General features: G+C 33.9%; 3 protein-coding genes across 4 annotated transcripts; all 3 read left to right on the top strand.

Moving 5' to 3' along the window:
* The first annotated feature begins 14,330 nt into the window (after window positions 1-14,330).
* Window positions 14,331-17,264, top strand: LOC132063244 (protein MAIN-LIKE 1-like). The gene is made up of 2 exons (XM_059455708.1): window positions 14,331-14,555; window positions 15,264-17,264. The coding sequence occupies exon 2, from the start codon at window positions 15,275-15,277 to the stop codon at window positions 15,980-15,982; it is 708 nt and encodes a 235-aa protein (XP_059311691.1). The 5' UTR covers window positions 14,331-14,555; window positions 15,264-15,274; the 3' UTR covers window positions 15,983-17,264.
* Window positions 17,265-22,150: 4,886 nt separating this feature from the next.
* Window positions 22,151-35,036, top strand: LOC132063242 (uncharacterized). Of its 2 annotated transcripts, none has more exons than XM_059455706.1 (17): window positions 22,151-22,547; window positions 22,661-22,703; window positions 23,945-24,066; window positions 24,642-24,749; window positions 24,948-25,092; window positions 25,172-25,264; window positions 25,924-26,016; window positions 26,131-26,668; window positions 28,652-28,794; window positions 29,022-29,356; window positions 30,182-30,349; window positions 32,210-32,500; window positions 32,600-33,016; window positions 33,114-33,158; window positions 33,247-33,332; window positions 34,163-34,253; window positions 34,457-35,036. In XM_059455706.1, exons 1-17 carry the CDS (start codon window positions 22,368-22,370, stop codon window positions 34,535-34,537), a joined length of 2,979 nt encoding a protein of 992 aa, XP_059311689.1. In that variant the 5' UTR covers window positions 22,151-22,367; the 3' UTR covers window positions 34,538-35,036. The 2 variants fall into 2 exon arrangements, with proteins under 2 accessions (XP_059311689.1, XP_059311690.1); XM_059455707.1 differs by having other exon boundaries at window positions 22,465-22,563.
* A 12,496-nt stretch (window positions 35,037-47,532) lies between these two features.
* On the top strand, window positions 47,533-48,940 carry LOC132061894 (protein JINGUBANG). The gene has a single exon (XM_059454574.1). The coding sequence runs from the start codon at window positions 47,720-47,722 to the stop codon at window positions 48,938-48,940; it is 1,221 nt and encodes a 406-aa protein (XP_059310557.1). The 5' UTR covers window positions 47,533-47,719.
* The last annotated feature ends 4,016 nt before the right edge of the window (window positions 48,941-52,956 follow it).

Raw genomic sequence — 52,956 nt, 5'->3', positions numbered from 1 at the left:
TTTTTTTTTTAAAAACCCTCTTTAATTAACCTAAGTTTGGGGATTAATCGTTTTTAACGAATCTTAAAGGATGTCTAACCCACTTCCACTTTAGGATAATTAGAACCCTTACCTAGAATTCGTTAGGTTCGTAAGACCTTAAAAATGGAGCTTAGTTTAGGAATATTTAGTTAATAATTAGGTGTCCTAATTCACCCTTAAAATAAATTAGGTGGCGACTCCTTAAATTTAATAATTAGGAATCACCAATATGTTATACTCCGCTTTGACCCGATCTAAATGGGGTATAACATTTACCATTGAAGGGCAAAGGCACCCAAATTAAGGTCTTAAAGGTTGACACAAAGGACAACGCGACGGATATGTTGACCGAGGTGGTTCCTCTTGTCAAGTTCAGTCATTGTATGAAGTTGGCAGGAGTTCACATCAATTGATGCATCGGGATGGAGAACGGCAGGGCAAGGTAGAGCTACTAATATGTACAAGGTTTCGGTTAGTCTCTCTTGTTTCCTACACGGAGTAAGCTCATGGAGGCTTAGAGACGTTGGGCCGAGATGACGTTCATATGGAAGCTGAAATTCATCTCAATTGGAGATTGTGAAGTTGAGAAGATATTCAAACCGATTAACTTACTCAAAAGCGGAAAGAAATAAAAACTTTTTTTCTTTGTTGGTTTTTCGAGTGTTATTGGCATTTAGATCCTTTCTAGGAAAGGATTAGACCTAGTAGTATAAATACATACTAGCTAGGATTTATTAAGTAGGACAGAACATATAACCTAAAAGTGTTCAATCTTGTAACTTACTTTCTCCCTCTTATTAATAAAAGTGTCGGCCGTTCTCTGTGGACTAGGAATTAGGATCACATCGATCCGAACCACGTTAATTACTGTGTTTTTATTGTTTCCACGCTAACAATAATATTGGATTAATTACTTAAATCATTATTTTGGGCACTAGAGTTGAAATAACTAGTTTGGGTAGTGAAATAGGTATCACCGTTGAAATAAGTTTTGGATACCACTTTTCAGAACAAGTGTCTATTTCAACTGTTTACGTTCTCTATAAATAGAGACATCAATTACTCCCACATGCTCCAGTCACTTTTCAATTATTTGATAATGAGGCTTTTTTATCAGAGAAAGGAGCGTTGTTTGCTAACTCCATAGACAGACAATCACTCTTTTGATATAGCGATAATATCACGCCTCAAGTCTTTCCTTCCTATTCTCTTCATCTAATTTCTAACAGATGCTATAGGGGGCGGTTTTGAAATTTTGAACCCGTTTTCTAGTTTGAACACCTGCGGCTTCATTTTTTGTATGGGGAAAGACGTTTTTGCCCTTGCTATACCTGATGCATCTTTAGGGGTAAGAACCGCGTATTAGGCTACAATTTAATAGTAAATTGTCAAGATCGATGGACTCAATATTACCAAAAGTTTTGTCGTTAAATCGTGAGTTTCCTCAACGTTTAATAACAATTACCATGTGCATTTTTTTGTTTGTTAATATAACATATGTTGATGATCTAAAAATATTTATGACGATTAAGGTCTGAGAATTTACCTAAATAGTTGATTACAAGATGGTGCATCTTAATTTCCGTCCTTTTGATTTAACTGTTATTTGTGTTTTGCCTATGGTAATTAAGATATGAGAGATTACCTAAGAATTTAGGGTCTAGGATTTATGGTTTAATGTTTAGTGTTTGTGGTATAATTATTTATGGTTTGGTGTTTATGATGGGAATAAGTTGTGGCCCCATAGTCCCTAAGCTATATTTCCCCTGCGAGGTAGAAGTTTAGATATCTCATTAGTTGGACATTATTAGGTAATATAAAGTATTTCCCCGGGCAATAAGTTGTGGTTTCAAAAATTGTCAACTGAAAATTAAAATGACTGAATTATCCTGAAGTTGGAGGAATCGGAGAAGAAGAGAAGAAACGACATTTGCCCGACTTTTTAATTGTGGCAGAATATTAAATTAGTTTATGTTGGCTAAGACTTAAACAATAGTTCTAAATGTGGCTACCTGGTACCATTCAGGTAAATGGGCTGATTGGACTGACAATGGGCGAGTTAAATAGATTAAGTTAACGGGTCAATGACTCGCCTAAAGTTTACCTGAACTAAGATGAATTGTGTGTCAGGATAATAATGGTCAGCGTCCAACCTCCCCAATTTGATCAAACTTTTGTTATTTCTTTTTGAGACATAGATAGACATTAATTAGAATGGACTTTTGGCATTTTATTAGCATAAGATTTTGCGCGACCTCATGAGTAAAGTTTAGGCATCCATACTGGTTGAATTAAGTAAGGCATCTTCACGGGTCAGTTTGGGCTACTGTTTTCTAATGGCTTACTTTGTGCATAGCCTAAATTAGCCAACCAACAAAATATATGTTATCCAACCACTAGAATTTTGGATAGATTATACATTCTTAGGATTAGTTTTGCCGTCCCTAATAAAAACAAATTGCCTTCGTGTTTTCCTTTTAAGTCTTGTAAAAATAAAATCACAAAACTGAGCAATATTTTGGTGTGTCATCAGGAAGTTGTGGCATATCCGGTTATAGGACTCTTGTTTCACAAATTTTATATTTGTAAACTGTGTGTTATGGGAGGAGGATTGAAGTCAGGAGACATTTTTCCATATATAAGGAAATGCTTCAATATAATAATTTATAATTTGAATAAAAAAATGATTCTAAATTTCTATTTTTTTAAAAAAAAAAAATTTACGTGTAAAATAAAGATTCCTTGAAAGATTTGACGTAAAACGAAAAAGAAAAAAATTATAATGGAATATAATATCAATTGATGTCTGATCAGGATCTAGTTGCACTAGTTTGTCATTTAGGCTCAACAGACTATAGACAAAAATGTCGAGAAAATCATTTTTTTTTTTCAGGTATTTTAAATATCAGCTCAACACTACTATAGACAAAAAGGAATTCGAGAGGAAATATTTTTTTTCATTTTTTTTTTAATAATAAGATAAAGATAAATGAACATGAAATTAAATAGCAGGTCTATAATAGCAATTTTTTTTATAAGTTATTAGCTCATGGCATAGTGTGGCTTTGATGATTGTATGTATCAAAATGAAAAAAAAGTTATTAGCTCGCATGATTAGTGCAACCTCTAGCCAAGAGATATGAATCCCTTTGCTCTATTTTTGCTCCTTCCTTTTTCTTTTGACGAAGGGATAGAAAGCACCAAAGATGAAAATAGGGATAAATAAAAAATTTCTCCTGAGGAACTAAAGGTTGATATAAAATTCCCATCAATTGCTTGTCATTTTTGTTTATGGAGGGCTTGTTCTTACTAATTTTCCTTTAGATAAGCTATGTATTATTAAATATAAGGAATTGTGCGTTTAAAAATCATTCAATAACTATAAATAAATAGCAAATTTCATGTCTAAAAGATAAAATAATTTTTAAAAAATAAAAGATGATTTGACTTTTAAAAAAGTGGACAAGAGGGGATGACTCAGTAGTAAACAATTCAACCTCCAACCCTAAGGTCGTACATTTGAGTCACCAAGGAAGCAAAAAGGTAGGAGCTCCCAGGGAGGGGTATAAAAAATAACTTTTAAAAAGTGAAACTGAGAGTAGAGAAGCAGTAATTTGGATACAAAAATAAAGTCGAAAATTACATTGTATGTCTACTAGGAGAAATATTTACGTCACGTAGCCGATATTTTGAGTTTGTTACCCGATTAGTCCATTTTGTGTATAAATACCTTTTATACACTATTATATACTTTTAGTTCAACAATACTATCTATCGACAAAAAGGAATTCGAGAGGTTATATTTTTCTTTTTCTTTTTATTTTTAATAATAAGATAAAGATAAATGAACATGAAATTAAATGGCAGGTCTATAATAGCAATTTTTTTTATATAAGTTATTAGCTCGTGTCATAGTGTGGCTTTGATGATTGTATTTATCAAAATGAAAGAAAGTTCGCATGATTAGTGCAACATCTAGCCAACAGATATGAATCTCTTTGCTCTATTTTTTTTTTCTCCTTACTTTTTCTTTTGACCAAGGAATAGGACACAACAGAGATAAAAATAGGGATAAACAAAAAAAATCTCCTTAGGAACTGAAGGTTGCTATTAAATTTCCATCAATTTCTTGTCATTTTTGTTTAGGAGGGTTTAATTTCACTTTAGATAAGTTATTTATTACTAAATATAAGGAATTGTGCATTTAAAAATCATTCAAAAAATACAAAAAAAATAGCAAAATTTCATGTGTAAAAGATAAAATATTTTTTTAAAAAAAATAAAAGATGATTTGATTTTTAAAAAGTGGACAAGAGGGATTGCTCTACGGAGGGGTATAAATAAGAAAATAAATAATAAAAAACTTAAAGAAGTGAGATTGAGAATAGAGAAGCAGCACAAAAAAGTAAAAAGAAGAAAAAAGGAAAAAATTCCCTCGCTCTCAAATTTGAAATTGGTGTCTCTCCACCTCGCCCGAAACTCAACTCTAACTCTAACTCGAAATTGGATGATACTCCATGGTTGAAGAGACAAGGCTTCAGCTGCGTATGCAAAGGGAGCTTAAGCTCCATCTCATAACTTACCCGTTTCAGACTCTGATGCACGCATTGATTCAGCGTCCAATTTATTTTTAACTTCATAAATTGGTGATACTTGTGATGCATGGACAAGTAAGTCATCTAATCCATGTGGGACTTCCAAGAAGCTGCCACTACAAGCTGTAGAGCACTTTGGAGAGGGTAAGGACAATAGCTTTCAGTTGACCTCTCATTCCGCAACTCAAGTGGACTTATGTGATCATAAGCAGCCAAACCAAGACGAGGATGAAAACTATAACAAGAACATGAAGCAACAGGAAAAAGAATCACCAAATGTCAAACCGTGATTGTATTGGACAGTGAGGATAGTGAAGATGAAAAGAGTCTTCCTAAAAGGTCCAGGTTGTCGCTAGCACTAAGACATGGTCAGGTAAGCGAAAGGCTTAACTGTGAATTTAAATTTTCCTTTTGGAAGTAATATGTTGTGGACATAGTCAAATTGTATATATATACCATTACATGCCCTGTTGGGCCTTCGGTTCCTCCGCTGTCAAACGTATTAGAAATGCCAAACAGGGTGTGTATTACTGACGTTTTATCCTGGCCCACACATTAGTGACTTATGTAAATATCAGGAGATTAAACCTACTCTCCAGAAAGAAAAAAAAATCCTATTCCTCCTTTTTTCTTAGTGAAACATTTGTAATTTTTTAGGTCCTCAATGATGGCAAGACGTATAAAAATTAAAAGATTTCACTGTAAGTAAAAACTATATATATAAAATTATAAGATTTCACTGTAACTAAAATATTCTCTTCCCAATACAAAGTAGGATGCGTCTCAGATGAATCAGTACACTAAGCTTTATTTGTCATATTCTAAAGCAGAATGCCTTGTGAACTGGAAACCAATGAGCAAGCATATTACAAATAGTTGTTAACAAACTACCAAAGGTGACTGGCACGGTTTCGTGCTTTACATTTGTGATGTTATGTCATTCTGTCATTATTTGGGAATTTCTTAGTTGTTAAAATTTTCAAGTACCAAAATCAGTAAGTGCGTTGGAGTTTTTAGTATATTCTTACTTTTGGCTCTATTGCTTCAATCTGAATTGCCTCTTTCAGATGATGCGGTTGAAATTGTTGTAAATAAGTTTATGGTGTATGGGTTGATGTAAAAAGCAATTGTAAAATGGATAACAAATTCTTAGGCAATTCTAGCTTGGCTAATTGGCTTGGAATGTTTGTAATGTTAGTGTTGTCGGCTCTGCAGTTATCAATAAATGTCCTTTTTCACATTTGTAAATCATAAGTTCATTTCGACGTGGTCACAATAAACACAGTTGCTTGAAGTAATATAAGTTGAATCTAGGGATTTTAGTTTCAAATTTATATGTTAAGAAGCAATATAAACTTTCAATTTTTTGCTCAAAATAATGGTAATTTTCATGATTTTGACATATAATAGGCTTACTGGACTGTCAGTGAGATTCACTCCTAGGGATACCCAGAACTATTTATATTTTGTTTAGATGTCAAGTTTTAGTCATGCATACCTGCACAAGAAAGATTTAAATTTCTCATTCTCTGTTGTAAACTTTTGGTATTTGGTACTAGGTGATGGTAAGACCTAATTTGCATGCACTATTCTGTGGACATCTTCCTTATGACAGATTTTATGTATCCTTAAGGTGTTTATGGAAGTTGGCAATGCAGCGTGGAGGTAAGAGATTGAGACTCTTAAAAGAACTATTGAACCATAGCAACAGACTACTGCAAGGGGATTGACTATCTAGCGTGATTGGAATAATCCGAATCTGCATATGATTGAACACATGTATAACGCACATCTTTGTTTGTCTTAATAATCGAAAAATGAGTTTCAGTATGTACATGTGTATTTTACTGCTATATCTTCACCTTATCCTGCTACATGGAAAATGGAAAATTGAACGTACGACTTGATATTTTCATTGGAGTTGATGTTGTGAAGTTTGTTGATATCGTATTTGTAATATCCCGTAAATCCGGATTAGGTGTGAATATGAAATAATTGGGGTTTAGATGTCATCTTTGCTATATGGATTCCTTCAAGATGGGTACAGGTGTTAAATGATCTTTTCGGGATCAAACGAGATAAGGAAGTTCGTTAGAAATCCTGAAATTCGTCTAAGTCTGACACAGTTTTCAGTTATGTCCAGTTTTTGGGTATTTGCGTTGGGAATTTGGGAAAACTTAAACATAAAAGTTGTAGATCTCTGAAATACCGTTCCAACCATATAAAGTAGGGCTCAAACCGAGCTACATACAGGGAGTTATGATCGTTTTACTGAGAAAATATCGATTATTGGGAATGTGTGTTAAGCGAGCGTTGCGGGCCCATCGCGCAGAATCCAGCTGCAGACAAAAATATTTTCAGGCGTTGGAGCCGTGTTGCGTGGCCAACGCGGATCCCATGATCAGGCGTTGCACCCGCGACGCGGGCTCAACGCGGATCAGGCTAATTTCTGGTTTCGAATTTTCTATAAGTCCTACCTCGTTGTGTTACTTTTCACCTTATTCCAAATCAATATTTCCGAGGAAAAGAACCCTAGAAAAGTCTCTCTAACCCTAAGGTGAGTTCCCACTGAAAACCCTAAGTTCTTGAAATCTCAAGAATTATAAGATATGGGCGTGTGGATTTCGTCTGAGAGGTAAAGTTTCTGAATTTTCCTAGTACTAATAAAGTTTGGGTTAGAGTAGAAAGTTCTACAAGGTTGGAATCCGTTAATGATTCATGAAAGGGTTCAAGAACCTGTTTATAGGCTTAGAAAAGCCCTAGTTTTCGAATACGGGTAGAAATCCCTAGAATTCGTTAAAGTTCTAAACTTTTTCATTTAAAAACCATTGTAGTGTGGTTGTTGAACTTGGAAGAATCCTGTTGCTAGCTTATAACGAGATTTGAGGTATGTCTCTTTTGAACATATTCTTTTGAACAATTTTATGAACTCTTTGGTTGTGGTTTGTGTGCGTGAGGGACAAACCCACATTAAACCTTGTTTGTATTATATTATATATACGTATTCATGATTGTTCTCTTCTCTAAAGGATGATTGAAAGTTGAGATATAAAGCTGTGGTATTTGAACTTGAATAACCCTTTAAGGGATGTTTAAACTTGATAATTGAAAAGCTTGACTATCTCATGTGAATGCTCCATAATGGATTGTGTTGAACGTGAAACTTATTTAAAGAAGTGAACCTGGTTTTCTAAAACTGAAATGATTTGATGTACCCCTATAATGGGATGATGAACATAATCCTTAATGAATAATATGACTGTCATAATATGACTTGTGATTCGGCTTTCATGCCATGATTTGAGTGATTCGAATTCTATGCTAGGATTGTGATTCAGCTTTTTTGCCATGGTTTTATATTGGTTATGTTTGGCCTATCTACTCGGGAGGAAGGGTAGTTACTATGGATCCTAGTGGGGTTAGCCTTGCCATTCCGGAGAAAGAGTGGTCATTAAGGGTTACACACCACGATGTGGTATTTGCCTAACTATTCAGGAGGAAGGATAGTCATCGTGGTTCAAATTGCCCCGTTGTGGTGCTTCTATGCTGTTTAAGAAACCTTATATGGTCATCCTTTCATTTTATTGACTTGGGCTTATATTGGCATGTGTTATACCTTGGTTGCCTGTGAGTGGCTTGTTTTGTATCTTTGTTGCCTGTGAGTGGCTTGTTGATGATATTGAACTCCAAATGGAAAGACTCAAATTGTAATTTATGGCATAATGGATTGGGAAAGATATATATATCTATCTTAATGGTTCCTTTGATGGTTATAAAGTTGATGGTTTATCTTGTCTCTGGATTTCAAACTGTTTTTATTGAAATTGTTTCACTGATCTTTATTACATTATTTTTCTATGAACTATTGTCCCGGAGACACTTACTGAGTAACCAGTACTCAGGCATATTGTTATTATTTTTTATGGTATGTTAGGTAACATCGAAGAGTAGGTTCGTGATGCGCCGACGACTTAGGGGAACTTGCTACTTCTCGAGATCTTTCGGTGAGCCCACATGTTTGTTCGTGGGTCACCTCTCAACATTATATTTCATTTACTTAGATTGTTGGGTTGCGTCTCGAGACTTTAGACACTCTTTATTTCATAGAAGCTCCTTAGATGGTTGTCGAACTATGGGTAGTGTTATGGATGTTTTTCCATGATTATTGGGGCATGTTGCCACGTATTATTTAAGTATGGATTTAGACTTCCGTTGTTTTGTTTTAATGAGCATGACTTTATCTTGGATATTTGCTAAGGCTGTGTCTCTTAGTTATTAGAAAATGGCTGATTTGAAAGTATCAAACGTTTTCCATATATTATAAGGTTCTTCCGATGTTGTTCATGACTTCGGATGCCGGTCATGTCTAGGGTGGATTTTGCGGCATGAAAAGCTTGGTATTAGAGCCTAGGTTTAGATGTGTCCTAGGATTGGTCTGTGTCTGTGGAGCTGTGTCAAGTGGAGTCTTCCTTGTACAGCCTGATCATCTGCATGATCGAAAGACTACCAGGGCATTTATAAGTGTTTCTCATTCTTTTTTATTCTAGATTGTGCTATAGAGCTTGAACTCCCTTAGGATCATCCTGACGTGTTCGTTAATTCGTGCTTCGCGAAAATGACTTTAACTCGCGCGGGAGTTGCTAACCAAGAGAGTAATGGTGCTTTTAATTCATCGTCTTGAGAATGAGCCGGTATGATCACTAACCGTACCACTGTTGAGACTACTGCTGGGGTTGAGAATGGTAATGGAGACCAAGCATCACCTACTACCAAGCACCACCTACTCCAGCTGCCCCTGCTGCGAGCTTAGCTGATGTAGGATCGATGGAGAATACGATTCAGATGCTTACTACTATTATTGCAGCCCAACAACAACGTGGGAGTGCGGATCCGACACTTAGTGGAGGGGAAGGCTTAAGCACTTTTTGGGGCTGAATCCACCCAAGTTCTTTGGTTCATGAGAAGAAGATGATCCCCAGTACTTCATGGATGAGACATTCAAAACTCTAGGGGCCATGGGTGCTTATAGTTATGAACCTGTGGACTTTGCATCATATCAATTGAAAGATGTTGCTCATGCTTGGTTCGATTTGTGGGAGACTGAGCGAGGTAATAATGCTCCAGCTCCTACTTGGGCCGAATTTGAGAGGGCATTCATGGAGAGATTTCTGTCTGATGAGGAACAATTTGCTGTGGCTGCTAAGTTTGAGAAGATTGAGCAGGGCACTATGTCCATTTGTGAGTATAGTTTGAAGTTTACTCGTCTGGCAAGGTATGCAACGTATATGATTCTGACTTAAAATTACAAGTTGAGCCGATTTGTGCGTAGGTTAGTCCTACATATCAAATCTGCATGTACTGCTGCTGCTATGTCTCCTACTTGTACATTTTCATCCTTGGTTGGGTTTGCTGAGCAACAAGGGAACTGGAAGGGTGAAGAAAGGCTAGAAAGGGAACAAAGTAAGAAGGCCCGATTTGCGGGTGAGTTCAGTGGTTCAGAAAATGGGGGGCAAAAGAAAGGGTATTTTGCACCTACTCAGACCGACGCTCATTCTAATGCTAGTTCTCCGTCCGGTCGACAAGGTCAGAGGAACAACAATCATAACATGTATTTGAAAGGTGGTAACAACCACTCATCTGGATGGGAGGATCGTATTTGTGTGGTATAAGGGGTCACATCAAGAGGGAGTGTAGGAAGTGGTTACGTGAAATGGCTATATCTTCAGGCTAGAGAAACAATTCGTCTGCACTTGTTGCCGCTAGGAATCCACCTGCTGGTAATACTAATAACGCTCCTGATACTTATGGTAACGGAACAGGTAAAGCGGTTGCTAACACCGCTAATGGGGGTTAAGCACGACTTTATAGTTTGACTCGTAGGGAGGCAATTGTGTTAGTGCTATGATTTTAATGATGACAATTTATTTCTGTGTATGTACACTACTCAAGGAACCCAAAGATGCAGCAAGCCCATTGGATAAGTGAAGCTCAGTCGGCTACAAAGGGAAACAAAGGAATCCAAAGATGCAACAAGCCCATTGGACATACAAAGCCCAATTGACAAGTGAAGCTCAGTCGGCTACAAAGGGAAACAACCACGAAGTGCAAAGAAAATAAGCCCATGCTTATTTTTGGAACAAAGTACCTGATCAAGCCAAGATTTCGATTGAGTAAGATTACAGAATCTTATGCTATGTCAAAGGAAAGGAAATCAGTCAAGAGATCAATCAGTGCCAATCATGAAGATTTCAAGCTTAATCAGATCGGGATCTACAAGGAAACAAGTACCAAAGTTGAACCATTCAAACAAGGCAAATATTGTACAAGAAAAGAAGTCGTACAACATTAATGCAAGGCGGATACTGTACAAGGAAAGAAGTTGTATAGCATTAATAGCTCTTGCTTTATTCTTGGAAATTAGGATCCTCAATACTCCTAATTTACAAGTATCAATTCTCTTGGGTTAACATCTCTGCAAAAAGAGTCTAACGGTTACCCAACTGAGGAATATAAATACAAGGCTCTAGAGATGAAGAAAATTATACCTTTGTCTCATTCTGTCAAGTTCTCTGCTTTACTTTTCATAAACATTATATTTCTGAGTGATGTAGTGTGAACAAAAAAGAAAGGAGAGATATAGTATAGTTTGTGAGGCATTATATCAAAAGATTACGAGTGTTTTAAGTGTAGACGTAGGAGCTCCATTCAAATAACTATTGTACCAAACTATTTACAAAAGAGCTGCAGAGAACACACTTACAACCCTAGGGGACTGGATTAGGATTCACATTGAATCTGAACCAAAGATAAAATATCTGGTGTCATTTAATTTCTGCAAGTTTATTTCTGCATTATTTTATAGTCGACTATTTTGTTCAGGCAGTCGACTTCCTAAGCGAAAAATTTATAATTCACCCTCCCCCCTCCCCCCCGCCTTTGCACTTTCAATTGGTATCAGAGCAAGGTCGCACATTTAGTTGCTTAATCGCATGTGAGAAAAGATCAAATGGCTGGATATCAAATTCCTGGAGCAATCTTGCAAGATGGGCACTCTACAACAAGACCACCATACTTCAATGGTGAACACTACTGTCACTGGAAGGAAAGGTTTAAGATCTTTGTGCAGTCAACAGACCATCAAGCGTGGATTGTGATCAAGAAAGGACCTAAGCCTATTCCAAATGTGGATACGAGTAATAAGAAGGATGCAAATGCGACAAAGATTGATTTGGAATCACATGATGTTACTAAACAACAACAGAAAACACTGCAAACAAATGCTAGAGCAATAGCCACCTTTACTGTGCAGTTAGTGGAGAAGAGTATGCATATCCAACTGTGAAACTGCCAAAGAAATGTAGGATAAGCTTGAGGCCACCTATGAAGGAAAGTCAAAAGTAAGGGAAACCAAAATTGATGCTCTAAGGCATGATTATGAAGATTTTATAATGAAGGATGATGAGAACATTGAATCAATATTCACCAGATTTAGCAAAATCATTGGAGAACTCAAATCTCTTGGAGTAACTTATACCAACTCTCGACAGCTAAGAAAACTTATTAGAAGTTTACCAAAGACTTGGGAAACCAAGGCAATTGTCTTGGAAGCTGGAAATCTTGACAACTTTACTTATGATGAACTGAGAGGAAATCTTATGGCCTTTGATAAAAATCATATTCAAAGATATCAGAAGGATGAAAAGAAAAAGGTGGTTGCTTTCAAATCTCAAGTTGAAGAATCTGATGATGATTTTAAAGTGGAAGAAGTAGACATGATTTCTGGACATGTGATTAAAGCCATGAGAAGATGAAGAAACAGTAGAAAAGGGAGTTTAAATTTCAGGAAAGGTAAGACTTCCACTGTTCAACAAAGGAATAACAGAAAATGCTATGAATGTGGAAAATATGGCCATATCGCATCTGATGTTCTGAGCCAAAAGGAAAACCATCCAAAAACTATCAAAAGTAAAGAGCCTTCAGCAGTTGGAGTGAAGATGAGGCTTCTGAAGATGATGATGAAGGAATGGAGAACATTTGTTTCATGGCCATTGGTGACACAAGCGAGGTAAGACCTTATCACTGTTCTACCTATAGTGAAACTCAATAATTGCTTGATCAAACTCTAAAAGATTTAAATAAAGTTTTTGATGAGCATAGGAAACTTAAAAGAGAAAAAAGTGACTGGGAACTTAAACTAGAAGTAGTTGAAATAGAAGGGACCTTCTTCAAGAAGAAGTCTTGAAATTGCAACTAAATGGGTTGCGCAAATCCACCAGTCATATCATTACTTTACAGTCTTTCAGTATTTAAACACAGTAAGTGTTTTCGGTACTTCATTAAAGGCTTCATAGACTAGAGTAACAGCTAGACAGAGTCGCAGGCTTTTCATGTTAAGCAATGTTGGCTCAGATATGTTTCAGAGTTATATTAGTGTTTTTGCACTTTGATTTATATCATTCAGACTTTTAGTATATCAGCATGTGTTAGTTTATTTTCCGCATTCAATATTTTATGATATCAAATGTTGATTCAGCCAGCCAGTTGGTTCGCTCGGTCACATGTAATCAGGCACCGGGTGTCGTGTTACATCTAGGCCTAGGTTCGGGGCCTGACAAATATGTTAATGGATCTTTTCGTCAAATAAAAATTAATAAATTAATATCTTTCCCTACAACATCATGGTAATTAACAACTGAAGTTGTTCATAAGGATGTGATAGAAGTGAGGCATGAGTTTTCAACTCTCAAGAAAGAGCCGAGAGGCTAGATTTGTATCTTGGGGGAAAGACTGCTCAGAGTCTTATGAAGGTCAAGTGCAAGAATAAAATCCATAAAAAGACGGGTTGATAAAATTCAGGATCTTCTTGATCGACTGAATCGAGGGCTCACTCATTAATAAGAACTTTTAACAACTTATTAATGTTTAATTTTTGTTTTTATCTTATATTATGTATACAAATGTTTATGTAGTATTATTTGGTTTGTCTGTTGATAACTTTTGGTTTAAGATATAAGAGCTACACTTCAAATGAGAAACTAAGATTTTCAAAGAGAATTAAGAAGTTTTGCTGTAAGGCCATGGGAAGAAAGAATTTTACATTTTTCATTTTCTTGGGAAAGCATGAATCTCCCAAGTCTTGCTTGATTCTATTTCTAAGTGGATACTGGTAAATAATATGTTTCAAGATCATTTTTCTATTATCTCATCAGTGCTATATTCATATTCATTAGTTTTATCTGCATTTATTTTCAAATTTATGACCAATGCATGTCCATCCCCTCCCCCCCCCCCCTTTTTTTTTGGTTTCTATGTCTTTTGGGGTCTCTTGATTTCTTTAAGAGGTTTGTCATGATAAATACATTGTGTGACAAATTGTTTTCAATAATGCTATTTTTGATTTATTTTTAGATTGTGTTTGATGCTCCGCTTCAAAGATTGAATTTTTGACCAAAATAAGCCATTATTTAAGCCATTTCTCCAAAGTAATACGTTTTTTTGAAAGTTAACAGAATTAGCATAAACGTATTCCTGAGTAACGTATTAGGTATTATTTTATTCAAAAATTTCAACAGACAAAAAAGTCCCGAGTTAACGGCTTTAAAATATAATTTGTTACTGCCAGTCACGTATTATGGATAATACACTACCTAAGATAACGTATTATAACCCGGCCCGAATTAGTAATTGTCCCTGTTTTATGTCCCATACTTTAAAAACATTTTCTCCCTCTTATTAAAACAGATCCCAATTCTCCAAGCCCTAAACCCTCGTTCCCAACCCATACCACAACTATAACCGAAAAAACAAAAATTCACTACTGATTTTCATGAAACTCCACAAATCATAGCTGAGAAACTTTCAAAGCTTTGTATTATTTGCGATTATGCTGTCAAAAATCATTCGAAAAGCTTGGGACGGAGTATTTTTTCTTTGATTGAGGTATGTTTTCCTTCACAAAAATCATTTGTATTGTTTCTTTGATCTCTATTTTGGTTTTTTTCTTCCATATACTGTGTTCTTGGTGAATACCCAGTTACTTGTGTGTATGTACACGTGACTGATTTTATTTTGATGGGTTTAGGATTTTAATCTTTTAAATGAAGCAATATCTTGTCACTCTCTGTTCCTTGTGCAAAAATACTGTCTTTCTAGTTCTGCTGCTAATGCTTGGAGTCCCTGATGCATATAGGAATTGAAATGGGATCCATGATTGTTCAATTTTAGACAGTAGTTATAGGGCCTTCCTTTTTCACTACTGATATTCTTGGGTTATGGTTCCTTTAGCTTATATTTCTGTAGAAACAAGTTATATAATTGAAGCTAGCTATGTGGGTTACTAAAAATCGTATTGAAGATCAATTTAATATCATTATTGTCCTCTTTGAGAGTTCTTTTTTATTCAATTTGAGCTTCAAAATGATCCTGGTTATTGACCATTTTTTCAAAATTGCATATGGGGTGGATATATGTATTTGAGTAGAATTTGCATTTTAGTTGCAATTACGATTATATTGTCCAGTTTACGGAGTATCTTACATCTGTTTTATAGATAACTGCTTCATATGTTTGTATTGATAAGGTAATTTTTCGTAGCTATTAGTTGGGATTTATTTATTTATTATTTTGAAAATATTCACCTATGTGTAGGTACTTTCTTTATGGCTAGTAATAATGCATACCAATTGGATCCCGGTCCACTTGACCCGTCTGTATTAACTGAACAACTCACCCATAGGTCACGAGATATATGGGATGGCAAAGACAATATGGTTCTGAATACGAGGAGGTGTGATGGAAAGTTTTGGGACCTCGTAAAGAAACATCCCATCAAGCCACGAGTTTTAGAAGTGATTAAACTATCTGGATTGTACGGTGTTTATAGATCTCAGCGGCCTATTGTTGACCGTAGTTTGATTACTTCATTGGTGGAGAGATGGCGTCCCGAAACTCATACGTTCCACTTTAGGTCAGGTGAGGCGACGATTACCTTCCAGGATGTAGAGGTGTTGTATGGTTTGCCCGTGAATGGTAATCCAGTACTTGGGATTGAGCAGACAAGGGACAAAGCGCATTGGCAAAGTATTTGTGCAAGATTATTAGGTTTTACTCCAGTTCCTGGAGACATCAAATATAGTTGCCTCAAGGTATCTGCGCTTAATAAACATATGCAATGTCAGCTAAAGTTGTCGGACATGGAAACACAGGATATAGTCAATCAAATAGCTAGATGTTGTATGTTTTGGTTGATTGCTGGTACGTTGATGGCAGATACATCTGGTAGTTACTTGAAGCTTATGTACTTGCCTATTCTCGAGGACGTTAATGTGATTGGGTCTTACAGTTGGGGTAGTGCGACACTTGCATAGACAACCTAATAAATTATAAAACCTGCATCTCACAACCCATAGACCTTTGTTTGATGTTACCACCTTGAACTCTTTATTTTTGCGCAAACTCCAAATCGTCACGGCCCGTTTCAACTCTGCTTTGCTGCTAAAATACATATTTTTTTCCAAGTCTTTTTTGGCATCCTCGGACCAAACTGAACAACATCCCATCTCAGATTCTCGTGTAGAGATAAAAATATCTTCCTCGTTCTCCAACGTCGTAAAATATGGTATATCATGACATGGAGTTTCGGACACACCATGACCAAGTTGATTATGAGGATTTACACCAATATTATTTTGAAGTAAATCTCCAATATCATCGATATCTTCATCAGGCTGACTTTCCATTTCACTCTCTTCATCATCTCCTGAAGGATCGTCATCCTCTAAACTTTCAGAGCTAAGTTCAGCATTTGCATCATTATACAAATCAACGCTGGTCTCAGCGTCTCTGTGGAAAAAAGGAAGGAATCATATTAATAAATTGTAGTAAGATTGTAGGATATATAAGAAAGTTTTTTCTGTTAGCAGAAAACTTATACGAGTACTAACGCATTTAAAAGTTAAAAAATGCAACAATTTTAAGGTTTCTAATAAATCTGTTCTAGCACTAAATAATGGTGCAACAATTAAAAATATGTAAAGTGCAACAGTTGGTAGTACAAATATCTTCTTGGGAGTACATATAATTTGACTAATTTTTTTGTTGAAGATATATAAACCCAAGCTATCGGAAAAATATAATTTGTTGCTTTACCTGGCCTCATATTCTCTGTGGCTACTACTAATATGTCTTTGACTACTTGAGCCTTCATCAAATGATGGATGACCATGCCTGCTAGGACCTGCACCAAATGATTGACAGAAACCATGTGTTGCACTATATGATGACACATCGGTGTGAGATTGATTATAGAAATTTGGATTGTTGTGCATCGGCAATTGCTGGAATGATGGTTGAATAATCGATTTTGCAAAATGAGGCTGACTGGCCATAGCAAATCCGTAATTTTGAGTCAACAAATTCATGTGATACCCATATTGACCACTCATTTGAAATACATTATTTTGGTTTGTTGACTTGGTCTTTATATAAATCTCCAAAATATTTATATCAATCTTATCCACAAATTTTTGAGGTATGGCGAAAAATTATAGCAAGGACTGGTCATTCTCAATTTTAAACTCAATGAACCTTGTATTGTTACCTTGAAATGAGCATGGATATTTTCCAGAAATATCGATTTGCATATTTTCACTATCTGTCCCCATTTTCTCATGCAAGAGTTCAACCAATCAGCATAGTTCATTGAAATAGACATGCTAATAATCATTTTGGCACCTTCAGTATATCTGAATCCGTTCATTTCAGTAATTATTTCGCCACGCCAATACAAAGCAACCATCACATTATGCTCAAAATTGGCCATCTTTATCCCTACACACGAAAATAAGACACTTATTATCATTAATATAATAGAAAAATAAATTAAAACTATAGTTTTATTTTAACATATTACAACATATTTGACTTAATTAACTCATACCTGTTGAATTTTTGAATGTTGTTCCAACAATAGGCCACACAAGTAGAAGCTTTGCTGAAAATTGTGGGAATGTGGTTGAACATTCGTTTCATACATTACATTTTATAATGATCTGTGGTTTTGTTCGAAAAGTATGAGGAAGAGGGACTTTAGCAATTTTTCGTTATTGTGTGTCACGTTTTATAAGTAAAACGTAACTATAGATAACGTTTTATAGTCAAATCAGTCAGAAGGATTCTCAATTTGCAGGATTCTCTGCAAGATTCGATTGCGCGTGCATAGTTTCAGAGAAAACGTTACTGTCAGTTACGTTTTATACTTAAGTCGTAACTGCGGGTTACGACTTTAGGATCAATCAATGTCAGATTTGACATTGTACCTGAAATTTCTAAATTCGTTACTGGCAGTAACGAATTATATTTTAACGCCGTTAACCTGCGCCTTTTTTGTCTGTTGAAATTTTTGAATAAAATAATACCTAATACGTTACTCAGGAATACGTTTATGCTAGTTCTGTCAACTTTCAAAAGAACGTATTATTTTGGAGAAATGGCTTAAATAATGGCTTATTTTGGTCAAAGACTCTCAAAGATTGGTGTCTCAAGTGAGGTGTTTTCAAGGAAAAAAAAATAGGATGCCCGAGTGAATAAAATTTAATCTGATCTAGTTCAGGATTTCATGAGACACTATTGTATTTTCATTAGTTGAATGAACTTGTTTGCAAAACTGGTTCCGTTATGGAAAGTGCAAATGACATGGCTTGCCACATTTTTGTCTCTACTCAAATAGAACATTCTTTTATTTCTCTATTGTGCAAAATTGTGTGATACATTTACTTTCAGATGCTTTTTTTTTATTTTTTATGAAGCATTTTCATATGCTATTATTATCAAGTTGTATATATATCACTAAAACAACTGGTGTGTTATTTTCTATCTTTATTAAAGGGACGGTGCCTCATTTTAGTTAGTTCACGAAAAAAATGCACATTTTAAACTTTGTGATCTGCAATATCACCCATCAGTTTATCCAATAGCGCATGAAAAGTAATTGCTTGAATTTATATGCTTTAGTGTCACCGTTTGAGGACAATGTATGGAGAATGCATTGACTTTTATGTTGGGCCATGATTTGCACGAGCATACCTATCTAGTAGCAATATACTAGTCCTTACAATTTTAAACACAATTTAAATCTTTATCGATAAGAAAAATATGACTTATTGGTACTTAAAACTGCTCCCAACTTTCCCCACCTCATCACAAGAGAGAGAGAGAGGAAAACGATATGGACGCATCTAATTAATTTTCAAGTTATTAAGTTAGTACTTCCTCTAGTTTAAAGAATGTCTACTTAGCCTTTATTTTTTATTAAAAAAGAGTTTTTACTTATCAAATCAAAAAGTAATTAACCTTATTTTTTTTTCTTCTGATTTGCCCTTATTAAGTGTTAAGTGACCAAATTCCTATACCTATTTAATTAGGAATAATTTAGTCAAATTACCTATTTTTGCCTAGGAGTTAATATTATTTTAAGGGGTATGCAAATGATTAAGTGGACACTCTTTTTGAACCGGAGGGAGTACCATGTATTGTGCTTATTACATTGTATGCGACAGCCGAAATCATAGGACAACAATAATTTTCAATTGAGTTCCGTCATGGCCAATGAACATAAAAAAAGGAATATAGTTGTAATTATATTAATTCTTTTTGGATGGATCAAAGTAGGGATAAACTGACTCATTTTATAAGGAGACAATTAGCTGTGTTTTTAAGATCTCGGACGACTAATACTATATCTGCAGCGAAAAGGACAATATTGGAGTTTTCTTCAAGAAAAATTGTTTAAATCACTGTGAGTGTTTGAATACACAACTTCGAATTAGCACTTTCATTTTATCTATTAGCATTAGGTATATCGATTCATGCTACAACGTGTTCAATTCAAGAAAGTGCTAGTTTTATTAAAAGAAACCTAACTTTCCTCGTGAGGTTAACTTTTATAAACCTTTAGTATGAAATACTGTTTTTGTCATCAAGTTATAAAAATAACTACAATAGTCTACAGATAATTTTCATAAAAAAAGTGATTAGTAATTTTAAGAGGTATAGTAGCAAATTATTTATTGTAGCAGATTGAGATACCCAATGCGGTAAGAATTATTTGCACTATCGATCATGTATATAATTAAATATTTTCCTTAAATGCACTGAATTAAAGAAATAGAATTCATTTATTTGAACAAATTACATGTCGAACACATTTGTTTGTGTATGAAACTTTGCGCACTCTTCTATTTTTGTCCTTTGACCCTTCTTTCTTTCTTTCTCTTTTCTTCTTTTTAGCTACTTCATTATCTTCCCGGAGAAATTGGCCAATAGCAATTATTGGACAGCTAAATAAGTTTTATTCCAATGATTCAAAATTATTAATTATTTAATCATTTTTAAACGAGGAAAATTTTTTTGACAATTATTTTATAGCTAAAACATGGAAAAACTCACAGAAACATTTATCAGTTTGGACTCAATGAATCATACATAGAGTCTGAAATTTCAACAAATTTTCATATTTTAGATTGTGAAAGTTTGAACTCCATGAATCATTTATGAAATTCCACTTGTTAAAATTTCAAACTCCAACACAAAATGCTAGTGTTGTTCGTATTTTAGCTATGAGTTTGTTGTCCAAATTTGATCCTCACATAAAAAAGGGACTGCTTTCTATCCAGTAGTTACATAAAAGATGACTAATTTTTGATTGCCGGCTTAAAAAGATGGCCATCCACCTGATTTTTACCTTTTTTTTTTTTTTTTCATGACTCTGTCGCTAATGACGTTAAGAGATTAAAAACAAGGAGAGCGAATTGGGCCGACCAAATCAAGATCCCTCCAACAAAGAGTAGTCATTTGCACTTTTGTCCCTGCTTTGTGTTTGGCTGAATTTTTTTCTCTCAAGACAAACAACTTTTTTACGGGGCGTATGTTTATATTTTCCCATAATAATATTTCACAATTTTTACCATATCCCTTAAAGAACTTATGCCTCACTAGACATAATTTTAATTTTGAAGGACCAAAATTAAAGCCATTTGAAGGCTAAACCATGCAATTTCTTCAGGCTAATAAAGGGGTGGTTTTGATCTTTTTGGCCCCACTTACCATTTTTTTTTTAAAAATAGCCTCCGTTTTAAATATAAGTGATGGACATAAATTAGAATTTACCTGTAAGGCAGGAGTTTAGAATATTTCAAGACGGTAAACGTATTCAATCAACCGCACGTTCTGCCTTATAGGGAAAAACTAGAATTTATGCATGATGGGCAACAGAAGTTGGTCCCAGCAAATTTTTTTTTTTTTTTTTAATTAAATATGGACAAAAATTGAAAACCGGACGGTTTTGGGAACAGCACGGTGTCATTTCAACAGCACAGTGTTCAAATTTTTGCGCGGACTGCCCTTCTTTTGGGGTGGTCTTTAAATTTTGCCCCTCAAATTTGTGGTCTTTAAATTTTGCCCTCATATTTAATCTTTAAGTTGTGCCCTTGACTTGAAAAGGTGGGCAAATACATAAAGTTACGGGTTCGAACCCCGCTCAAGCATAAAATAAAAAAATAATTTCGCAAGCGGGGATCGGGGGAGAGTATGCCGGATCCGGCATACAATCTTTAAGGAAAAGCTAAAGTTATGCCGCACATAACTAAAGTACGCCCCCATAAGGCAGAATTTTTCTAAGACATAGTTTAGTTATGCCTTATGGGGCGAGAATTTTAGTTAAGGCATAACAAAATTATGCCCCATAAGGCAAGAACTTTTCCTTAATGCATAGACTTTGCCTTATAAGGCAAAGTTTAAGTTATGCCTTAAGAAAAACTTTCGCATTATGGGCATACTTTTAGTTATGTCTTGGGGCACACTTTTAGTTAAGGCATAACTAAAAGTTTACCTTGAAAAGTAAATATATATATATATATATATATATATATATATATATATATATATATATATATATATATATATATATATATATAAGGACTTTTACTTAAACACAACTAAAAGTTCCTTCGTACTTTTACTTAAACACAACTAAAAGTCCCGCCTCCGTACTTTTTACTTAAACACAACTAAAGTCCGATTTTTACGGTTTTGGGAGTTAACACAACTAAAAGTCACGGTGTCATATATATATTTTTTTAACTTTTCAAGGAAACTTTTAGTAATGCCTTAGCTAAAAGTGTGTCCCATAAAACATAACTAAAAAAAGTATGCCCATAAGGCGTAAGTTTTCCTTAAGGTATAACAAAGTTTGCCTTATAAGACAAAATTTAATGGGCAAACTTTTATAGGCCGACAGACTGTAACTTTGTGACACGGGACCGGACCCATTAAGTATGCGGGTCCCGCACCAATTCTTCACAAGTGTATCACATTTAACTTTCCTTGCGAATTTTTTTTAAATTTTTGACTGCGTGTGGGTTCGAACCTTGGAACACTGTGGGTTTTTAATGAAGGAGCGAAAATTTAAAGATTTCAAATATGAAATGAAAATTTAAAAATTTTAAAACGAAGGGCAATTCTGCGAATTGCCCCACAGTGTTAAGGAAAACGAACCGAAAGCCCATTTCATGGAGGCCCATTTAGACCAGTCACAATTCACAAAGACTTCCCGCTTCTTTTTCTGAATCTACAGAAAATTCATTAATTTCAGGAGAAAAGCTCAAAAGCCAAACACAGCAAAAGCACACACTCGCCGAGCTGTTTGTTTCTACACACACACCTGGACATGTAATTATAGTTGCAGCAGTAGAGAAAATGATGACGACGAAGGTGTTCAACGGAGCAAATGTATTCATGTCGCGAAATCTGGTCCCACCTGAGCAATTCGACGCGCTTCACGACGCGCTCAAACTCAACGGTGCTCAAGTCTTCCTCTGTTGCGACCCTTCCCGAAATGCTCCCACTGATTACCACCTCATTTCTTCTCCTCAGCATGTAACGTTTATTGCCAGTTTTGTGTACTAAATTCCTTAACTAATTGCTCTGTCTCATAATCATGTCCTACTATATGTTTTGACAAATTTCAAAATTCAATATGCTCTTTGCAGGACAAGTTTGGGGATCTTCAAGCTAAGGGCTGTAACTTGATAGGTACTAATTTTGTTTCGACTCTACTTTACTTGTTTCCCTGTGGTTTTGACTGGTAGGAGTTGGTATTGGTTCAGATTGGAGATAATTTGGATGTTTAATTATGGGAAATTCGCTTAGCCTTTGTTTTTATAGCGTCGCATTTTGATCCTCTCGTATTGATCTAGTTGATTTTTCTTTTCTGGTGAGCCCTAATTTTTGGTAGTGTGGTAATTTGTACCTTAATTATTGGGGTTTGGTCTACTATATATCACAATTGATCTTGTGTTTCAATTTCTAAAGTGGTTATCCTTTTATATGGTGACATCACTGCTCTTTAGTGAAACTGAGTGAACTTAGTTCCATGGTAATGATTAATGAAGTAATTACCTTTTGTTGTCTGTTAGAAGTCCTGAATGCCAAAGTTATCTGCCTTACTATACTGACTATCTTCCCCTTTCAGCATAATATAAGGTTCAAATGGTGTTTTTTTTTTCTTTTTCTGTTTGATGCCTATTTTCCAATATACACCATTGGTTGCTTAAATGTGAAGATATATATTTTTTCGGAATTTAATTTACTGTTTTGTGTTTCTATTCCTGCTTCTATCGTTGAGTAGATATCCTAGTCTTCTCTAGTAACAGTATCAGAGGCAAATAAACAACGCTAATTAACATTGGTTTTTGGGTAAAAACCTTAAATAGTAGTATAAAGCTGAATTTTTCAGGTAAAGTTTATGTTGGGTCATGCATTTACAAGTTTATATCATATTCTGATATCTTATAGTGACTTCTTCATTCATGATCATGATTGAGACTTCTATTACACAAGATAGTTAACTTCGTATTATAGATTGCCAAGTATCACAACTACGAAAACATTTACTCACTCTGTAATATAGAATTTAGCTAAGCTAGTGTCAGAACTATAAAGCCATTTATTCCTGCCTGTTCATCTGTAGTGGTTTGGTATATTTTACTAGATAAATTGTATTTGATCCTAGCAAAAATAAAATTCCAAAAAAAGATGCTCAGTGCAGCCATCCTCTAAATGCGTCCAAACATGTCAATGTCTCACATGCATTTTGCTGGAATTAACTTAAACATAGAAGTAATATGCTTGAACTTTACATATGGCAAACTGAGGGTGTTTTTTTCTTATCCTGTCGAGAGTGTTTAACAGGTAGTAGCAATAGGGCTACTGGTCTTGATATTGCTAATTCAACTGTAGTTATACTGATATTGATATCCATTTCCGGTCACAAGGTCCACAATGCGTGCTTTCCTGTGCGAAAGAACAAAGGCCACTACCCAAGCAGGGGTTTACTTGTTGCCTTGCAATGGATGGGGTTAAGATCCTGGCATCTGGTTTTGAGATGGATGAAAAGGTACTCATCTCTATCTGAAATCTCAATGATTTTTCTTTGCGGAATGTAAATGAAGAAGGATGGAGACAACATCTTCAGGATAAACTAGCCATTATGTATAGCATGTGAAAGCTCCTATATGACTTGAAGTACATCTTCCATTTACTTCCATTGAGAACATTTGTATATTCAGAACTCGTACATTAAGATTAATATTAGCTTCTCTGAAGCTTTCCTCTGTTATCTCTTCGGAAGATATATAAACATTTGTGAGAATTCCAGGGAAATATGTCTTCCTGCTTTATTTGTGAATGGCGCAGTGTTTATTTGTATCCTCACTGAAACTTAAGAACCGGTGATTTGCTTGCTCAATATACTGACACACACTTCGTTTGTGCCATTCTCCTATATGCCCGTGTCTTGCACTGATGCTTTTGTCTTTAAGCCAAAGGCTCATTGGATACTCTTGAAAATGTCTTTTTAATATGGAATTATAACAGGTGGATTACCACATATATAGTGGAGCAACAGTTTTGCTTGAGCTCATTATTCTATTTTATGATTGTCAATCGATTCTAATTGTTCATAGTTTGCAGGTTGAAATTGGAAAGTTGGTGATTGCAATGGGAGGAGTCCTGCAGACAAAAGCATCATTGGATGTGAGCTTTGTTATTGTGAAGAATGTTTTGGCTGCAAAGTACAAGGTCTTCTATTATTTTATTCTCCTTTTTCCTTTTTTAGTTGGAAATATAAAACAAGTCCCCAGGGTCCCATTGACACACTCCCCCCCCCAAAAAAAACAAAACCCACCCAAAAAAAGAAGAAGAAGATTTCAAAATATTTAGTGGTATTGCTAACTATCACTCAGTTTCCGTTTCCCTTTATCTTTTTCTCCTGTGCAGTGGGCTTTAAACGTTCTAAAGAAACCAATTGTCACTATTAATTGGCTCCATCAATGCTGGAAAGAACACCGTCTTGTTCCTCAGGATTCCTTCAAAGTCCTTCCTTTTTCTGGGCTGACAATTTGTGTCACCAGAATTCCTGGAGGTTGACAACCTAGATCTCATAATAATTCAAACTCTTTTATTGTTCGTCTGTCTCTAATGTACTTGTTTTTATATCTCAGATGAGCGAAAGGAGATGGAAAAGATTATCTTGCAAAATGGCGGAAAATACTCTCCTGAGCTGACCAAAAAGTGCTCACATTTAATTTGTGATATATCCTTTTTGTAATCCTTCTGCAAAAGGAATTTGTGGATATATGTACTTTGTATATTTTACCAGACTAAGGATCAGGATAATCAAACAAGAAAATGAGAACCTTGCAATCTGCGGAAAGACAATGATAGGACATAGCATTTAAAATCAAGATCGAGAGAAGCTTTGGATCAAGTAATGTGGTCAAGTAAAACATATATGTGAGGTAGTACACAGATATGAGAAGAGTTTCTATGTGGGTAACATTTTACTACTAAGCTAACCGTAAAGTACAGACTCTCTCATGTTAAAGTGCTCATGGTGGTGTCATTGTGGGTCTAAGAAATGTCAGACATAGGAAAGACCAAATGTAATGTCAATGACACACTGCGTCAACTTTATTCCAGATTTTGTGACAATTAGGAAGTTGTTCTAGCCTCTTGGGCGAGATGTTGTAGTCCTACGATCCAACTCCCTCCGAAATGTGTGTCTCTCTTTAATATGTTTGAAGTCTGAATTGTTCAAGCTCCATGGTCAAGGTTAATTTTCAGTTATTGCACTATGTTGCTCCTCTTGTCATGCACACCTGTATGATTTTGAGCACTCAGAAGTCGCGCGTTCTTTGACCATTTGGTACTTGCTCAAGTGTTATCATAGTTCGTTTCCTTGACAGTTAGTACACTCCAGAAGGTGACAAATACAAGGTTGCCAAAAGATGGGGTCTCATACATACTGTTACTAAGAAGTGGTTTGACCAATCTGTTGCAAGAAGAGGTAATTTTTCTGGGGGAAAGCTGCATTTTCCGGTTCCATCTGAAGTTTTCAATTGGCTAAGGAATTTTTGTGGTGCAGCTTCTGACCTTTTCCTTTCTTTTTTGGGATGAATAGCATGTCTTAATGAGGAGTCGTATCCTGTTCAGGCTGGTTCAAATACTCTGAGCACCGTAAGAATGACAAATCAACATAGCCTGGAAAAGGGCATGAGAAACCTACAAGGGTTGTCCTCCTTGGCTACGGCATCAAATGCAGAACCCGTTTTGTGCAGTCGAGTGGCTGATTCAGATCTGCAAGCTACTCTCTCGCAAAATATGTCTGCTACATCTTCATATGCTCCAGTGTTTACAAAGGAGGAGAATTCACCTGCTGAGAACCCGAAGAGTGATTACAGTGCTCCTGTCTCTACAAAGGACGAGGACAGTGGAGCACCTACAGAGCAGGAAATGAATGGTTGTGATGGTGGTGTTGCTGATGACTCTCAGACAGATGACAATGATCTTTATCTTGCAGATTGCAGGATCCTAATTGTTGGTTTTAATGCATCTGAAATGCGAAAACTTGTCAACCTAGTCCGAAAAGGTGGTGGTTCTCGTTACATGTCTTTCGGTGAAAAGTTGACACACATAATAGCTGGAAATCCATCAGAGAAGTAAGTTTTAGTATGTTTATGATCGTTTCGTGAATGGCTACTTAAATACTTTCTTAAAGTGGTGAATAGATGGATGCCCAGTGGACCATGTAATGCATTTTGTTAGCAAATGATCTAATATTTGTTCAGAGCCTCAGGCCCTAAAATAGATTGATTTGAACATTATGCAGCTTGTGTTTCAGTATTTATCTTTGCATTTGAGATAAGAGAAGAAAGAAGGTGTGACACTTTTCACTGACTTGAATGATTATAACTATTTACAAGAGGCGCTTCTATTTAAGAGCCTTAGGCTACGTTATGACCATATGGTAGGTAACCATTTTGGATGCCTAACAAGGAAGTAATTATTTTATAATTAAATTCAAAATATCCTAGGGTAACCTATAAACTAGTCTATAATATTTTCCTTACAGGTTCAGTGAATCTAGACGTGTTTGAATCCAGAACGCATATTCTCTAACATTCAAAACGCTCCCTCAAACTTAAATCGGGAAAATGAACTTGAGTTTGTTTATTTCGAAAACATAGTGCGGAGAAAGTTTGTTTATTTTGAAAACATAGTGCGGAGAAGCTTTCGGTTGTTCGAAGAAAACGGAGCGGCACATGTTATGGGAGAGAGAGGTGAGGCTCTGTAGCTAGAAAGATGAGAGTGTTAGTCTCTGAAAGAAGAGAGGAGCAGCGTCAGTTGCTGCAAAGAGCGCACTGATCGCCGAAGAGGTGAATGACGTTGATTGTCGTAGAGACGAATAGGGCAAGTCGTTGAAGAAGATCGTAGAGGCTTTGATGGAATGAAAAAGAAGAAAGAAGTAAAATACTTCTTATTGACTTGTTTGATTAACAATACACAAGGGGGCGTCTTATATAGGAGCACTAAGCTACGTATTATACGGTAGGTAATCATTTTCTATGACTAATAGGGAAGTAATTGTTTTGTAATTCAATATTGAATATCCTAAGGTATCTATAGAATATGGGAGAATATTCCTTTGGAAGGATAAGTGGATTGGTACTGAGCCTTTGAAGGACTTGTTTCCGGATTTAGTTTTACTGGCAGAAAACAGAGAGAATGGGACTCGGACATCAACTTCAGAAGGAATCTCAATGTCTGGGATATCATAGGGCTGCTGATTTTTCCTATCATACAAGCACATTTCAACATCTGACTAACTTGGAAGCTAGTATCAGATGGCTGTCTGCCGACAAAGATTTGTTCAGTGTCTTGCTACAGAGATTTCACAAGAGAAGTCAGCCTACAAAGGCCTTGGCCTTGGAAGCAAATCTGACATAGTAAAGCCCCTATAAAGGTGGCCTGTTACACTTGGATTATGAGCAAAGAAGCTTGTCTTACACATGAGAATTTACAAAAAAGAGCTCTGGTCATATGCAGCAAATGCTTCCTATGTGGGACGTAATCTGAGCATTTGTGTTGCACTTCCAAGGTACATCCCAACTGTGGCAGTTCTTAATGAACATTATAAGTCTGCAGGTAGTCATATCTAGATCAACAACTGAGGTTTGGAACAGAATTGAACTTAGTTGACTAAAAATTAGGCAAGCTAAGGTTTTTTTGACTATGCGATTTAATAGAAGAAAAATTTCTTGTTCCATTCAAATATGCTCCTGACTTTTGACCTTCCTGATCATCGTCTTAAAGCCTTAGACAAGCAAACGGGTTTACCTGACATTATACCTTATGAAAGTAGAGCACAAACATTTAGGGGTTAACTGAAAAGATAAAAAGAAACTCTAGTGTGTATAATAATGTTAATAATCGGATGACTCGTTGTCAGTTGATCTATACTTCTATTTGTCTTGATATAAGGTCCTTATCAGCTAAGATAATCTGTATGTGCATCTTATGAATATCCACAGTACGTTTATTTATCTCATTGTTTGCAACTCCTTCCAAGTATATTCTGTTGTAACTGTTGCACAATTATACTCTTTACTCTCACTTATCAAGTAAAAATTACGATCTTGTAGTGAAATCAAAGAATTAAGAAACCTTGCGGCTTTGGGTGTCATTCATGTGGTAAAGTCAGGATGGCTGGAGGACTGTGATCGCGAGAATAAAGAAGTTCCTGTTCTAAGGAAGCATATTGCTTATGATTTACTTCTTCCGAAAGGTCTGGTAACCATTTTGTCTTTTTATTTCAGATATTTTACATTGTACTAGTTGCAAGAAAGCTATTTGTACAGAACTAATGACCTACTTTCATCTAATACCTTATTTTGTGCTGACCTACTTTCATCTAATACCTTATTTTAAGGAAAAGATATACGCTCATCTAAATGTTACATGCTGTACCTTCTTCATAAGCTTATTTTCCACTTTCTGCATTTTGGATTCTAGATCCTATTCACTCTAGTACCAGAGCTGCAATCAGCACGAGTATGAAGAGACAAGAAAAATCCTATGTGCATACTATGTCTTCGGATGAACATGCATGGAGAAGCACGGATTCTGGATGTGCGATGCCATCAAACAAAAGCAAAGAACTAGAAAATATGAATGATTTTAGAACTTCTTTGGGAGAGAACAGGGTTCAACATCAGCCCTATGCTTCTAATGGCAAAGATGAGTTCAAGATACTGAATGAATCCAGTTGTGCTGTTAATGGTAGAAGGTCATCTAGTGTGTTCGAGGGAAGGCGATTTTGCTTTTCAGCTTCATTTCCTGCTGATCGGGTGGGTTTTCTCAGATTTCTCATGATGTAGCTGAGTTTTCTGTCCTCAATGATATGTTTCTCTTCCTGTTTCACATAGAATAGATATCTGTGAATCCAGCCAAGTTACCCTTTCTTTTTTCGAATACTCTAAATTATTAGCTAGATTTATGGATGTGACTATGCAGGAGCACAAGATGCAGGTTCATTTGAAGTTCATTTCCTAAAACATGTTATTCACTTTATTTGGTATTTTATTAAGACCTTGAAGAAAATGAGAGCAAAAGAATTCTTGTGTTCTTCATCTAAAATTCGAAAGATTATCCGAAGGAAAGGCTAGTTAGTGGATAGGACTGGAAATTGCAATTCCATATAGGCTATTAAAATCTACATATTTGATCGGAGCTTGACACTGTTGGACCTTTATATTTTAGTGTTAACAAACATAACCTTCTGGATGTCGATGTATATGACAGTGACTTTTAGCTTGTAACTTGTATAAAAATGATGAACAGGCCTCATGGAATTTGTAACCTTTACCTCTCTATTCTAGTATCTGCTAGTCTATTCTGGTTTTCATACAAGGAGTTGAATTCCCTTGAATTCCTACTTTGTCCAGCAGTGCTTATTCTTTATTATTGTTGAATGGTTCATTCTCTAGAAATGTATACATTTATCATCATTTAACGAGTTTGGCATCTAGGTTTCTTCTGAGAGGGTTTAGTTATGTATTCTGAGATTTATGGCCTTTAACCTTCTCATCATCTCTCCAGCTACTTTTAGTCTTTCATTTTATGTTATTAAGTTATGTTCTAATTTAATATTAATGTTTTCATAATCTGTCCAGAGAGCTGAAATTGTTGAGTGGGTTAATCAAGGGGGAGGAGTGGTGGTGGAAGATCCGAATGAAACAAGTGTGCATTTCACTGTCGAGTGTCATGGTATGTTTTGCTCCAAGAATGATGGTGTTGCAGCTACTTTTGTATCAAGTCACTGGATTAAGTCTTGTCTAGAGGTACTTGAACGTGTGCCCCTCAAGCTCTTTTCTTGTTCCATTCTTTTTTCTCCTAATGTTTCTATAAAGCTTCCGCAGTTTAGTATTTTTTTCAAGACCACAAAAAGTATGACTTGCAATATGCAAACTAAATTAATATCTAACTAAGAAAGCTTAAATGGGCTGGAATTCAGATAGGTTTAAGGTCAAGGATTTGGATTTTACCAAGCATTCTGTTCAATTTATTTAACCTCCTATGCTGTCCTTATATCCTATGTACTAGTTATTAACCTTGGATACTAATTTACTTGCATGCATCTTCTGAATTGCATACAAGCCTATTTTCCATATCACTATGAAAATGGAGCTTATTAGGATGCATCTGTGTCAAGCCCAATTCATGGCTACGTAGGGTAAATTGGTATATTCCTATAGTAATTCAAAAATCAATCCAACTGATGATCTAATTATCTTGATCCTGCGCTAATCAATCTTTGTCCAATCCTATACTCCTTTTTACAAGTGGACTATATTATTCCCAATCTATTGCAATAGGTGGCCACTCAATTACACAAATTAAGCATAAGATTGGATAAATAATACCAGACCCATCTAATGTAAAGCAAGGAGAACTCAATTAAATATTTAATCCATGCTCGCTTTCATTAAATTCCTATTATTACACAACTTACCTCATGAAATAGCAAAAGAACAACATGATACATGTATTACAAATCTAAGAGATATAGGAAGATAAAAAGGTAGATCTTAGGGTTGAATCCTTTGAATCATCAATCATCGTGCTCCTTGTGTTGTTCTTGGCTCCGGAAACTTCATTCCGAGCTCCTGAATTGGCCTCCTTTCACTCTTCCATAAACCTTTGTTAAATCTGAAGAAAAGAAAAAGATTCCGAACTCACGTGCATTTTGAGTTATGTGATTTCAATAAGCTTGTAATCCTAAACTTTAGGTGCTTCACATTTGCTTGAATCCGAATAACTTTTTGATGCGATCATATCAATGCTTTGCTCTGGGAGATTTTAGTTAATTTGGACATAACATAGCGTAGCAGAGTTCAAATGACGAGCTGTTTGAACCACTAAAGACTACACTTCTAGGGTTATAATATTCTGCCCAAATTCCTAAAAACCTGAGAGTCGCGCATCTCTGAGGTTGATCATGATACTCTTAATAAAGTATGTACTTTTCGCTTTAATTTCTAACTTCTCTTGACTTGTCCTGTGTTGACGTTCACCATTTGACTTTAAAGCTTCTTTGTTTCTATCACTCGATTAATGACTATTCTTTTCCTCTTTCATAACCTACACAAACATGCCAATTGGGATGAGGTACACACAAAATGCTCAATTTCTAGCAAAACGTAAATTAGGACTTGAATAAATATGTATAAAATCAACTCATCAAGTTATGAGCGACTTCCGCTAGAGAATATATTGATATGCTTATCTATAATTTCAAGTAATAGAAAAAATTCTCTTGAATTCACTCGATATATGTGTTTTGCTTTCTAAGTATTTTAACACAATAATGATATTTTAACTGATATATATTGTCGAATTTGATTTAATTTCATTTTCATTTATTAATGTCTTTTTGATGATCTCGTCTTTTGTCTTTTTCAAAGTCTATAAGTCCTTTAGATACTCCCCTGAACCTGAGGGTGGGGAGTGGAAGAGGATGATTCTCTCTGTAGACTCATTTTCTGTTAACTTGAGATGCTACTTTATATCTGCTCAATTCATAGTAAAAGGTGCAGAGTCATTGATATAAACTCTGCACTTTCTCCTCTTCTTTTCTACTCACTGAATTCTTGCATTTTACAAATTGAGGCTAATGAGAACCAAATATTGTTTCTATGAAGGACGGGTGCTTGCTGGATGTCGGTAGTCACATCCTCTATTCTCCACTTCCATGCCGAGTTCCTTTCCCTGCATTTCAGAGTTTTCGTTTATGTGTTTCACAGTATGATGAGAAAGAAAGACAGTTGCTGAGAAATTTGTGTTTTACAATTGGAGCCAAATTTGTTGAGAAATTGACTAAAAGGGTCACACATTTGTTGTGTAAATTTATCAGTGGCCCGAAATATGAGGCTGCATGTAAGTGGGGAATACAACCAGTCACTTGTGAGTGGATTTATGAGTGTATCAAGCAGGTTAGTGCAGTCCTTGCCTTCTAGATCTTTGTACTCCTTTCTTCTTTTCCATTCTTTATCGCTTCATGGTAGCTTCTTATTATGGTTGTTCTGGAGCAGAACAAAGTTGTTTCTGCAGATCCATTTTATCCTAAAGAAGTCACTTCTGAAGACCGAGAAGCTGGGGCGTGCACAATGAGCCAGTTCCCCACACAAGCTTTTAGGACGATATCTGGTGATACAGCTTCCCAGCCTCAAACCCAGCCCCAAGAACTCATAAATGTGAGAACTGAAGCTTTTGCTGGTAGTAGTACTGCAAAGGAAGATATGAAGTATTCAAATAGATGGAATAAGAAGGCAAGGCTCTTTGTGGTTGAAGAACCCAATTGTTCATATTCCTGCTTATCAAGTGAAAATAATGCATTCTGCGGGGCAGATCCCCCAGAAAAGAACCTGATAGGAGGTATTAAAGAAGGTTCTTCCGCAGTTCCTGATGTTGCTGCTGCTATAGAGGATTTATTGGAGCAAACAAGCAAGGTAATTTATGATAAAATAAAGCGTCTTTAGTTTTTTTGTGTTGGGGAAGTCTGGCTCTTGATTCGTGAATAATTTTTTCAATGGCTTCTGACATTAGATCCATGATCAAAAGTCTCCATCGAGAAGCGAGTGTGATAAAGAAGTATCCTTTTTTCAAGTGCTTTCTTCTATCTTTCGTTCTGCTTTACTCTGGAAGTATGCAAAGTTTGAGTCCTTTGACTCTCAAGCAGCTTTTTACATCTGGTTCCACCGCTCTTGCTCAAGGTGATGGAGATCATCCTGCTACGCTTGGATTGTCTAACCACTGGACGAACAGGTGACCAATTTTCCATGCTTTTGGTCAAATTTGGTGCTGTCTCATGTCTTTGCTTGTCTTCTTCACTTTCTCATCTTATTGCTGCTGCACTTGGCACCCATCACCTTTTGCTCCTCACCTGAGAATTTGAAAAATTATGGTGGCTAGAAATACGTTTCACTTGGATAGTTGTATTAGAAATTTCCACATTCTTAATGTATTGTATTTGGTAAGTTGATAGCTAATACCTCTGTTAACTAAATGCATTTTCATTCTCCTAATCTGGTTGGCTGTTTAGAATTAGTCACACTGCTAAACGGAAATACCTTTGTTAATATAGAGCTATAACCTACCAGGATTCCAAATACATTTACGTTGAGCATTAACGGCATCCCATTTATTGATTTCTGAGCCATGGTTGTATACGTTTACATTGCAAAACATTAGAAGTTCAATTTTAGAACCCCGTCAGTGTATGTTGGCCTACATTAGACAACGTTAAGTCCTGTTTCAGGAACACTACACAAAGCCAGCCCAAATAATCTGGTATTGGGGGTTACAGACTATATCTCTTGCATCAAAAGAAAATGAAGTAAAAAGCCTGACCAGCAGGCAGCAACAATTAGAAGTAGAACCATCAGTCTAGGAAGTGAAGTCTGTGGTAGACAGTTAGCTTTTTCTTTCATACACAACACATCGTCATCCAACAGTTTAAATATAGATTTCTGACAAACCGTTTCTAATGCTCTGCCTTTGGTTTTGAATGTGCTGGTTTGGTTTAGATTTTCTTTCATGTGTAGCCATGTATCCGTTTTAGATTGGAGTTCAGTTTTATTACTTTTTCCCTTCAGGTTTGAGAAAAAGGACGAAAGCCACAGTAATTCAGGAGATGCAAATGCAAATGTGTACGATCACTTTAGTGAAACACAAACAGACTCTCAGGTTCGAGATTTTGTTTTTAATCATATCAAACTCTTGACACATGCTCTTCTCATCTGAGCTGAACTTTTTCTCTTTTAGAAATTGGCTGTTGGCTATCTGTGATTGAGTTTCATATATCGTTTACTCTTTTTCTTCTTATTACTATTCTTCTGATGTCTTCATATTTTACATCATGTTTTGTATCTATGCATACTTCATTACAGGTTGTTGGATATGCAGAAGATTTGTCTGGAAGACAAATGATTATTGATAGAGTACGAACAAGGAGTTCTGGCATGACTTGACCTGGGATTTTAGCGTCTTTGGCAGGGTAGATCACTTTCAAATCTTGGTTATTAGTTGATGGTGTTTCTGAGCTCTGCTTGCCATAGAAATACAATAGAATCCAACTCAGAAATGGGTGACTAGTCACTCAAAGCCGAAGCATTGGTTGTCAATCTTCTCTAAGCCAAGTTCAATCACAAAATAAAATTATAATAGTAATCATAATCTCCACTTAGCCACACCATGATGGTTCTCGGCATCTCCAGCTTAGAATTCTGCTTCACGAGTGCATTAAGTGAAACATTATTTTCTAAATGTATGGGATTAACGTGCGTGTATGTACAAAAGCTGCAATATGGAAATGTAATTAGGCCAAGTAATGGTTTAAAACTTTTCCTTTTTAAAATAGTGCTGTCTATTGGTACTCATTGTAATTTGTAAACAACCGTTCACATGAAAAGCAAGTCATACCACTCCATGAACTTGCAATGACTTTTCTTCTTCAATAGTTTGTTAATATCTGCGAGGGTGTGGGTGGTTTAGGCTTGATTCTTGATAATAATCCATGTAGAGTTCCATTCTTGGCTACTCTAAGGGGTCGTTGGTTAGATGTCGTATTTGAATTATACCGGCATTAAAATTTCTTTCAAATGAAATGTTAACGAATCATACATTCAATAATCTAATTATTATCGTTCATCATATTATAAACTTGTTTGCAAACCAAACGGTTTATTAACTGTGTAAGTGTAGCCTTCAATCCAAAAGTTGGTGCTTTTGATTGTCCAAAAGACAAATGTATTACATATTCTTTTCGATTGTCATGTTCTCTTATGAAGAAAAATTCTATGTACACCTTGCTTGAATAGAAGTGATAAGAACAAGGTAAATGGAGGAAAAAGGAAGTATCACGAAAGAATGTGGGGGAAAATCAATGTGATCTCCAACTATAGATTTTTAGTTCGAGCTTTGAGTATGGAAATAATTTGATAAAGAATCTTGCTCCGACTCCTCTAATAGGCCATACGCAAGGCAAATTTAAATTGAGTCAGTAAATTTCTACATATTAGAAAGGATTATTTAAATAAATAAAAAAAAAAGTGGACAGGAATTACGCACTTTTCTTTGGTCGGTGGAGGGGAAAATTTAAAGGCTTTCCGATATCTTCCCCATTTTTTTAATTTTTCATACCAAACAAGTAGAGGATAAAACGGTAACTCTTCTGGTTTCCTCTCCTAGTTTACAAACAAAGCAATCAAGTTATCCTGCTGCATGGATGAAATCAATAGTATGCTGAATCTTGACGAGTCCTCTACCATAGACTAACTAAAAAAACCGACCATGCAAAATAGAAAGGGGAAAAAAAAAAAAAAAACTTTTCACGACGAGTCTTAAAGTAAGGATGTAGTACAATTGGTAGTTCACATCTAGTTTTCCAAATCCTTCTTTTGTTAAGCTAAGGTAGCTTTGGAGCGTACCATTGTAGTGGTCCTCCCTCCCCAAATTAATGCCTTCCATTTGCTTAACTGACTCGAAATTATAACTTTGAAATTTTAAAAGGCTTACATAGATAATCTTCAGTGTAAATAACTTGAACTCGAAAAAACATATCGACATCCGATATTTATACCGATTTAATAAGTATATAATATGTGGTCTTCACGTACATTGTTATTACTAAATTATAGGTGTAGTTAATTACTCCCTCTGTCCCAATTTTATGTGACACTTTTCGTTTTTCGAGATTCAAACTTCATGAACTTTGATCAACATTTTAAGATGTATTTTTTCACCAAATTGATATAAGAAAAGTTGCAAATTATAGTACTTATCATGTAGTTTTCAAATATATAAATTTTAATCTTAAAATCTTAAGTTAATCTAATCCAATTTAGCTTCAAAGTTTAGTCAATTATCCAATTTAGCTTCAAAGTTTAGTCAAATTGTCTATTGAAATATGAAAAGTGTCACATAAATTGAGACGGAGGGAGTAGTTTTTATATCTTCACGTTTATTTATTGTTTAATTAACCATAATAATTTTGAGGTAAACAACGATAGATATAAATTTTTACCGGAAAAATTATCTCTTCATCCAAAATTAAGCCGTTAGGACTTGAGACCTATTTGCCTTTATCCCTAGGCAGAAGGGTTACCAAAATTGGACTACTCCATCCTTGTTGGAATCCCACCAAACACTTGAGCTGGCTTGTAGTGTCAACACAAGACATATATAAAATAGAGATACCCAAGAGATTTTGGTCCAAAAAGTTCAAAACAGCCCGTTCGTCTATTAAAATGGAAAGGGCCCAATCGTGGGTCCATCCTTTATAGAAACTTGTTTTCGTCAACATCTAGATTTGTTTAGTCCAAGTAGCCGTTGCACCACCCTAGCCTCTTTAACAACTATAATACATATACAATATTGTATAGTATGTTGATATACTATACACTTGTTAATTAATTATATTTATTTATAGCAAAGTCTTTCTTGCAAGAAATCCGTGCTTCTTTTCCCCTCAACGCTCCCCTCCCCTACCCCACCTCCTTCCTAAACCACACTTCCCCATAATCGCAACATCCAAATCCAATTTGTACATGACATATATACATGCTAGTATGCTACGCCCGTTTTATTTTTATGGGATTAACACATACTTTGCCATTGAATTTGTACGCAAATTCTTTTGGTAAACTCAATAATTCCTTCACGGACAATAGTTTACATATTAAACTTGTTCTTAATTGTGGCGAATACATACCTCTTCCCTTCTTCCATGCTTAATAATCTCTTGTTGAAAATTACATCACACGTACCAATCAAAGCTCGGCATGTCAAACTGAGTGAAATGAGAAGTTTAATCAGATATTATCAATTACCAAATCTAAATATAGTCAAACCTCTCCATAACGACATCCTCATATAACCGCACACCTCTCTATAACAACCAAGTGTTTTTAGAAATTGATTTTTTATGTTATATTTTGCCTCTATAATAATTTCTTACTTACAACAGTAATAACCATCTTTATTACAGTATGCACTTTATAAAATTACCCCCTATAACAACTATTTTCTTTTTTCGGTAATATAATGATTAATCATCTTTAAAGAAATAGAATCTCTAAGATTACTAATAATAGGTCTAGAGATTTTGAACAAATATTCTGATATTTTAATACACTATTTATTACAAACAATATATATACATATATTTCCATCATTAATTTTTTTTGTTATACAAGTGTGATTAAGGTTAGAATTTAGCAATTAAAAATAAAAAAATAGATTTTATGTAGTTTTTTTGCTTATAACTGTGATATATTTCTTTAGATATCAATGATATTACAGTTGCATAGCAGTCATTCGCTATAACAGTAAAAACATTTCGAACGCAGTAATGTTTGTTATAGAAAAGTTTGACTTTATATGAATTACTCCTGGTCTAAGAATTACAAAAAAAAAACCAGTGTGCCAAATCGTCATTTTCCTACTATACAGAAGCGTGAGTGATGTTGGATCGACACGTTTGCTTGATGGATTTAAAATCCAAACTGAGGTGTAATAGGAATGGCTATTTCCGTCATTTTGCTATTATTTTGTTAGATCGCTGCGCTGACATGATGTGCCCTGTGCATTAGATGATGTACATTTAATACTAATGTCGAGGCTGCTCCTTTTCGTTAAGTAGCAGGCATTGGGATATTTTTTATATATAAAGCAATTAGTTGCCCCTGATTCTTCATTTTATTACGTTATTTATCTTCTATTTTTTGGTAAATATAATTAAGTTAAAGGACCTTTATAATTCCACCAAAAGATCATAATTTCAGCTCACACCTGAAGAGCCGACATAAACGCAAGTCTGTTTTTTTCTGCAGAGAAGTGGGTCCCTATTTGGATTAGTCCTTACACTTGGCTGTTGGTTCTGCATTGCCTCACTCACGCTCTTATTAGTATACTAGACGGCTTATGCTTGCATGTGTACATTTTACCCCCCCAAAACTTGATTATTATAGATGTATACGTATATGTAGTTGTGTTTGGATAGTGAATATATATATGTATATATATATTATGTTCAAAACACGATTAATATAACATTATAGTTTGTGCTCCGTATCTAAAACTTTATTATATTAATGTTTTTACGAATACAAAATCGGCAAATTTATTAATATTTTTTAAAAGAGAAGACTTGTGTAAAAAGAAACTATTTTCCTCTCTTTGAGATAAAAACAATAAAATATTTAAGCATCGGTTGATACTTTCAATTTTAATTCTATTAATTTAAAGGTGTAAAATACTTATTATTTTTTATCAAATTTTGATTTGGATAATTCTAATTCAAATTATTAAATTAATTTTACCTGTTTAAAACAAAACAAAGTAGAAATTGATTTTCTATTTAAACGAAGAAATACTATTTTTTAATTTTTAGTAAATATTCTCGATTTAGCTCATTACTTGTCATGTTGTCTTTTGCATGGTTTTTTAAGAAAACGTTGACTAGAAATATAGTTTGACATTTACCTTATTCATTATTTGATCTTCATTTGGTATATTTTTTTAATACACATTAATCTCTTTTCACATTTATTAGAGTAAGAATAAAAATAAAAAAGTAATTAAATTCTATCTTATTTTAAAATATAAATATTTTAAGTATATTTATTTTAGTAAACATAACAAATAAATCACATGGCGGAATAGCAAAAAAAAAAAAAAAAAAAAAAATTGGTTTTGACTACTTAACCTTTTGAAGAAAAGCAATTTCATTTCTTTCCACTAATGGATTGATACACACGTGCAATGAATCCATCATTATTGACTTAATGAGATACTTTAAAATTATATGAATATTGTTTGATTTTTTAATATGGGGTGCACCTTTTTTTTGGATATTATTAATTTGCACTATATGTATATATATATATATACACACTATGTTCAAAACACGATTAATATAACATTGTAGTTTGTGCTCCATATCTAAAAGTTTATTATATTAGTGTTTGCTACAAATACAAAGTCTGCACTTTTTTTTTAACATTATATTTTTTTTAATATGGGGTTCACTTTTTATTTTTATTTTTTATATTGCTTGATTTTGTTAATATGGGGTCCACTTTTTTTTTTCATGAGTTCGGAGATGGGGAGTTCCACTTTTTTTCTTCCTTTTTTTTTTTTTTTTTTTTTTGTATCGGTGTTATTTAGTATGAGGCCCAGACCTTTTTTTTATAATGGACGACGGACGACGAAGCATGGGTCTAAACCCATGCTTTATATGGTTTCTTCTTTTTTATTTATTTTTTATTTTTATATTGCTTGGTGTTGTTTAGTATGGGGCCCACCCTTTTGGACATTATTAGTTTGCACTATTTTTATGCATATAATATATATATATTCAAAATACGATTAATATAACATTGTAGTTTGTGCTCCATATTTAAAACTTTATTATATTAGTGTTTGCTACGAATACAAAGTTTACAGTTTTTTTTTTACATTGTTTATTTTTTTAATATGGGATTCACTTTTTTTTTTTTATATTGCTTGATTTTGTTAATACGGGATGTTCAAAACACGATTAATATAACATTGTAGTTTGTGCTCCGTATCTAAAACTTTATTATATTAGTGTTTCTTGAATACAAAGTCTGCACTTTTTTTTTAACATTATCTTTTTTTTAATATGGGGTTCACTTTTTTTTTTTTGATATTGCTTGATTTTGTTAATATAGGGTTCACTTTTTTTTTTTTCCCATGAGTTCGGAGATGGTGAGTTCCACTTTTTTTTCTTCTTTTTTTTTGTTTTTTTTTTTATTGCTCGGTGTTATTTAGTATGGGGCCCACACCTTTTTTTTTTTTAAGGACAACGGACGACGCAAGCATGGGTCTAAACCCATGCTTTATATGGTTTCTTCTTTTTTTTTTTTTTTTTTTTTTTTTTATATTGATTGGTGTTGTTTAGTATGGGGCCCACCCTTTTGGACATTATTAGTTTGCACTATTTTTATGCATATAATATATATTTATTCAAAACATGATTAATATAACATTGTAGTTTGTGCTCCATATCTAAAACTTTATTATATTAGTGTTTGCTACGAATACAAAGTTTACAGTTTTTTTTTTTTACATTGTTTGTTTTTTTAATATGGGATTCACTTTTTTTTTTATATTGCTTGATTTTGTTAATACGGGATGTTCAAAACACGATTAATATAACATTGTAATTTGTGCTCCGTATCTAAAACTTTATTATATTAGTGTTTGCTATGAATACAAAGTCTGTACTTTTTTTTTAACATTATATTTTTTTTAATATGGGGTTCACTTTTTTTTTTTTTGATATTGCTTGATTTTGTTAATATGGGGTCCACTTTTTTTTTTTCCCATGAGTTCGGAGATGGTGAGTTCCACTTTTTCTTTCTTTCTTTTTTTTTTTTTTGTTTTTTTTTTGTATTGCTCGGTGTTATTTAGTATGGGGCCCACAATCTTTTTTTTTTTTTTAAGGACAACGGATCATGGTCTAAACCCATGCTTTATATGGTTTCTTCTTTTTTATTTTTATATTACTTGGTGTTGTTTAGTATGGGGCCCACCCTTTTGGACATTATTAGCAGCACTATTTTTATGCATATAATATATATATATATATATATATATATATATATATATATATATATATATATATATTCAAAACACTATTAATATAACATTGTAGTTTGTGTTCCGTATCTAAAACTTTATTATATTAGTGTTTGTTATGAATACAAAGTTTACACTTTTTTTTTTACATTGTTTGTTTTTTTAATATGGGATTCACTTTTTTTTTATATTGCTTGATTTTGTTAATACGGGATCCACTTTTTTTTTCCGTGAGTTTGGAGATGGTGGGTTCCACTGTTTTTACTTCTTTTTTTTTTTAAATATTGGTTGGTGTTTTTTTTATTTTTTTTTAATATTGGTTAGTGGTTTTTTTTTTTTTAATATTGGTTGGTGTTAATATGGGGACCAAACTTTTTTTTTTTATATTGGTTGGTGTTTTTTTTTTTTTTTTTTTTTAATATTGGTTAGTGGTTTTTGTTTTTTAATATTGGTTGGTGTTAATATGGGGACCACACTTTTTTTTTTTTTTTTTTTGCTTAACGATTTACCGTGGGTTTTAACCCATGCTTCTATATAGTTATAAAATTTTATTCTATTTACCTTAAGCTTCATAAAGTTTTAGTATTACATTTAAAACAAAAACTTACATTTAAATTAAAAAATAATTTGTTTCAGGCTATATAGAATTATATTACTTCAAATATAGAGAAACAATATACACTGAACAAAATACATTGACAATTGAATGGTAAAGCATTTAATATATTTTAAGAATTATGAAGCTTCACAGTTTAAGGGATTAAATATGTTTGACAAAAAATTATAATAAATATGTTTAATCCAAATATTATTATAAAACTAAAATTTATCAATATTTTGGAAAACTAAAAGTGCTAATGTTTCCATAAATTATTTTATAAAACAAAAATCACGCTAACATCGCTCTTCACGGGCTTTATCCCATTTTTTTTTTAATCCCATCTAATTTGTCCTGTTTTAACAATGTTAGTAGGAAGATTTAACTAAAGGTGACATTTTAGTTGTGAAATTAGTATAGGTGACTTGTGGGGACCACATCAAATCAAAACCCAATTACATTTCGGATTAATAAGATTGGGTCCAAAATGTATTTTTTTCAAACTTAATCTTTTATAAAATATAAAGAGACCCCAACTTAATCCAAAAAACCTACCAACCCCTTCTCCTCCTCCCACCCTCCCACCCCCCCCCCCGCCCCCCCACCCCAATTTTTTTTTTTTTAAAGAAAAGTTTGGATATTTTTTATTTGCTTTTTCAACAGCACCCCCGCCTCCTCCTCCACCCCCACACACCCCCGCCCCAATTTTTTTTTTTTAAATTTTTTTTTTGTTTTAAAAGAAAATTTTAATTTCTTTATTTGTTTTTTCACCCCCCCCCCACCCCAAAAAAAATTAAAAAAAAAAGTTTTGATTTTTTTTTTTACCAGTCTCCACTCTTCTTCCTTCCACCCCGCTCCCCCCCCCCCGCAATTTTTTTTTTTTTTAAAGTTTTGTTAGCTTTTTCACTGCCCACCTCCCCCCCCCCGTTCCAATATTTTTTTTAAAGTATTGATTTTCTTTATGGGGGTTTAGGAAAAGTTTGTAGTGAATAGATGTTTTTTCTGTTGCTATTTGGCATGGTTCAGGGTTTAGGAAAATATATCCAACATATAGTTTTTTTGTTCTTGTCCTGGTATTTATCTGATTCTATTTGTAGAAGATAAGATAACCAACAAATTTGTAGTTATTGCAACAAGTTCTACACTTTTTGCAACAAGTAGATAATGCTGTTACAACGACTCACTAATCATTGGACATAGCTTCGCTTATTTGCTTCTATTTGTAGAAGATATCTATCGATTTGTAGTTGTTGCAACAAGTTCTACACTTGTTGTAACAAGTAGACAATGTACTACAAATCATTGATACATGAAACTATTTAGTTTTTTTGTAGAAGATATCCTACGTATCAGTTGTTGCAACAAGTTCTACACTTGTTGCAACAAGTAGACAATTATAACAACTAAATCATTAGACATAGCTTCGATTATTTAGTTTTTTTTTTTTTTTGTAGAAGATATCCTATGATTTGTAGTTGTTGCAACAAGTTCTATACTTGTTGCAACAAGTAGACAATGTACAACAACTACAAATGCTGGACATAATTATTCGGTTCTTAGAAGATATCCAGTTTGTAGTTGTTAACAAGTTCTACACTTGTTGCAATAAGTAGACAATCTGTGCAACAACTACAAATGTATGGACATAGTTTCGATTATTTGGTTACATTAGAAGATATCCAACAAATTTGTAGTTGTTGCAACAATTTCTACACGTGTTGCAATAAGTAGACAATTTATTTATGAATCAACAAATGTTGAGAAAAGATATAGTCAAATTGAACAACCAAACTGACAATCAATCCTTAGAAAGAGATGAAGAACTAAGCAAAGAAGCGAAGAAATACAAATGAAGAAAGTGAAGAAGAACTAGAAGATGAAGAAACGATGATGGAAATGAAGGAGATGGAGTAGATCAAGGAAATCTGCTACACCTTAGAAGGCAGTTGCTGAACAAATTATTACTTAAGTTGTAGTATTTGGAGGCAAGGTTGCTGTTGAACAATTTCTGTTTTTTTTTTTTTTGTCCTTTATGTTATTTATGAATGATGTTTATGAACTTATTTATTTTGATTAGTCAGTGATATTTGCAACCAAGGTGGTCAAGGAACAATTTCGTTTATGAACTTATTTATTTTGCTTACTAATTATTGCAACAGATGCATGCAATTGTTGAAGAAGTTGCAACAAGTTACTAATTTGTTTCAACAAGTTACTAATTTGTTTCAACAAGTTACTAATCTTTTTAAACAAGTTGCTTAGTTGTTGCAACAAATTATTCACCTTATTGGAAAAAATCAAAAAATGGCCTAAATTATTGCAAAAACTAAAAAATATGTCGCAACATATGAGTTAATTGTTGCAACAGATCATACACTTGTTGAAGAAGTTGTAACAAGTTATTAACTGCATTTCCGATGGATCGTATGTTTAAGCAAGTTGCTTAGTTGTTGCAACAGATTTGAATTATTGCAACAACTTACTTATATGTTGCTGACATCTCATATGTTGCAACAACATACTCATATGTTGCAACAGGTATATCATATGTTGCAACAACTTACTTATATGTTGCGTTATGTATCTCATATGTTGTAACAACTTACTCATATGTTGCGTATCTCATATGTTGCAACAACTTACTCATATGTTGCAAACTATCTCATATGTTGCAACAACTTACTCATATATTGTAGTATCTCATGTTTGCAACAACTCCTCCATTGTTGCAACATATTCACAATATTGATCACATTAAACTCCTTTGTTTATATTGAATAACATTGAATTCATTTGTTTATCACTAAATATGGTTGAATTAAGCACTTCACATCAAAACACTCTAATGATCACTCGATTTAGGAAGAATACACTTAGAATTGTCCATCTAATCCATGAAATTACTATCAAATCCATTAAGGATATATATATACACTCATCACTAAATACCATTTATTTCCTTTGTTTAACACTAAATATGGGTGAATCAAGTAGTTCGCATCAAATTACTCTAATGATCACTCGATTTAGTGCATACTGACTTAGTAAATCATCTTTCCTGACTCAAAATACATCAAATTGATTAAGTATTATACATTGATCACTAAATATCGTTGATTTCCTTTGTTTATCAATAAATATGTGTGAATTAAGTAGTTCACATCAATTCACTCTAATGATAACTCGATTTAGTGCATCTTGACTTAGTATATCATATTTCCTGACTCAAAATACATCAAATTAATTAAGCATATACATTGATCACTAAATATCGTTGATTTCCTTTGTTTATCATTAACTATGGGTGAATCAAGTAGTTCACAGTGCATACTGACTTAGTAAATCATCTTTCCTGACTCAAAATACCATCAAATTGATTATGTATTATATATTAATCACTAAATATCATTGATTTCATTTGTTTATCACTAAATATGGGTAAATGAAGTAGTTGATATCAATTCACTCTAATGATCATTGGATTTAATGCATACTGACTTAGTAGATCATCTTTCCTGACTCAAAATACCATCAAATTGATTAAGTATTATAAATTGATCACTACATATCGTTGATTTCCTTTGTTTATCACTAAATATCATTGATTTCCCTTTGTTGATCACTAAATATGGGTGAATCAAGTAGTATCTGTTGCAACTACTGTAATATCTGTTGCAGCAAGTGTAGTATCTGTTGCAACAACTGTAGTATTTATTGCAGCAAGTGACATAGTTGTTGAACAAGTCCTTACTCTTATTGGATAAACACAACAAGTTACCAGGTTCTACAACAAGTCACTCCACTTGTTGGATAAACCCCAAAATGTAACTTAGTTGCTGCAACAAGGCACAGGCTAATTGCTTACTTGTTGAAAATCTTTTAGCAAATTGAATAAAACCCAACAAGATACTAGTTGCTGCAACAAGTCTTGTTACTTGTTGGTTAAAACACAACAAGTTACAAAGCTGTTGCAACAGATTCATTAGTTGTTGAAAATTGTTCAGCAATTTATTAACAAGAATACACACATTTGTGATTGAACATGATCAACATATCATATAAACTAAGTTCACGAACACCAAGAACAGAAATTATCATTCTAAAAAAGAACAACATTAAAATGTCATAAAGTTCCAACAAATAACTATTATTACAACACAGTGCAATTAACAACTATGGAGCATTTCGGTTTGGACATGTTGTTTTTTGTGCCAACTGTTTTGCATAAGGAGCATTTGTTTTTTCTCGTTCGCAATGATTCCCCGATTCCACGCCTCCTCTTTGTCCGCCTTCTTTCGGGTTTGCTAGATGGGAGGTATCTCTCTCTCTAATTCAAAATTTCTTTTCAAGATTTTTTTTTTTTGGAGGTGAGGTCTGCAAAAATAAAAAAATTTCAAAACTTTTTTTTTGAAATAATTTTTTTTTTTTGGGGTGGGTGGGTGGAGTAAGAAACCAAAGAAAAAAAATTTCTTTTCAATTTTTTTTTGTCAAAGGGGTGGGTGGTGCAAAAAATCAAAAACAAAAACTTTTCAAAAATTTTTTAAAAAAATAAAATTAATTTTTTTGGGAGGTAGGGAGTGGGGGCGGGGGGAGGGGGGGGGGGATGGTGCCGAAAAGCAAAAACAAAAACTTTTCAAAACTTTTTTTTTTAAATAAAATTAATTTTTTTGGGAGGGTGAGGGGCGGGTGGTGCAAAAAAACAAAAAAAAAAACTTTTAAAAATCTTTTTTTTTAAAAAAGAATTTGGTGGGGGTAGGGGTGGGGGGCTAGGGAGGGGGTGTGGTGGGGGCAGGGGGTGGGGGTGGTGCAAAAAAAAAAAAAACTTTTAAAAATCTTTTTTTTTTGGTGGGGGGGGGGGGTGGGGGTAAAGGAGGGGGCGTGGTCGGGGGTGGGGGTTGTCCAAAAAAAAAAAACAAAAAAAAAACTTTTTAAAAATCTCTTTTTTAAAAAAAAAAAAAATTTGGTGAGGGGCAAGGGGGGCGTGGTCGGGGATGGGGCGGGGGTGGGGGTGATGCAAAAAAATAAAAAAAAAACTTTAAAAAATCTTTTTCAAAAAAACATTTTTTTTAGTGGGGGTGGGGGCAAGGGAGGGGGTAGGGGTGGGGGTTGTGCAAAAAAAAAAAACTTTTCAAAATCTTTTTCAAAAAAATATTTTTTTTTGTGGGGGGTGGGGGGCAAGGGCAAGGAGCGGGTTGGGGGGATGGGGGCAGGGAGGGGGGTGGGACCGAGGGACGAAGTGTTAAAAATAAAACTTGAGGGCAAAGTGTTAAAAATAAAGTTGAGAGTCAAAGTGTCAAAAACAAAATGTTGGTAAAACCCCTTAATCACTAATCAAAAATCATCATCTCTACTCAATAATTAAAATTTGAATCACCTCCCCTCAATTTTAAAACTTAAAGGTCACTTATATTTAAATGCCCCATGTTAGTACTCCCTCATTGATAACAAAAAAAAAAGTGTCCAATTAGTCATTTGTAATCTATAAGAAAATATTTACTTCTAGACAAAAATAGATAATTTGATTAAATTATTCTTAATTAAATAGGTATTGAAATTTGATCACTTAATAAGAATAATTTTGATAAAATAAAATTAATTATTTCTTGATTTGATAAGTAAATATCCTTTTTAAACGGAGGAAAAAAAAAGTAAGTGGACGCCCTGATCCGAGGGAGTAAAATTCAACTAATGGTTCCTCTTTCTTCCCACAAAATCCATAACGTCTCTCTGATAAAATATAGTAATATTTTCTTTCTATACAAACCACCAATATTTATTTCTATTTTATTAGCCCCACCAGCTATACTATAACGTCTCTCTTTTAAAAAGCTCCATTTCTGCGTTTTACAGGCTCTTATTGAACTCCATCTTTTACTATTCCACACACACCAACTTCTCCTTCTCAATCTCTCTGTTTCATATACAAAAATAAAAAAGCTTATGCTTTTCAATGGCTGCAACATCAGCATACAGAACCCCATTGTTATCTGATACAAGCAGTATTATAAGCACCACTAGCAGTAGCAGTGAATCAGAAGAAAGCCCAGCAACTTCACAAAGATTTCAAGATTTCCAACTAGATCTTCAGTTCAAGATTTCAAGAATACCTATTTCTTGTACTTACCACTCTTACAAGTCCCTAGCTGTACTTTCAGACCACGTTGGCACAGTTTCTTGTTTAGCCCTTTGTGGGGAATTTATACTCAGTGCTTCTCAAGGTAAGGATATAATTGTCTGGCAACAACCTGATTTAAGGCTATTTACTAAATTTGGGGTGGGTGATGGGTCAGTGAAGGCACTTGTTACTGTTGGTAATAAAGTTTTTACAGCACATCAAGATTCTAGGATTCGTGTGTGGAAGGTTTCAAGAAGATCTGAGAATGTTTTTAGGCTTGTTGATACATTGCCTACTACAAAAGATTATCTTGGGAATTTTATGAAACAGAGTAATTATGTGAAAACTAGGAGGAATCATAAAAAGTTGTGGATTGAACATGCTGACAGTATTTCTTGTTTAGCTGTTTGTAATGGGTACATTTATTCTGGTTCTTGGGATAAGAGTTTGAAAGTGTGGAGAATTTCTGATTTGAAGTGTTTGGAATCAATTAAGGCTCATGATGATGCTATTAACGGATTAGTTGCTGGGAAAAATGGGGTTGTTTATTCAGCTTCTGCTGATGGAAAGATAAAAGCTTGGGGAAAAAGTAGTGGGACTACACATGTGCTTACGGGGATTTTAGAGGGTCATAAAGACGTTTCTTTAAACTCAGTGGTGGTTTCTGAAGATGGGAATTTTGTATATGGAGGGGGGTCAGATGGGTATGTGATGGGGTGGGTGGGTAACAAGAATTTTGATAGTTGGAAACTTGTTTGTGAAGTGAAAGCACATGGAATGGCTGTTTTGTGTATGTGTTTGATGATGGGTGAATTCTTGTGTAGTGGATCAGCTGATAAGAGTATTTGCCTATGGAAACGGGAAATCAATGGAGGGTTGTTTAAATTTGGTGTTATTAAAGGACATGAAGGTCCTGTTAAGTGTTTACAAGCTTCACCAGGTAGTGTTGGGGGTGGCTTTATGTTGTATAGTGGAAGTCTTGATAAAAGCCTTAGAGTTTGGTGGATTCCAAAGTACAATGATGACAAAAAGGACTCATCTTTGATCCCAAAGTGAAATTTTTTGAAGTTTTCTTGATGTTTTTGTCAGTGAAGAAGCACTGTTGCCCTTATGTTTTATTTTTTAAATACAGTGTACAGTGCTTATAGTTCTTTTTATGAGTTTATACTGTGTATTTCAAACGGTTCATTTTTCTTGTTGCTTTTTGAGTTTTAGTGATAATTAGATTGGAATTTTGTTTTTACAGTATAGTGTTTCTGTGAGAACTGTAAGTCTTATAGGAACATTGGAGCAAATATTGAGAGAAATTGTGTTGTTTTTCATCTTTTGATTCTTTAAATCATATGGTTTTCATTTTTTTTTTTTTGGTTTTGAGAATTGCAATTAGGTTAGCAGAGTGTAATACACATCAATGAAAGATGAGAAGATTTATTTTGTCTATTGACGTTTGTCTATTTTATTCATCAGCTTGTGCATCTTGATGCGTACTTGTTCAACAACCACCCCTCCCTGTTCATTAAAAAATAATGGCGGATTTAAGTTAAATGGAGTATATTATAAGTGTAATTTAGTACCATGTTATATCAAATTATCTTCCTTGATATTTCAGGTTATCAGATCATTTTATGTTAGAAACCCTACATGTTATTGCAAGTAACTTAAAGATTCATCAGCTGTGCATCTTAATTGAATTCACATAAATGGAGTGAATCTATTACTACTATTCAATGATCTGCTGCAACATGACAAGCAAAGACAATTGGAGCCTTTTGTGCATTTTTTTTTTAAATTTTTGCAAATATTGAATTGAAGTATGTACAAATATTTGTCTGACCATGAGTATTTACAAATACTGAACTTTAGTATTTGACTTCAAAGTAAAACATTGAAGTAGTGGTTTTAGTGTGTGAATCAAGTGAAATTCTGTACTGATCATTTTGACTTGTAAATCAACATTCACAAGATATTTTTAACTTTAACTTTAAATACATATCTTTTCCAACATTAACTCAAATATCGTCCAAAAGTTTACTGCTCCCTCATTTCATTTTATATGATACTATTTTCTTATTTTGAATGTTTACAAAATAATGACTATCTTTCTATATTTAAAAACTCTTTAAAAAATTTCATTTTTTCGTCAATGAGATGTTCTTACACTAATAAAAATGATGACATATTTAAGACTATAACTTTTAGTATGTACCAATTCTTTTTTTCCTTTTCCTTAAATACTACTCTCTCCATTTCATTTTAACTGTCGTTTTAATTCAAAATAATTGTTACTTTAAGAATTCAAGACTAAAGTTAACAACTTTTTCAACTGTATCCTTTATCATTAAAGAAGTATGCATAATATTTTACAGGAAAAATTAGTCTATCTTTATTAAATAAGGTAACTTTGTAACTAGACCTTGTATTTATTTTAATGATCGTGAAAAGAGTTAAAACGACAATTAAAATGAGAACGAAAAAAGTATCGTTAATCAAAATACCATCATATAAAATGAAACAGATGGAATAGAGGCTAGCACACAGCTCCGTCAAACATTAGGAAGCTCCTCCAAATCATGTGAATTACTGTAATACCTACTCCACCATCATTAGACAAATGAAGCCATCCCAGATTTTTGTTTAGGAATGAACCTAAAGTCTTTAATCAATAATAGGGCTTTTTATTAATTGTTTCTTTCATTAACTTATTGTATTTTCAATTTGCTAAATGTTGTTACTTCTTCTTCTCTCTCTTTTGACCCTATTGATCATATAGGATAATCATGTAGCTATTACAAAAACAAGAACAAAAAAGATTAAATGTTTATTAGGCATAAAGGATAATCATGTGGCTATTACAAAAACAAAAAAAGATTACGTGTTTATTGGTAAGAATTTCAAAATTATCGTTCAACTAACCCACCATATCATGTTCTTGGTCGCATTTGCTACATCATTAGTGAGAATTTAATTATTAAAAAAGCATAATCCCCTCACAATTTGATCGATAAAGTGCATCTAAGGCTTCCTTCTGGAAAGCAACATTATGTTCCCTCTTACGGAACAAAATCTGTATTAATTTCTATAAATTAATTTAAAAAGTATAATCTTCTCACTAGTTAATAAAGTTTTGCGACTTGTCTAATTGGAATTTTTTTACCAAAGTAAGCCATTATTTCAGTCAATTCACCAAAATAATATATTCTTTTGAAAATTTACAAAAGTAGAATAAACGTATTCCGCAGTAACGTATTAGGTATTATTTTATTCAAAAAATTCAACGGGCAAAAAAGTTAATGGTTAACAGTGTTAAAGGATAATTCGTTACTGTGAGTTACGTTTTATGGTTAATACGTTACTGTGAGTAACATTTTATGGTTAATTAATTTGGTTTCAATGTTCCACTGATTTGAGTTCTTTATTTTAGCATAGCTGATTTGAGTGCTTTATTTTATGGAGTATATATGATTCACTAAGGTCTCTTAGTCTACAGCTTGATGGAAACCATTCTTAGTTGTTGTTTTGCTTCATACAAATTTAGTTCCAGCGAAGTGAATTGAAAGACAAAATTTAGCTGTTGTTTTGCTTCAAGAAGATGAAGTATTTTTCGTTAAGCAGTAGATATGAAAGATGGTTGCTTCTTAATTTTCATATATGAAAAGATTGTGATATATATAAGTATTAATTACTACTCGTAGTAGTTATTGTTGTAAACTTAGGACATTGTATCTTTAATTTCTTTTGGGTCTTAACCATCTTGCACTTTAAAATGTATAAGAAAACGTTGAAAGGGAGAATTAACCAACTTCTGCTCATATAGTTTCCCACTGCCGGTGTTGTTTTGAAACTGAAAAACTGCTACTTTATTTAGCTAATCAGTACTTTTTTTTTTAAAAGGCTAATCAATACTTTTTTAATCCTAATCAGTTTTTTTTAAGGCTAATCAGTATCTTTTTGTAAGGCTAATCAATACTTTTTTTAAGGGTAATCAATATTGTCGGTAACGTTTTATAGGTACATCAATCAGAAATGTTCGCAATTTGAGAATTCTTTACAGGATTTGACTGCTCGTGCCTGAATTCTGTAAAAAACGTTACTGTCAGTTACATTTTAGCCCGAAGTTGTAACTCTGAGTTACGACTTTAAGATCAATCTATGTCAGATTTTGTATTATTTAGAGTCGTTACTCACAGTAACGTATTAACCATAAAACGTTATTCACAGTAACGAATTACCCTTTAACACCGTTAACCTTTAACTTTTTTGCCCGTTGAATTTTTTGAATAAAATAATGTCTAATACGTTACTGCGGAATACGTTTATTCTAGTTCTGTAATTTTTTTTAAAATGTATTATTTTGGTGAATTGGTTGAAATAATGACTTACTTTGGTCAAAGATACTGCCTAATTGTCTAATTTCGATTGCTCATTGAATTGTATCACGATTTTTTTCAACTACTCTTGTTTGTACTTGTATTTATGTCCATGAATTTAGTTACAACCAGCGACCAGGTAAATTAACTTGACTCAAAATGTGCAACCACTCTTCATTAGCTTCATGTGTGTGGGACTTTCACTAAGAATTATCAGCTCTGGATTGACTCCCTAGTCCCAACTACTTTTTATAGCTCTAATTCTCAATAACCTTAGAGTATGTTTGATATGATGGAAGTTATTTTTTATAGATTTTTTTTAATGTTTATTAGTGCTTAGTTAGTAAATGAAAAATATTTTCAGAATAAATATATGTTAAAGGTTAAGAATTAAATTAGTAAATTGGAAAGTACTGCAAAAATATATTTAAACTCTAAAAAGTAAGAATAATATCTAAAAGTCAGTTAGGTTGAAGCAAGTAATGTGAAGTTAAAAGTTAAATAGTTGTAACGAAAATTAATCTCGCTTGTGCATATGGGAAGTTATTTTCCCCTTTTGACGGAAAATGCTTTCTTCTAATAACCAAATACCAAAGTGATTCTCATGAAGAGTATTATCCTCTTGAAAAATAACTTTTCACATACCAAACACATATCAACAAACCGGAATATGAGCAAACGTATTCGCTAATATACCCATGCATG

This window comes from Lycium ferocissimum, chromosome 7 (genome assembly GCF_029784015.1).
Source record: "Lycium ferocissimum isolate CSIRO_LF1 chromosome 7, AGI_CSIRO_Lferr_CH_V1, whole genome shotgun sequence".
Taxonomy (NCBI): domain Eukaryota; kingdom Viridiplantae; phylum Streptophyta; class Magnoliopsida; order Solanales; family Solanaceae; genus Lycium; species Lycium ferocissimum.
The sequence above is the reverse complement of the archived record's forward strand: the minus strand, read 5'-3'. Positions and strand labels throughout refer to the sequence as shown.

What these genes read in the sequence shown, in the direction of transcription:
- LOC132063244 (XM_059455708.1), top strand. Translation starts at nt 15,275, where the DNA reads ATGGCTAGTAATAATGCATACCAATTGGATCCCGGTCCACTTGACCCG.
- LOC132063242 (XM_059455706.1), top strand. Translation starts at nt 22,368, where the DNA reads ATGATGACGACGAAGGTGTTCAACGGAGCAAATGTATTCATGTCGCGA. An exon ending in TGATTTACTTCTTCCGAAAG is followed by an intron (nt 28,795 to 29,021) that starts GTCTGGTAACCA and finishes TTTGGATTCTAG; the next exon opens with ATCCTATTCACTCTAGTACC. An exon ending in TCTAACCACTGGACGAACAG is followed by an intron (nt 33,333 to 34,162) that starts GTGACCAATTTT and finishes TTTTCCCTTCAG; the next exon opens with GTTTGAGAAAAAGGACGAAA.
- LOC132061894 (XM_059454574.1), top strand. Translation starts at nt 47,720, where the DNA reads ATGGCTGCAACATCAGCATACAGAACCCCATTGTTATCTGATACAAGC.